A 72,089-nucleotide genomic window follows, 5' to 3' on the forward strand; every position below is an offset into this window, starting at 1 on the left:
GAGAGCCACGAGTGGCAGGGTGTGTGGGATAGTATGGGCAAGTATCTAGGTCAGTAGGCCCCTCCAGTACTTTGGAATTTCACTACCGAACAACTGCAAAATCCAGAAGAATTAGTAAAACACTTAAATGAGGTGTGTGGTCATTCTGGCCATACCAGAGATGGACAAATCGTGGCAACGTGCTGGGGCTTGGCCTACGCTTACAGAGCCTTGTTCAACACTATCCAGCACCTTCAAAAGGAAAAGAATGTCAGTGGATCTGAGGGCAAAGCAACAGACAGCGCAGCTATTCCAGCTCCAAGCACAGCAGCTTCACCACCCCCAGCAACAAGTACAGTCGCAACTCAAACTTTGGCTGCAATGAGCAGCGCAGCTACCCCAGTGGCAAGTACAGCAGCTGCTCAAACTTCAACTGCAACAGACAACGAGGTTACCCCAGCTCCAAGCACAGAAGCTGCACCACCACCAGAAACAAGTACAGTTGCTACTCAAACCACAGTGATAATTACTGCAGCCAAACCAGAGGACCAATTCGTACCAATATCGGTTGCCCCTGTACGCAAGAGAACAAGCAAAAAAGAGGCAACAAGGGTGAAGCGAGATGAAGAAACAATGAATTCACCACCCGGTCTAGAATCTGATCAGGAGTCATCATCACATGACGAAGAAGAAGAAGAAGAGGTAACTTCTCGACCTTGGACCTCAACCGAGCTGCGGAATATGCGAAAAGATTTTACCTGTCAAGCAGGGGAGCACATCATCGCCTGGTTACTCCGATGCTGGGACAATGGGACCGATGGTCACGAACTAGAAGGTACAGAAGCCAAGCAGCTGGGATCACTTGCTAGAGAAGGGGGAATTGACAACGCGATTGGAAGAAAGAAAAAGTCCCTCAGTCTTTGGAGGCGGCTCTTGGCAGCTGTGAAAGAAAGGTTTCCGTACAAGGACGATGTTACGAATCGTTCGGCCAAGTGGACTACTATAGACAAAGGCATCCAGTCTCTGAGGGAATCAGCCATCGTAGAGATGATCTATCACATTAAGCCGAATAACGGGGATACACCCATAGATCCAGATGAAGTTGAATGTACACGACCCATGTGGCGAAAACTTACATGGAATGCTTACACTGTCATCATATGCCCATTCATTGGCAACAGTAACCTGGAATGACATAGTACCACTAACAGTGGATGAAATGGTTCATAAACTCTGAGAGTTCAAAGACAATCTCACCCCTTCCATCATCTCAGCTGTGGAAAAACTGTCCCAGGACCTCAGACAATTGAGGGACGATCTATCTGATTTATCCAGCTCCTCATGTGTACCAACACATGTCTCAGCTATTAACAAAAGGCATCCTATTGTTTGAGAGAGGAGATACAGGAGGTATACGCCACGGGGTACCCTATGGTTTTATCTGTGGGATCCCGGAGAGGACATGACAAATTGGGATGGAAAACCTACTTCAGCTTTGGAGGAACGGGTGAGTGAACTGAAGAGGGGAGCAAGGGCCAAGACTGGTCGTCCCATGAGATCTACGGCTTCAGTTTGGTGAGCAGTTTCCCAGATGGAATGGAAGAGCTGATTTTACTCCAGCCCCTGTGATAACGAAGAATAATCCCTTTTACCACGACTTAAGCGTCCAATGCTGTGATGACCATTAGAAGGACCCTGCCTCCAGCCAGGTGGAGGTAGGGGACAATCGGATTTACTGGACTGTGTGGATCAGATGGCCTGGCACATCAGTCCCACAGAAGTATAAGGCTCTAGTAGATACCGGTGCACAGTGTACCCTGATGCCATCAAGCTGTCAAGGGGTGGAACCCATCTATAATTCTGGAGTGACAGGAGGATCCCAAGAGTTGACTGTGCTGGAGGCTGAAATCAGCCTGACTGGGAGGGAATGGCAAAAGCACCCTATTGTGACTGGTCCAGAGGCTCCATGTGTCCTCGGCATAGACTACCTCAAGAGAGGGTACTTCAAAGACCCAAAAGGTCTTTTTCTAGAAAAGTTGAGCTTCAGCTGCAGATGAGTAACAAAAGATATTATATAACCCTTTACACAATGATTAGTATAATACTTGAATCCAGTTTTCAACAATAGTGCAAGAATATTGGGAAGAAATGAAAATATTTCTGAAAGACATAGCTGAAAATTCTGAGTCACAAACATATGTAGATGTATTAAAAGGGACAGGCAAAATAAATGCTTCTACATTCCTTTTATTCCAGGAAATTACCTGGCCTACAAAATTGAACAGAAGAGTTTGGAATATTGCAGTTGTTATGAACCATATAATTCCAGTGTGGACTCTACCACCACCACAGTAAATGAGCTTTTGAGCATCAGTCTGTGGATGGTCCAGTAAAATCATGATCTTAGGTGCTTAGATTTACATAAAACTACTGCATAATGAATCTAACTTGTACTTAAGTGTTATAAAAAAGTATGAAAATAAGTGTCTGTTATTTGACTTATATAACAGTGGGTGGAGGCTTTTTACAGTGGTGTCCTGGGTTCAGCAGTGGCACTAATTTTTCTCCTTCTTGGTAGCTGGTGCAGTGTGGTGTTTTGGCTTCCAGCCTGGGAACAGAGTTGATAACACTGGTGTTTTGGTCTGGCCAAGGACTTTGTGAGCCTCATGCTCTGCCAGGGAGGAGGGGAAGCCAGGAGGCAGCAGAGACAAGACACTGACTGACCCAAACTGACCAAAGAGGTATTCCATACCACAGCACATCATGCCCGGGGGGTAACTGGGATTTAGCCAGAAGGACATGGGGTCTTCTGGGTCAGACTCTTTTTTCAGCGGGTGGTATCGTAGTCTCTTCCCTTGTTATTTTCTCTTATCGTTGTTGTTGGTGGTAGCAGAGTGATTTGTGTTATACCTTAGTTACTAAACTGTTCTTATTTCAACCCGTGGGAGTTGCATTCTTTGCGATTCTCCTCTCCGTCCCTCTGGGAGTAGCGGGAGGGAAAGAAGGTGGGGGGAAGTGAGTGAGCGAGCTGTCTGGCTGGGTTTAAACCACAACTGTGGAAAACCAATAAGCTTTTTCCTTTCATATCTGAAACATGGGAATATTTAATTTCGAATCAAGATATAGTATAATTTAAATGGAATGTCTTGATTTTTTACTAACGGTTAATACCATACATTTCTATTCCACATATATACAGCAAGAGGGTTTCAGCTATGTAAAAATTAAAAAAGTTTTTGAAAAGTTTTGACATTTTTATTTCTTTGAGGAAATATTTCAATTTGACCAGTTTGAGGCATCATTACAAAATAAATACTATATAATAAAAATCTAGATTTACAGATATCACATTTGACTCTATATTCACATCTATTATAGTAAGTGTTTATTCTGTGCCTGCTATTGTAGTAAAGCAATGACTGGTGCTGCCTGCTGATGCTTAACTAATAGCTGAGTACAGTTCCAACTAAAAATAAAAGGAAAGTTGTTTGAAATATAGTAAAAAAAGAATAATTGAGGAGCAAGATTTAAAAGAAAACAAAAGAATAAATCAAACAGACATCTAAGTGGCATAAGAAGTTAAGAATTTTTCCTGAAATATTGCAAAAGATCAAATAACAGTAAGACTAGGGTATATTTTAAACCCCTATGCAGGCATAGGGGTATTCTTTGCAATTAAATTCCAAGTGCCCATGTTGGTAATTGACAGACAAACCTGTGTTTTAACTGTATAGTCATTTAACTACATTTCACTGTCTTTACGGTATTACAAATATTATCTTAGTAGACACATATAGTTGAAGAAACAGTGGTTCTGCCAAAATGGACCAATATCTACTTTCAGTTCTCTTTTTAGTTGTCCTGGGTTCAGTTGTCCTCAGTGAAAGGATCCACCCTTATTTTTAAACCAGAGTTTGAGTAGTTACTATACTTAGTCAGAGTAGTGGAGAATTTTGATTAAGCTGATATGATTTCATCTTCTATGTCCTAAATATAGAAAATGCTTTAAGTAACCCAAGAATATCTTCAGGTATATTTGTACTTTTTTTGTGCTTGTTTTGTTGGGTTGTTTTCGTTCTTTCGTAATTGTACGAGATGGCATATAGCAAAATGAGGCTTGTTTAACTGTTTGTCTTTATGTGGCTTTGAAATCAGCTGTTTCTGCTGTGAAGGGAGGTGTGATATTGTGTGCAACAGCTTCTGTGAATGACCTTTCCAAGTAGCAGTTGTCATTGTACAATCCATTGCTATTCCTGAAAAAGGAGGTCTAGGACTGTTCTGCTACCTTAGACCAGGGCTCCTCAGAAAAGAAATCTTCCTCTTCAGAGTGGAGAAATTCAAATTCTCGGCTTTACTGTGGGTAGAGTGATTCCTTTAAGCTTCCACCTCTTTTGATTGCATACTCAGTGAGAAGATGAATGAAGAAACATATAACCTTGTTAACACAATATTAAGAAACTTACTTGCAAGGGAATATTGATGTTTCATTGTTTTCTGAAATGAATATTTAAACATCTGATGTACTGGAATACTGGAATATAGCACAGGAATATGTACTTGGAATAATGAGAGAAACCTGCATGTCCCTATTTCTGGGTGAATTGTCTAATTATAGTACTATTATTACAGTGATTTCTTTTGCTAGTTAAATGAATATCAAATTCACCTTTCTTCACAAAGAAAAAAAATAAACACTCTTCACCCTCTCTCACTGCTTTGGAATATTAGTTTATAATGTAGAAATATACAGCTGGTAAAAAGAGGATTTCTTTAGGCAGAAAAATATCTGTTTCTCCAGATACTTTCTAACTACTGAACTGTTGGACTAAAGAAGGAATGCAGGCAGGTAGAAACAGGACATGTCACATTCCTGCATTTATATTCTATGTAGAGTTCAATCTAATAGTGGACCCTGAGAAAAACCTATCAGATACACTCTTGGAAGTAAGAAAGACAAAACAAGGCTTGGCTCTGATAAAGCTTAGGCAGACTTAGATTTTTCATATCTCTCCTTACAGTCAAAATGGTGAGAGAAATTTTTGTTAAGTGGGCTAGAGATTAGGCAGAAAACTGTCAGAACTTTTAAGATTTGTGATACAAGCTCAGTTGCCACACACTAGAGACATCTCAGTACTGTGGCTCTCACAATTCTACTTTGTAAATTATCCTGGAGGGTTGCACAGAATGCAGCCTCATTAACTTCATGAATGACACTAAAATGGGGAGACCAGCCAGTATCCAGGAGGCCACTTGAACATAAATTATTCTATATTCTGATTTTGTGAGTCTAACAAAGAATGACTGATGACATAGTTAACAGTGTTAAGGTAGTCTGATACAATTATTTTTCATTGGCACCTACTTCATCGAGAAAGCCAGGTACGAAGAATATCAGAATAAAATTATTTTCACTCTTTATATATAAATTATCTAATTTGCATAGCATATAGTATGTGTTTACATGATAAATATAAGTTAATACTGCTCTCCTACAGTACTGAGAAACATGGCATTTACTTACAGTTTGGTTCTATCATTCAGTGGGATGTCCTACAGATCTAAGGAAGTGAGACTTCTCAAAAAAAAGCCATGGAAAACAAGACTAACTATTCTACTGATCTGAATGTTCTTTGAACACGGCTTAATTGATTATATAATTTCTATATAAAATTTAAATATTTTAAATGAAATCTTACCATTAATTCAGATTCCAGTAGGTTAAAATCTATAATGCATTTTACTCCTGAAATGTGAATTTTCAGTTCACTGTGTGGAGCAAATCTGGAAGATGTTTGGAGAACTCGCCACTTGATCAGTTCATCAGTGGTAAATAGTCCTTTTTATTCTTCTAGCATTAAAAATTTAAACAATCATAAAGCATGTCAACTCTAAATTTTAAGTTCAGCTTTGAAGTTCTTCCATCTTCAGGAGCTACGTAAACATAGACTTCACAATGGGAGATAGATTTGTAAAATAATATGTTTGAACTTCTAAGTAGAGAAATTCTTTAAAGATTGGAACTTTGGCATGATTAATATGTAGCTGTAGATATCAGTGAATGACGGTTATCTTCTGTAAAAAACTACATTGTTTGCATGGACTATTAAATGTAGCTTATATGGATATTTTGTTCATTTGGATATTAGTTTACATTTCTGTGGATCTCTTACAATATTTTTACTCAGACAAAAATCACTAAATAGATGGTTTGTGATAAATCTGTTGGAAACGTGTTAACAATTCAGAAACACCTAAGGGCAACTAACAATCCAAGCATTTTAAACAACGTCAAATAAGACCATATCTGATTAAATGCAGCAGGGGCACCTCTCTACAATTTTCAGCATGTGTAGTTTCAAACACTACAAATCAACTGAAACAAAGGCATTCTGATGAACAGAGGTGTTTTGCATGTTAGAGCCTTTCTCCACTGCTATTCTTAAAATTAGTGGCTGTGGAAAGCTGTGCCACTGGAATGTTATGTGTCCATCTGACAATATATGGGTATAGAAATGTAAGCCTTATGAAGAAAATCACAAAAATGAAACCTTCAGTATGTCAACAGAAAAAAAAACCAAAACCAACAACAAACAAACAATCCACAAAAAAAAGCACAACCAACCAACCAAAAATAATTCATGAATTAGAGCATAAGCTTTTTTTTTTATTACAAAGACATAGTATTACTGCTGTGGCTTTACTGAGAGACTGAAACAGATACTACACCTCTATTTCATTATGTTGGTAGAATTGGCTGCTAAATCACATGAATTCTTCAGGCTATTTTCTGGAGTGCTAGAGTTGTATAAAGCTGTGGGGTTACTAAGACCCATGAAAGTACTCTTTTGGGTTGTTTTTGTTTTTTTTTTTTTCTAAAAAGCTAACTTAAAAGGGAAAAAAAGCAGAAGACCCAAACAACAAAATACTAAAACCCCCTAAACACAGCTATTGCTTTATTTCTGTAGCTATTACAATATTTGAGTCAGTGAACCCCTTCGCTTGAAGTAAGAAGCAATTTTCTTCATACTTAAAATGAATCCAAACAAGACTTACTACTTGATGAATGTCAAAATTATTTTACATTTCCCTTCCATAGATAGGAGTTCTACTGTGTCACAAAACAGTCATCCCCCTTGCTGCCTGTATCTGGAGTATTCCAGTGGCTCAGAATCTTTGCAAGAAATCTGTTTCTAGATACATAATTCAGGTAAGTTTGGAGAGATTTTATAAACATTTTAAAGTTTCATTTAATTCCATTCAAATTCGGTGCCTTTTGAATTTATTCTATCCATGAGAAGAATGTGTTTATATTTTCCTTTTTTTTTTCCTTTAAAGTGTTTCAGTGTGATATTGCAAAGCATTAGCTGTAAGACTCTTCTGTGCCAGTAAGCATGACTGTAAGTACTGATTAATTTCATTACTATGCATAGCTCCTTTTCTGGACATTATTTTTGTTTTGAAATAAGTACAGATACAGCACCATTGTACCCAAAGAGAATCAATAAAATGTTGCTTAAAATAAAATGCGCATTAGAAGTCTTCCTTAAATGTATTTCTGAGAACATATAATCGGGAAAGAGTTTTGGGATCATAAAAGAAGGCAGTTATAACCAACATCATAAATATAGTTCAGTACCATTAGTGTTGCTAAAAAAAGGGTAAGGATCAAAGTGAAAACAAAAAGAACACATCAAGTTTCTCCCTTGTGTTCAAGAGAAAAGAATTTTAGGTCACACCATGACCCCCAAAAATGGGTCATACCCAGGTTTGTTCAGACTTAGAAAGTATTAAGGAAGCTTGTCAAAAAAAAACCAAAAAAAATCTAATTGTGTCAAAACCATTAACATCTCATAAAAGTTAAACCGAAAAAAAAAAAAAAATAGTAATGGAAAATATAAGGGAATGTTTCACCTTATGGAAAGTGTGGCTACATGTTTGACCTGCAAACAGGAAAATGATGTCTCTACAAGATGGATTTGTCCACCTTTCATTTTGAGGGACCAGGGCTTGTTCAGTGCTTACTGAAATTGTCACAGCACTTAATGTGACCCATTTTTGTATAGATTTAGAAAAACTTTCCTTCTATGATATCTTCAAAATTTAAAACCATAGAAAAGCCACATAGTGAGAATACATAGTTTTTTCAAGATTTGGTGAATTCACTACTGAAATACATTATGAGACACCAGTTAGTATGCTACTAACTTACAGAATTCATCTTTACAGCAGGTTTTACTCACACTAAGCTACGAAGTAGCAGTTTGAACTAGGTTGTTTATTCCTGGAGTTGAAAATCAAGAGGATGACTCAAAACCAACAATAAGCCAACCACCAGTACCATTCAATTTTTGCAAATGTCATGGATTTGATATTTATTTACAAAGAATTTTTTGCACTATGATATTGAGTTACTTTATGTAGACCTCTGAATTGTAAATTGCATTTGAAGACTCATATTTTAGTTTCAGCATCGTATAGAATGGCCACTGTATAAACAATAATCAGGCACTGTGTGTTACAGCTCTATAAGATATAAATGTGCAAATTACAGGTTTACCAAACATTGATATTAGTGACACTACAAGGATATTTTTTCATACTGAGAAACTATTTAAGTAGTCTGCAAAGGCAAAAGGTATTTGTTAATGGAGAACAATTCTACCAAGAAAATTAAGATTATATTTACCAAACAGCATCAAATTTTGAAGTAGGCTCAAGATTGCTTCCATTCATTTGATATAGGTTCATATATTTGAGGAGAATCCTAGCATTCAAACTGTTAGCAATAAAACCACTAATATCCTGATTAGTACCTACTGATGATCTGTATGGAGCTCAATTTTAGTTTCAGGCAGACGCGGGCTTAATTCTGTGGCCCTCAGCTCTCTCCCTGCATGGTATAGACAGGTGTTTAACACAGGGGTATAGATTACATCCTACATTTGTAGAAAACCATGTCCTGTATTCGCTCTGTCCTCCATGATAATATTTGAAGAGTGCAAATAAATCTAAATAGAAAAAGAGTATAAATTACAAAAATTTGGCTTAGTTGACAGTTCAACATTTTAGATAAGAGGTTTTTGTGGTTTCAGTATTTTGAACCAATAGGTACCAAATATATCTAAAATGGTGAAACTCATACATGAGTGCAAACAAATGGATAACAATTTCTTTTTCCTCGTATTTTTTCTTTTTTCCCCCTGTGCTTGTGTACATACATATGCCTGCAAAACTTTGTCCTGGGTTCAGGTCCTTAGGTTTATTCTAAGGATATCAGTTTCTCAATATGGGAATCTTATATTTTGTGTTTGACTATAACAGACATAGGTACCTAGATGTAATTAAATCATAAGGAATTTTTTCTGCATCTCTCATGCTTGCCTAGTCAGAAGACGCCTTAGTATATGAAATGTTAACTACTTTTATTTTGCTGCTAATACTCAGAATTATATATATATATCTATTTCTACAACATTCTCAACCCTCTTCCTGAGTAACCTAAAAGGCAGGGGAATGACTACACTGTTACCTCCTCATTCCAACTTCTCAGAAGCCTAAGCAACTGTAGATTCTTATGGATTTCTTACCCTTATATTATCACAGACAAGCTTACTACAGGCAAACCGATAACTATCAATATTTTAACATACACAAGCTAGTAATAATGACTGTGCTATGCATAAGTTAATAAATCATTATATTTCTCTTGAAATATCAAATGGCTATTTCAACGACATTTTTCAGAACCAGGCTGAGGTAATACAAATATGTATCAGGTTTACTCTGTCTACACATCCAAATGAAACAGTTTTTGTTTAACATTGCATAGGTATTTGAAAACCTGCATGTTTTATCTAGCCGCTTGTATCCAAGGTTGCAAGGTTATCTAATGGTAATGCACACACTGTAGCTCTTTTTATGTTGTATATTTGCTTGCTTTGGGTATTTTCCTCATACATTTGAAATTGTCTCCGTTTTCAAGTTTGCTAAAATCAATTTGTCTCTGACTTCACATCTTTCACTAATATTCAGTTTATTCTAAATTTTGTTCAGCATTCAATATCTGTTGGGGAGAGAAAAACTGTTTTTATGAAAACTTCCAAGAGAGAAAATGGTGTTCCCCATGGACTTCTATTTATCTCACTTTATTTATCACATGTATCACATGTATTCTAACAGATGCTGTAAATACTATATGTTTATAAATTTCCTGTAGTTTGTGTCTCAGTGCTGACACTTGATTTTGAATCTGCATTCAGCACCGTCATCCCTTTTGTGCAAAAAGGACAAGGTAATGGAATTAACAAACTGAGTAGCTTCAAGCAGCCCACACACAGACTATGATTTGATCTTCACTGGATACAAATCAACTGACTTCAGTGGTGCTATGCAGCTTATACCAAAGAAGGTTAGGGACTTTGTTTTCCATTGTTTTTGCAGAAGTCCAGAAACTTTAATGTTATGTAACAACATGAAAATTTAACTACACAAATGAAATATAACATACTACCTGAAAAGTTTAGATCCTACACTGATAACACAGACAACAGAAGGGAGACTAAGATAGGAAATGGTTTACCTATAATCATATAACTGTGGAAAGCTTGCTTTGCTGACTCCAGCAATATATCCATCAGATAACATTCCTTCTAATAAATTCCTTCCTAATAAATAACATTGTACATAATACATTTATTTTTACTTTCTCTGCCTTCTATATACATTTGAAATTACAGGCTAAAATATATTTATATTAGCATACCTTAAGGGAAGATATGTTTTCATGTAAATAATCCCAGAATGCTGAAGGATACAAATTCTACCAAAACAAAATCTGAACAGTCAATAATCCAAAGAGTCATTAATAATAATTTTAGAAGAACATTCACCAGGACACCTTGGCACATTTCATAAAAGGCAGGATTTAACTGTGGCTGTAAACATACTAAGGAGGGAAGAAATAATGATGATAGCAAAATACACCCTTTAATATTCCTGGGACACAATTATTCAAATGCACTCAAACTCATGTCATGCCTATTGTAGTTGGACAAAAATCCTCAGTCATAAATTCTGAGCAGATTAAGGAACCTATAAGGTTTGGGTTATGGATAGCCTTAAACATGGATGTAAGAAACCACCAGTTTGCAATGTCCAAGCTGCCTGTGATATTTCAGGATTAATTTCTACAGCAGATTAGAAATTTTTCACAGAAGACTGATTCAAAAAGAATGTGACCTTGTCCCAGTCATCAGATCATAAAAAGACAGTACTGATAAATAACTTTAGTAAGATGGAAAGAAAGCTCAAGAGAACATCTGAACTATCAAAGATTAGAGAAGCAATTTCTATGGATTAAACATTGAACAAACAGGCAAACAGACAAACAAATAAGTAGTTCCCCTCCAGTATGTAAAGAAAGTTAACTAATTTTCTAAAAAAAAAACAAAACAACAAAAAAAACAATCTAATTACATATACTATTTACATTCTGCTGCAGCAGAGTTGCTACTAATGTGGAAATACACAGTTTAGAAACACTTACTGAGAAATAATGTTTTCATATGTAAAGCTTTATTATATATAAACACATACTCCTATACAGTACATAGTGACAAACAAGAGGAAGTGTTTGTTAAAAGAATGTCAGTGAGATGAATACAACACATTATTATGATCATGCACATGCATTCTATGCCATAACAGTTCCCCCTCAGGGAGTGAGGACTCCTCACACTCTTCCACTGCCCCAGTGTAGGGTCCCTTCCATGGGGTGCAATCCTTCAGAAACAAACTGCCTCCGAATGGGTCCCCCACAGGGTCACAGCTGCTGACATCACACCTGCTCCAGTGCTGGCTCCTCTCTCCACACGGACACATGCTCTGCCAGGAGCCTGCTCCAGTGCAGGCTGCCCATGGGGTCACAGCCTCCTTTGGGCATCTGCATGCTCTGCTGTATTGTCCTCCCTGGGCTGCAGGGGCATATCTGCTCCATTATGGACCTCCATGGGCTGCAGGGGCACACACCATGGGCTGCACCATGGGCTGCAGGGGAATCTCTGCTCTGGCACCTAAAGCACCTCCTTCTCCCCTCCCCTCCCCTTCCCTTCTCTTCTTTGTATTTACAGGGTTGTTTCACATTTTCCTCACTCTCTTACAACGGTTTTCTTAAAGATGTTATCACAGAAACATCACAAGAATTGCTGATTTGCTCAGCTGCATCCTAAAGCAGACCTACTGGACAGCCCCTGGCCTCTACTAACATAGCACACCCATGCAGTCCTGCCACTGCCAACCCTTTGACCCATTAACCCAATTCAGTGGTGGAAGACAACGATTAAAGTTCAGCAACAAAATCTGCTGAAGGCTTCTCTCTACTTCAGGGACTTGGATCTGCTGCAGAGCTTTCCTTGTTCCCATCGCTGTTATTTAAGCTAAAATAGAGGTAATCTAGAGAAGGGATGAACAGTACAGTTATTTGACTTCTTTGATAATCTTCAATTGGGGTCACTCAAGTAATGGTAGATCAGGGCAAATGTCAGAGCATTAAAATACAAACAATGTTTTCTTAACCCCTGAATTCAGCAGTACACAGGGAACACTGTGTGGAAAATTGTCTTTTGAAAAGCCTTGCATTTGTAATTATTTGATATCAATCCTAATTGTTCTCAGAAGCAGCATATAATTTCTCTGTGAAAGCTTGTTCCCATCATTATTTTTTAGTTTCTGGCTGTTAAAATAAGAAAGGTGTGGCTTGGTTTGTTTGGTTTTTTTTTTAATTATTTTTTTAAACCGCACAGGTTTTCCTTTATTATTTCTCACTTCAAAGCTACATTCCTCTCATCACTCACTTGAAAATGACTTAGGCATTTTTTGCTTTGACATTCTTCACCTGAGGCTCATCTTCCTATGAACTACATACCGGAGGACTTCAGCACACAAAATAAGTTCATGCCATCAACAGAATTAGAAAAGAAACTATTGTGATGGCTGAACAGGAGGCTGTAATGGTAATGTCAGATTGCAGAGTTCACTCAATGTTCTTTCTTCATACTTACAACTAGAGAGGACTACTCAGAAAGAACACAAATATTTCCTTCAGTTCAGTTCACAAACCTTTAATTATAATGCAATCTTTCCTGATTTATATTTATCATCTGAATTTAATTATTTCAATCAGGACTCAGTGCAACAACTGGAAGTTTTAAATAAGTTTGTGGTTTTTAAATAAAACTAAGATACTAAATAATGGTTGTTGGCAAGAATACCAAGTTCTAACACTCATTTCAGGAATGCACAGAAAGCTTTATTATCCATCGTAATGGATAGGATTCAATCCAAGTTTGACGATTTAGGCTCCTAAATGTCTATTAGAGATATGAGAAATTCAGTTCTGTAGCCTAGGAAAAAAAATTAATCATCATATGTGATTGTACGTGGCAGGGTCTACAGCAGACCTGTGCCCTTCAGGGCTGCCAGCTGAAGTCTGGTACTTCCAATGAAAATAGATGCCTACCTTTTGTCAACAAATGCCTATCTTTTGTCAGCTCTGCGGAGAAAGACTTGGGGGTGTTGGTTGATGAGAAAATGAACATCAGCAGGCAGCATGCGTTTGCAGCCCAGAGAGCCAAACGTATCCTGGGCTGAAGCAAAAGGAGCATGACCAGCAGGTCAAAGGAGGTGATCCTGCCCCTCTACTCTGCTCTTGTGAGAGCTCACTTGGAGTATTGTGTGCAGTTCTGGTGTCCTCAACATCAAAAGGACATGGAACTGTTGGAATAAATCCAGAGAAGGGCCACAAGGATGATCAGGGGACTGGAGCACCTCCTGTATGAAGACAGGCTGAGAAAGTTGGGGCTGCTCAGCCTGGAGATGAGAAGGCTGCGTGGAGACCTCCTAGAAGCCTTCCGGTATCTGAAGAGGGCCTATAGGGATGCTGAGGAGGGACCCTTCATTAGGGACTGTAGTGGTAGGACAAGGGGTACTGGGTTCAAACTTAAACAGGGAAGTTTAGATTGCATGTAAGGAGGAAATTCTGTCCTGTTAGGGTGGTGAGGCACTGGAATAGGTTGCCCCGGGAGTTTATGAATGCTCCATCCCTGGCGGTGTTCAAGACCAGGTTGGACGAGGCCTTGGGTGCAATGGTTTAGTGTGAGGTGTCCCTGCCCATGGCAGGGGTGTTGGAACTTGATGATCTTAAGGTCCTTTCCAACCCTAACTATTCTATGATTCTATGATTCTATGATTCTATGAAACACATGCACTTTTCATAAAATCTTTTCTAACACAACTTTACTTTCTAACAGTGAGAAGACCACAGGTATAATTTCTAACAAACATATTTAGGACACTTCCTCTGCCATTTGCCATGTTATTTCATGTTTTTTGTGAGCATAGATATTCAAGTAACTATTCAATGGTCTTTAGGAATTATTTACTTTCCTACACCCTTTTATAAATTAGAAGTCATATCACCATGTGACATTGGGACTGTAATTATGCAGTCCAAATCTGCTGAGCCTGTCACATTGGGGTGTTCTAAAAACTACATTGGCTACTTTCAAATGTAGTTTCTGTCATTTTCTCTTGTGACCAACAATGAAGCCACAAACAGATTGGTATTTGATGCAATGATTACGAATGGGAGCAGAGAATTTTTAAATATTGAGGTTATATTCTCATGCAAAACTCCTGTGGTGTTTAATAGACAGAAACATGAAAAACAGAAAATAAAATATGAGTTAGTGAATACCTTAGCACGGAATACTCTTCCTATTTTTCAAGTGATTATGAAACAGCTTTTGATATATATAAACAACTTAAACACAAGATATTCATTAACACTTGATAGATAGTAGTGCCCACCATGCATGAGTATGCTAGTTAACAAAAAAAACAAGAAAAAACTGACCTTGTAATAAAGAATGTTTTACTTGCATAGAATCTAATTTGGGAAGAACATAAATTAGATTAAAACAATTTTGAAGAACACAGCAAGTAGGACAGAATGCAGGGTCACCAGTATTTAGTGTGTATGATAAAGCTCCTCACCAGAGAGATAAAAATAGGTCTGCGTAACACCTAAGAACTTATAAAGAATGACTGTATAGAAGCATGGAGAGAAAAAAACAATGAAAAAGAAGATCCAAATCTAACCTCTGCAAGGAATACCGCACAACGAAAGAACATCAGCATGGCCTGAAAGACAGCTTGATAACCCGGACTCCCCCTCAGCAACCTGTGAGAGCTGATCAAATTTCATTTAAGCACACTTTAGTTTATCTGAATAGACAAAGATCTAATTGGGCAAATTCTGCATCTATTAATAAAGTCTCACCTTAGGTGAACACGCTTCACAGGGAAGTGGTGGAATCACTCTCCCTGGAAGTGCTCAGAAAACATATAGATGATTTAGTGACATGGTTTAGTGATGGCCTTGGTAGTCCTGGTTGGACTTGATGACCTTAAAAGTCTTTTCCAGTCTAGCTGATTCTATGTTTATCTGATTCGATGTCACTCAAAATATGCTCTAAAGCAGCATTGTTAAAACAGGTTGTCTTGTCCATCTCCTTAAAGAACCAGTTGATGAAGGCACTGAAAATATTTCCTCAGCTGGTTTATCCCATTGGTAAATACATTGTTTCTCAGTACAGCTAATGAATTGAAATGACTAGGCAGGTAATGTGCATTTTAGAATGAACTAAATTGCTTTGCATGGGATGGTTCAGCTTTTCAAACACAGGCATGTACCTTTATTTAAACTGTCACAAGCTGTTCTTGTTTGGCGTTTAACTGCAGGTCCACAACGTTAGTTGTCTCCCTAGTGTGTAAGTTTCTTGTACCATATTTGACATATATATACAGGTGACTTGAATACTCTGCTGCTGTTATAATGGGAACTGGAGAGAGTCCAGCGCAGGGCAACGAAGATGATTAAGGGAGTGGAGCATCTCCCTTATGAGGAAAGATTGAGGGAGCTGGGTCTCTATAGTTTGGAGAAGAGGAGACTGAGGGGTGACCTTATAAGTGTCTATAAATATATAAAGGGGGAGTGTCACGAGGATGGAGCCAGGCTCTACTCAGTGGCAAACAATGATAGGACAAGGGGTAATGGGTACAAACTGGAACACAAGAGGTTCCGCTTAAACTTGAGAAGAAACTTCTTCTCAGTGAGGGTGACGGAACACTGGAACAGGCTGCCCAGGGAGGTTGTGGAGTCTCCTTCCCTGGAGACATTCAAAACCCGCCTGGACACATTCCTGTGTAACATTATCTAGGTGTTCCTGCTCCGGCAGGGGGATTGGACTAGATGATCTTTCGAGGTCCTTTCCAATCTCTAGCATACTGTGGTACTGTGATACTGTGAACTTATGTTTGTATTTCAGCAACTGATATGAACTCTGCCTTTTGGATAACTGACTCACTCTAGGCTCTGATTTTTATTTTAGTTCATTCAGACTTTGTTAGAATTATAGAACAGAATCATAGAATAGTTAGTGTTGGAAAGGACCTTAAGATCATCTAGTTCCAATCCCCCTGCCGTGGGCAGGGACACCTCACACTAAACCATGTCACCCAACGCCTTGTCCAGCCTGGACCTGAACACCACCAGGAATGGAGCATTCACAACTTCCCTGGACAACCCATTCCGTGATCTCTTTGTTTGCTCTGTAGTATCCATTCAGAGATGTTCCCTTTTTAATCTGTGGAAAGACATGGGACAGACTCCAGAAAGACTGTCAGTTTCCAATCTGTTAGTCCACAAGAGCTAATGTAGGGGCGTTCAGTTTAATATAGAGGCAGTGGTACAGAAGGAAGTATAAATGCCTCAGTGTTTTCTTTTGGACTGTGTAAGAAGCCTGCCCAACAATGTACACCGTAAAAGCCACAGCTTTCTGTTCTACTCTAAAAAACACAGCAGAATCAGGTAGTCAGAAGGAGGAACATGACTGAAACACATTAATGTTCATCAAGGGCAAAGGCATTTTGCAACCTCTTGTCAGCTTTCTTTTTCCTTCTTATTTTTTTTATTAGCTATGGATCATGAAGAATAATCCTTGTAAGATTTCATGGTGCCAGAAAAGCTGTTGAAAATGACATGGTGAAACAGTCTATCAGACTGTGTAAAAAGCCAATATTCTCAGAATACATCTTCTAAAGAAGTATCATCAAGGAAGAGATCAGTTTATACTATCTGTGTATCTGACCTGTAGACTTTAAGAGCTATGTAGCAGAGAAGTCAGGGAAACAATGAAGGAACAACCTGATTTTTATAGAAAGTCTTTAAGCTTCAAGTAAAAAACCAAAACCAAAAACAATTCTAAAAACATCTGACTGTTTACAAGTATAATATTTTAGGTAACAGGTATAACATTGATAACAACAGTACTGTACCACGTACAAAGAACCTAAGAAGAAAGCAGTACTCTTACTGCATTATAATGTATTATTTTGTACCTGCCCTAAATATTATTTTTCCTTTTTGAATGTTTCATTTTGTTCTTTGATCCTGACATCATAAATTCCTGAAGTAAACCATGGACAGCTTGTGTCTTTGATGTCTTTATCCACCTATAAAGTCATAAATTAACATTTCAAATAACCAACAACCTGTATTTTCTAATCTAATTCACAAAATCAGAATCCTGTGTCCGTATGACTCAGTAAAGAGATTAGTATTTCATTTTGTAGAACGTACTGACTTTATTGATTTAATTGATTGATCTGTTCCTGTGCAATGAAAGTCATAAGAATGCCGTGTTATATTATTATTATAGTTACTCAAGTTTTGATTTTGAGAGTGAAGAGTAATGAGATAGCTCAATTTTGTGTGTGCTGCTTAACACAGGCTGCATACAGCCTACAGGACTGAGGAGCAGATACAGAATCACAAAAAGGAAGAAAAAAGGGAAGTATTTATATTATTGTTGAGGTTTCTTGAAATGTGAATTTTAGAGGTAATTTGGGGGTTCTCATTACTCACAAATCTTATATTCCAATCAAGTACATGCTTTATATTGTAATATTTTCTTTCTTCTGTATTTTATAGTAAGCTTGAACTATGTTAATTTGCAAAGGCACAGGTTTTTCATTTCATCTAGTCTATTTGGAATAAGTAAATTTTAATTTGTATAAAACAGATCTCCAATAATGAGATTCTCCTCTACGTGTCTTTCAGTTTCCCTATGGTCCTGTAGGGCCTTACAAGGATATTTCTGTGCAATTATGACTTAATTAAATATTCCCTGAAGAGCTGCTATATATAGCAAAGTCATTTAAGCAGTTGTCAGCCATTTAAAGTCAACACTTTCAGCAGGCACATTTCCACCATTCTCATCAAAGTCTTGAGAGAAAACTTTGATTTAGTATGTATTATAATGGTGCATAGAGAAATAAACATCATGGTTGTTTTCACAGTCTCCAGAACTGCAATTTATAAAACATATCTGAAGGTTACCTATATTGATAACTACATAATAAAGAAAATTTATCTTGCTTCTATGTTTTTATTCTGCCTCACATTTTTATAAGATTGGCACTACCATATGCGCTGGAGAATCATACTGTATCCATTGAAAATGTTCTTAATTAAAATTTTTCACTTTTTTTCTGAAAATATGGTTTTGGAAGATGAAAAAGAAGATAGAGAAGAATGAGTAGGAAGGTCAGTCTAGTGTAAGAAAGAAACTAAAAATGAAAAAAACCCCTCAACAACCTAAAGTTCTAAAAATTAATTATTAAAATATGTCATAGAACTAATCCATTTGCTTAGTAAAGTATGTTGTAGTTAATGCTAAGGAGCAGTCCCAACTGATGACTAGTCTTCAGTTTTTCTATATTTCTTGTGAATGTTGCTGTTCTTTTGCTTTTTTTCGTCCTGTGTCCCCACAATTTTATAATGTCAACTTCATTATACTGAGACGTTTTCTTTCCACAAAATTTCTAAAAGTAGTTTGCCGCTCTATAATGCAAAATACTGTACACATTTCTCTTTAGTGTATAAACACAAAAACATACCCTTAACAATGGAACAGAAATCTAAAACACACACAGAAAAAATGGGACAATTCTAATCTAAAAAAAAGAAAACAAACCCTGTGGGCATACTTTTATGTTACATTAGGGAATACTACCAAAGAAAATTCTGACTTAATCTAGTACCAGCCTTTGACATTTTTCTAATGTTGACTTTTTCCCTTGTTCCAAATAAGTGGTCCTCCTAATTTAGTTTTATTAGTAGTTTGTAGTTTTCAAAAACACTAAAATAGAAGGACCACTAAAAGTAAAGGAAAGAAGAAGACAAAAGGATCTCTTTGAGGCTGGTCAGGAAAAACTTCTCTGTCAATCAGATAATTTTCTGATTCCCTCTCAATACACTGGTGTTGGAGGGCTGGTATATTCTCTGATGCATAACACCTTGTACTCTTTCCCAAAAGCTTGGGTTTGATTTTGCTGAACCATTGGTACACTACTGCCTGATAATGATGACTGAAATAGTTGATTCAAAAAAGTTGCTTACAAAACAAGTATTTTTCTGTCTGCTTCAAATTACCGACCTTCCAATGTGATTGAACAACCACAAAATCTTGTATTATGAAACACTGGTACTGCATCTTTATAATCTGCAACCATTCACTAAACTGTATACTGGCGTTTGTTTTCTCATTTGTCTGCTTCTATAGTCTGTAGAGGATCCCTGCAATCTTTATCTATCAATTAAAAGAGAACACACAAACATCACAGTCACTGGGGTTTTGTACATTTTCTCCTTCTTTAGAGCTGAAGAAAAACGTAAGTGAATTCACAAACTAACTAAAAAGGAGAAAAAATCAATATCATAGTATCATAGAATAATAGAATGGTTATGGTTGGAAGGGACCTTAGGATCAATGCCCCTACCATGGGCATAAACACCTTCCACTAGACCATGTCGCTCAAGGCCCCTGTCTAACCTGGCCTTGAAGACTGCCAGGGATCACAACTTCCTTGGGCAACCTCTTCCTGTGCTTCACCAATCCGACAGTAAAGAATTTCTTCCTTATACTTAACTTAAAATCTCCCCTGTTTATGTTTAAACCTATTACTATCACTACAGTCCCTGATGAAGAGTCCCTCCCCAGCATCACTGTAGGCACCTTTCTGGTATCAGAGTGAATGAGTAACTGAGGAAGGAGCAAGGACCTGAAAAAGGCATCAGCCAGATGGGACACTGTTTAACACTGTGTATTTGAATATGCAATGTGTCTAGTATATTAAGTGCTGCATAAGAGACATGAGAGGGTGGGATAGTAGAAAATAAGGTCTAGAGGGCTCTGAATATAAGGAAACTACTCCTAAATGCATGGAAAAGCCATCAAGATTAATGCTGTTACTGTCAGTATTTAAATCAGTACATGAATGTGATGTGAGCAAACCACAGAAAAATATGCAGGTCCTGGTGCAAAAAGGAGACTATTTTATGCATAAATTCTGTAAATAATTAATTATTTTAATATAAGCATTTGAATCCTAGAAATGTGATCTATCTTCCAAGATGCTGATCTTTCACCGAGAAGAATTTAATATCTTTATATAGAGACTTTCTAACAGAGATAGTTACTGAATTTCATACCAGCCAGAGCTGGTACATCTTGGAACATAAGTCAAGTCAGACCAATAAAAAGGTCTAAGCCAGGTCAGAGTAATTACTATTTTACATAAGCTTTTCTTGCTTGATTATTTTAAATAAAGTTCTACTGGCTAGAGAGGAGAGAGGGGAGAAGACTGATTTAATTTCTGTGGTCCCTTGGTTTTGCTATTTCAAATCATCACCTGAAATTGTCACCAGCCTATACTAAATCATAATGTATTGCTCAAAGTATAAGGGGTTTATTCATATCTAAGAGAGAGAGATCCTGAATAAACTGTGGCTGGGTCTGGCCAAAAGTTAGGAATATTTGACAGTAACATATTTGAATCATCATAGATCTACAGCCTGTTGCTGTAGCTACATTAAATCAGCATTTGACATTTACAGAATTCTACCACATGTTTATATATTACAGTTTTTCTTGCATCAGTTCCTTTATTCTGGAGATCCATTGCTTATTAGTTCCAGATTTTGAGACTTTACTTAAAACCCAAGTCTAATAAGAATGACTGTCAGCCTCTAACAGTATTTAAATGCTAAGTGTTGTTAGTTTCAGCAGTTGAAAATAGTCCCAATGAACATGTGGACGATGACAGCCACAAGACAATCCTATCTGTAAGACCTGATTTTTTTATTCAATTTGCCAAAGGCAAGAGTAAACTGGCAGCTTTTCTACTGAAGCGCAGGTGTTTTCCCCTCTGCCCATGGCTGTTGTGCATGACAGATGGACCAATAATGAAAAAAGCAAACTCTGGTCTTAGAAACTGAGAGTATTTGGTGAAGACTTCTGAACAGGAAAAGCAGTTTGTTTATGTGATTTTGACTGTCTGCAGCTGTTTTATTATTCCCTTTAAAGATTTTAAGTTATGAATAATGTTATGTTGCAATACAGACTCAGGAGTGGGACTTTTCAATCACTGAGGGGCTGTTGTGCAAGATCACTTGCTCAAATTAAGATGTGTGCCACCTGGCAGGTGTATTGTACTTGCCACTGGGGATGACCATCAAAACATTTTTTTTGAGCAAGGAAATACTGTACCTACCTGTATGTATTAACCATTTGGGATTTAGGGGGGTCATATTTCACAGAAACTTTATTGTATTTTGTCATTTTCATCAGTGCAAAATCTGAAATCTCACCCAAATAAGAATTTACAAAAATTGTTTTATTTAATACATGTGAAAGAAGTTGTGATTAATCTAGCAACACTTCTGTGGTCAGAGTGTTCTTATGGATTTTTTCCACATTTTTAGTGTCTAGAAGTTTTGGGTTTTTTTCATCTGTGCCCAGTGCTAATGGAGAAGATTCTCTTTTCCATCTTACTACAGCTTTCCAACTTACTTCCAGCTTTGACAGACAGTTGGAAATATTCTAAACAAAGATCTCACTGGAAGTCTTCTGTTATGGACTAGCCCCATGGCGTAAAAAAAGGAATTGACAATTCTGAATTAAGGATCCAAAATCTTAAATTTAATTTTTCAAATATTATTTAATTATTTTCAAATAATTAAATTTCAATATAAATTTCAAATTATAATTCATTTATAATAAATTTCAAAATAAAATTTCAAATTATAATTTGAATAAATTATTCAAATTTAAATAATTATTTTCAAATATTATTTAATTATTTAAATATTAAATATTCAAATATTTCAAATATTATTACTGAGTTATCAAGTGAGAGAAAAATCTGGATGAACTCATGTATCTCTGAAAATATTTACTAGTTGTAATCAGGATTGCAATCCTGATGTAACCAATTTAATTATTTCAGGAAGGGCATCTATAGGTATGCTGCCACCAAAAGAAGGACTAGGGATAATGTGGGCCATTTACAAAAGGAAATGATAGACCTGTCTGCCCTGCATTTGGAGAAGGCTGAGGTTCTTCATGACTTCTTTGCCTCAGTCTTCATTGGCAAATGCTCTGACCACACCACCCAAGTATTGGAAGGCAGATGCAGAGACTGTGAATGAAGACCTTCGGCTTGCTGTAGGAGAGGATCTGGTTCGAGACCATCTAATGACTCTGAACATGCACAGGTCCATGGGACCTGGTGAAATCCATCAGTGGAGTCCTAAAGTAAAGTGTCCGATGAAGCTGCTAAGCCACTGTTGATCATATTAGAAAAATCATGGCAGTCAGGTGAAGTTCCCCAAGACAGGACAAAGGGAAATATAACCCCCATTTTTAAAAGGGAAAATGGAACAGGGAACTACAGACCAGTCAGTCTCACCTCTGTGCCTGGCATGATCATGGAACAGATCCTTCTGGAAGCCATGCTGAGGCACATGAAAAGCAATGAGGTGGCTGGTGACAGCCAGCGTGGCTTCACTAAGGGCAAATCATGCCTGACCAATTTGATGGAACTCTGTGATGGGGATATGCAACTGATGGATAGGGGCAAATCAGTTGACATTGTTTACCTGGACTTGTGCAGTGTTCAGTGCTGTCCTGCGTGACATCCTTGTCTCTAAAGTGCAGACACTGGTTATATAAAGAATTGGCGGAATGGCCAGACGCAGGGAGTTGTGGTCAACAGCTCAATGTCCAGCTGGAAACTGGTAATGGGTGGTGTCCGGCATTGGTGTTGGGACCAATCCTGTTCAACATCTGTATTGGCAAGATGGACAGTGGGATTGAGTGCGCCCTCAGCAAGTCTGCCTATGACACCAAGCTGTGTGGTTCAGTTGACATGCTGGAGGGAAGGAATGCCATCCAGAGCGATCTTGACACACCTGTGAGGTGGGCTGATGCCAACCTCATGAAGTTTAACCATGACAAGTGTAAGGTCCTTCACCTGGGTCAGAGCAATCCCAGGCACAGCTACAGGCTGGGCAAAGAAGAGATTCAGAGCAGCCCTGAGGAGAAGGACTTGGCAGTGTTGGTCAATGAGAAACTTAACATGAGCCAGCAGTGTGCACTCACAGAACAGAAACCAGCCGTATCCTGGGCTGCATCAAAAGGAGAGTGACCAGCAGGTCAACGGAGGTGATCTTGCCCCTCTATTCTGCTCTCGTGAGACTTCACTTGGAGTACTGTGTACAGTGCTGGTGTCCTCAACATAAGAAGAACACAGAGCTGTTGGAGCATGTCCAGAGGAGAACCACAAGGATGATCAGGGGACTAGAGCACCTCCCGTATGAAGACAGGCTGAGAAAGTTGGGCTATTCAGCCTGGAGAAGAGAAGGCTGCGTGGAGGTCTCATAGCAGCCTTCCAGTATCTGAAAGGGGCTTACAAGGGTACCGGAGAGTTATCTAGATGATCTTAAGGTCTTAGCAATCCTAACAGTTCTATGATTCCCTAATCTTCAGCAGAATATAATGACTGGTGAAACCTCTTGTTACCTCACACTCCCACTTCTTTAGCATACATCCACTAAAATTCCCTGGTATCTTAGTTGCCCATACTGTCTGAATACACAAGCTTCTTTGTTGTGTGGTGAATATGACTCAGCCAAGACAGGGAGAAATGAAATAATTTTGATTCTTTTCTTTTTGTAAACTTTTTTTCTACAGTCTCTCTCAAAAAGTTAAAAAGAAAACCAACCAAACAAAACCTCTTTTCTCATGCTTGCCTGACTGCCTTCCTTCTGCTAAGTTTAGGTTTTGCTTGTTTCATTTTTGTGTGTGCTTTACAGATTCTTAGAGTTTTCATGAAAGTATTGTTAAGTTGTATTGAATTCAGGGTCTCAAAATTTCTGTTATTATGTGTCCCTGACTCAATAAATTATGGTGTTTCTTATTTTGCCTTAATAAGTTTGTCATGGTATTTTCTGTTTATCCACCTTTCCCACCTCTTTTGTTTTATTCTGTTGGTAACATTTTAAATGCAAACAGATTGGTAACGATTTTGTTTAAAACCAATGAAGAAAAAAGCAAGAGCAACATTTAAAGCAACACAATCCTACATATTAAGCTTATCTCATCAGAGAAAAGGTATGTGAAAGATTTCAGATCTGATTTCACACTAAGAAAAGGATTGAATATCAACAAAGATGGAATACAAGCTACCAACTACACGGGATCATCCTATACATCTTTTTTCTTCTTCTTTTTTTTTTTTAATGCTACCATCCACAAAACTTGTTCTTTATTTTTTTTTATTTTGGCAGAAATAGGTGAGGCTTTGTCCTTTTCACAGTAGTCTAAGAAAAGTCAGAAGCAACCCATTTCAGTGGGAGTAATCTGTGGGTACCTGTACACTTGTGTTAGGGAATTTTTGAAATACGCCTCCAAGTCAAATTAACACAGATCAGTGTCTGGATTTCAAAGCCTTTGGATTATGTGTGTGATATATGTAAATAAAATGTAAAGAAAGATGAAAGTACAACCAGAACATACCTAACCTTTTCAGCACATGTGAAGGTACTCTGCGATAAGCTCCTTAAATAAACATACTGATCTCACAAAGTTGCTTTCTCAGTTTTCTCTGAAATCTGATAGCAACAAATCCTGTTGCGCTGAGAACTGTATAATCTGAAGCATATGCCTCTTAAGTCTGAAATCTATGGTTTATCACTCGATAAAGCTTGTTTTATTCAAAGAAGACTTTTTTCCTAAGGCTTAATGACCATATAAATCTCCTACTGATTTCCGGAGAAGTCATATTGTTAGTTCGTGCATTCTTTGCTGCATATATTATACAGAGGATAGTTACAGTGTCTGTTCTGAAAAATAAGTTGGCTAATGATATAAGAATATCTTATGAATAGCAGTAGGAAATAGAAGAAAATGAAGAAGATTTTGCCCTTTATAACAGGTTGAAGTTACATAACATACAGTTTGTATTTTTGTTGCTTTAGTTATGACTGTGACAATCGCATTACTAAATTTTCCTTGGCTGACTGAAAATAAAACCAAAAAAATGCCAGTATAAAAAAAAAACAATGTCTAGACAATGACTTATGAAATAAAACCATTGAATTTATAGAACGCTGTGATCCTCCTTAATATGGTTCACTTCTCACACCCTGTCACGCTTTAAGCCCAGCTGGTAACTCAGAATCACGCATCCGCTAGTTCACTCCCCCCTCCTCACTTCCCCGCTCCTGGAGGGATGGGGAGGAGAATTGAAAGCATGTAACTCCCATGGGTTGAGATAAGAACAGTCCAGGATCCAAGGTATAACACAAACCACTACTGCTACCACCAGTAATAATAATGATAAGGGGAAATAAAAGGGGGAGAGAATGCAACCGCTCACCACACGCTGACTGATACCCAGTCAGACCAGAGCAGCATTCTGGGCCTTCCTGGTAACTCCCCCCAGTTTATACACTGGGCATGACATGCTGTGGTACGGAACACCACCTTTGGGTCAGGTGTCCTGTCTCTGCTTCTTCCTGTCTTCACCTCCTCCCTGGCAGGGCATGAGACTCAGAAAGTCCTTGGTCAGAATAAACATTACTGAGCAACAACTAAAAGCATCGGTGTTGTCAGTGTTGTTCCCAGGCCGAAAGTCAAAACCACAGCACTGCACCAGCTATTAAGAAGGAGAAAAATGACTGCTACTGCTGAACCCAGGACACACCCACATATGCTATTGCATCCTGCTCACATGTAAAAAGTATCCCCACTGTAAACAGTGCAGTTTCTTTGATGATACTTAAAGTCTAATGCAAAAAACACTGAAGCCCTTTTTTTGTGACATTAGTGATCTTCAGAGAAAATTTTGTAACTAAATGATTGTCTTTCCTCAGCTCTTCTTTTAATATATCATTTATTAGCTCTGTCTAACCGCTTTTAATGCATTTGGAGTCTTATGTGTAATAAAGACCAGCATTCTCATCTTACTTTCATCCAAAGAACAAAGTATTATGTTCCTGTAAATACTCGAGGAGAATTTTCAACGTATTACAGCTAAAGTATACAATTTGCTCCATATCGTGTGTTTTCATGAAAGTTATATCAAATAGCAAATCAATGTTTTCAGCATAATATTCTGTTAATGGACTTCTATGACTTTCTTGTATATATGTTTTTAGACTTCAATTATAAAAGACAAGCTTATGGGTATTTTGACTTGAGTGTAAGAAAAAAATTAAAAAAGCAAAACAAAATTATTAAGCTGTTAAAATACAGAAATAACACATTAAACAATCATATAAAATTTTAGAGTGAAAACATCTTTTTTCTTAAAAAAGATATCATATATTTATGAGGTACTTGAATACCTTGGCTCATTAGTCTGGAAAATAAATGAGAAAAAAGGAAAGGGAAAGCGTTTAGAATGAAAAATAAACAGAACTCTTTATGTTTACATTCCTCTTTATACTTTAATACTGTAGAATTTCTATACTCATCTGTACTACCCTAAAATTCATGACATGCGCTTAAAGAGACTTTTCTTTATCCTTCTTCATTGAAAGTCAAAGCTAATCTAGAAAGAAAATAAGGAGCACAAAGGTGATTTATTAGGGGTTAATAAAAAATGTACATAAAAAATTAAATGTTCAATTTTTTGGCTTTGAAAGTCTCAGGATAATATGTCATTCCAATCAAAGAGGCTTCAGGCTTTCAGGTTGCACATGGAAATTTAAAGTGGAAAGCAATTTCAGTGACTGAAGCTACAGTTCATGTAGTACATAACTGTGATGACAGTCTTGCTTTCAGAATTGAAGATTAACCTATTTAAGGTAACTTAAAAGTTAATGTGAAGTATAAAGTAATTGTGATTTAGATTTACAGGACATGTAAAATGCAGGTTTTCCACAATGGAGGTGACAAAATACAATAATTTTGAGATTCTTGACAAAAAATTCTAGGATGTAAATGTAAGGAACTGCTAGTCTAAGAATTATCTGTGCCTTACTCCCCAGGAAGACTAATAATGTCTAGTCCATTTATTTTTGGTTTTGTTTGGGTTTGGTTTTTTTGTTATTCTTTTTCTATAGTAAACCTTCAACTTTCCTCCAAGAATTAAAATTTTCTATGAATTCATGTGAAAATTTGCAGGAGAAGTATGATATTTGACAGATTATATTGAACCGCTGTGCAGTCAGGTGATCCTGTGTTTGCAATAGTCTGACTGCTCCAGAGTCAGCTAAAACTTACTGGTGAAAGAATCCAAATAGTTGAAGTTACCAGATAGTCAGAATAATAGTCATGCTGTCTGAAACTATCTTAAGATCTAGCTTGTATTTTCACTCCTATATTTTTTTATTCCTCTTTTAGATAACCATATATAATTAAAGACATGGATCTTCGAAAACACTTGTAGAATGACTGATATAGTAAAAGCTGGTAATTTTTACCTGACAGAGCACCGTATGGTGCCTCAGAAGGTGAACTCCAAAATAGAAAATGATTATGTTTTTGTTTTTCTTATTTATTTTCTGAAATAATATCATGTGTAGGTATATAAAACTGCTATATAAAATATAATGTGACAGTCAAATCATCATAATTTATGAAGATATTTTTAAACAAAATTTTTACTCATTCTATAAGCAGTGTAAAGAATGGCAGCTGAATAAAGCCTTACTGAAAAGGCTTTAATGACCATAGCAATGTATGATTTGTTATTTAGGAAAATTTGGGATTTTTATAAAATAATAAATAGTTTATATGAATTAAACGGTATTTTAGAATGCTCACCTACTTAAAGTGTCCTGATTTGGTTGATACGCTGGAGGGAAGGAATGCCATCCAGAGGGACCTCAACATGCTTGTGAGGTGGACTGATGCCAACCTCATGAAGTTTAACCATGCCAAGTGCAAGGTCCTACACCTGGGTGGGAGCAATCCCAGGCACAGCTGCAGGTTAGGCAAAGAAGAAATTCAGAGCAGCCCTGTGGAGAAAGATCTGGGGGTATCGGTTGATGAGAAAATGAAGATGAGCAGGCAGCGTGTGCTTGCAGCCCAGAAAGCCAACCGTATCCTGGGCTGCATCAAAAGGAGCATGACCAGCATGTCGAAGGAGGTGATCCTGCCCCTCTACTCTGCTCTTGTGAGAGCTCACTTGGAATATTGTGTGCAGTTCTGGTGTCCTCAACATCAAAAGGACATGGAACTGTTGGAACAAGTCCAGAGAAGGGCCACAAGGATGATCAGGGGACTGGAGCACCTCCTGTATGAAGACAGGCGGAGGAAGTTGGGGCTGTTCAGCTTGGAGAAGAGAAGGCTGCGTGGAGACCTCCTAGCAGCCTTCCAGTATCTGAAGGGGGCCTATAGGAATGCTGGAGAGGGACTCTTCGTTAGGGCCTGTAGTGGTAGGACAAGGGGTAACCGGTTAAAACTTAAACAGGGAAGATTAGATTGGATATAAGGAGGAAATTCTTTCCTGTTAGGGTGGTGAGGCACTGGAATGGGTTGCCCAGGGAGGTTGTGAATGCTCCATCCTTGGCAGTGTTCAAGACCAGGTTGGACGAGGCCTTGGGTGATATGGTTTAGTGTGAGGTGTCCCTGCCCATGGCAGGGGTGTTGGAACTAGATGATCTTAAGGTCCTTTCCAACCCTAACTATTCTATGATTCCTGTTTTTCTTGTGAGAAAACCTTCAACTTTTAAATATTTTAACCTGCAAAATTAAAGGCAATGTTTTCTCAAGTTGCACACTGAATTTGATTTTTACAAGAGTATAAACCCACTGAAGGACTAATGAATTTACATCAGTTTCTTCCTGATTTTAATATTGTCTCTTCAGTATTGAGTTTTTAATCATATTGACAATTTAGTTTGCATTGATCACCCTTGTCTTTGTCAGCATGTGAACTGAATTGTTACTTGATGTTTTGGTAGCAATATCTTACCCTGCCTGCAGACCATTTAAGAATCATGTTCTGGTATTTATCATGCTGCCCTTTTCCACAAATACTGAAATTAGAAATTTTAAATAAAGTTTTCTGCTGAATAATCATAGCCCAGCTAATGAGATTATAATGACAAGATCAAAGACTATAAATATCCCTATTAGACACTCCATTAATTATTGAAATATAGTGCTACTCTTCACATGGAATTTAATTCTTGTTGTTTACAAATTTTATATTCCACAACACTAACAAACATCTAAGACATTTTGTTCTAAGAGTATCTTTTTCTCATTTTTTACCATCAGGGATCCTATCTCACTCAACAGTGGTTCTCAAAGAATTACAGAATCCTAGAATCATGGAATGGCTAACGATGGAAAGGATCTCTAAGACAATCAAGTTCCTAAACCCCTGCCATGGGCAGAGATGCCTCACCCTAGACCATGTTGCCTAAAGTTCTGTCCAACCTGTCTTGAACACTGAAGACATTACATACAAACACCAAAGGTACAAAACTGTTGCCCAAAGTTCCGTCCAACCTGGCCTTGAACACTGCCAGCAGTGGAGCATATACCACTTCTTTGGGCAACCTTCTCCAGTGCCTAACCACTCTCACAGTAAAGAACTTCCATCTTACATCCAATCTAAACTTTCCCTGTTTAAGTTTTAGCCCATTACCCCTTGTCCTGTCAAAACACTCTCTAATGAAGAGTCCCTTCCCAGCATCCTTATGGGCTCCCTTCAGACACCGCAAAGCTGCTATGAAGTCTTCACACAGCTTTCTCTGCTCCAGGCTGAACTTTCTCCAGCCCCAACTTTCTCAGCCTGTCTTCATACGGGAGGTGCTCCAGTCCCCTGATCATCCTTGTGGCCCTCCTCTGGACATGCTCCAACAGCTCTGTGTTCTTCTTATGTTGAGGACACCAGCACTGTACACAGTACTCCAAGTGAAGTCTCACGAGAGCAGAATAGAGGGGCAAGATCACCTCCATTGACCTGCTGGTCACTCTCCTTTTGATGCAGCCCAGGATACGGCTGGTTTCTGTTCTGAGAGCGCACACTGCTGGCTCATGTTAAGTTTCTCATTGACGAACACTGCCAAGTCCTTCTCCTCAGGGCTGCTCTGAATCTCTTCTTTGCCCAGCCTGTAGCTGTGCCTGGGATTGCTCCAACCCAGGTGTAGGAACTTTCACTTTGTCTGGTTGAACTTTGTGAGGTTGCCATTGGCCCATGTCTCAAGTGTGTCAAGGTCCCTCCAGATGGCATCCTTTCGCTCCAGCATATCAACTGCACCACACAGCATGGTGTTGCTGGCAAACTTGCTGAGGGCACACTCAATCCCACTGCCCATGTTACCAATAAGGATGTTGGACAAGATTGGTCCCAGCATCAACATTGAGCCATTGACTGCAACTGTCTGCATGCAGCCACCCAGCCAGTTCTTTATTCACCAAGTGGTCCATCCAACCGATTTATATCTCTGAAGTTTAGAGATGTGAATGTCATGAAGGACAGTGACACACACTTTGCACGTGTGAATTCAGGAGTGTGTTTTTACACTGCAAAGCTCATTCATTTTTCCATTTTGCAATCTAAGTGAAATTTCTCATCTACAAACAGTCTATGTCTTTATCTGCTTTAAAAGCTTAGATAAAATTTCAGTGGGTCCCTTTATCCCATTGTGAATTCCTATTTGAAAGGATTTTCCAGTGTATATTTGCAATCACATTTATCTGATCAAACTCAGTTCTGCCTTCAAAAAGCATGTCCCTGTCTTCAGCTCTCCACAGAACTGTGTTATTCTGCACTAATTGTTCATATTTACACTTGTTTTCGGATTATTTTAGATATTACACTTAGAGCCACTTCCCACTTTTTTTAATCTATTTATGAGAATTGCTGAATAATAAACTCACCCTCTAGTTCTAAAAGACCTTGTCAGTTTCTGGGATGAAATCCAAATGCAGACCTTCTTTAAAATCCTTAAAGCTGTCAACAGACTTAGCGAACTTGCACAGGTGCAAAACATAATAACATATTGAGCAGAAAAGCAAAATGGATGCTTCTGAGACAATCTATGCTGAAAGAAAAAGAAATCTCTTTAAAGATTCTGAAAAATATCTGACCCGTGTATAACCGTAATATACTGAATTTTTTTAATTATTTTCATGTTCATATGGCTTGGGACCTAATGTTTGATAGTTGCTAAATATCTGTCCTAATATTCTCCTCTGCAAATACAGATTGAAAATACAAATTGCATCTCTTTAGTTTCTTAAAGCTTGGATTGTTATCCTACATTACCATCCCTTATATGTTTAACTCACTTGACAGCTCTAGTCATGATATTATGGTCACTTTATTGTATACCCTATGGTTTCTTACTTCACATCACACATTACTGGGAAATTCGATTGATCCAATTGGCAATTCTATCTACTCCAGGTCAAACTACAGGCTAAAAAGGTATTCTCTTCAAATACAAAATATATTTGAATGAAAACTAGCTTAACAGACAGGTCCAGAGGATGGTGATAAGTACCACAAAGACTACTTAGAGACACAAGGTACACAGTGTACTTCATGGGTCAGTATTTGATTCAGACCTGTTTAACATCTTCATTAATGATCTGGATGATGGAGCAGAGTGTGGCCTCAGCAGCTTTTTAGATGACTCCAAGCTGGGAAGAGTGTCAGAGGCCTGTGCTGCCATTCAGAGGGACCTAAAGAGTCTGGAGAAATGGGCTGACAGCAACTTCAGGAAGTTCAGCAAGGAGAAGTACAAAGTCCTACAGCTGGTGGGGAACAATCCCATGCACCAGAATATGCTGGGGGTCAACTGGCTGGCAAGCTGCTTGGCAGAAAAGCCCTGGGGCTCTTAGTGAACACCAAGTTGAACTTGGTTCAGCGATGTGCCTTTGCTGCAAATAAGGCTAAAGGTATCCAGGGCTGCATAAGGAGGATTATTGCCAGGGAGGTGATCCTTCCCCAGCACTGGTGAGGCCACACCTGAAGTACTGGATATACTGGATAATATGTATTGGAGAGAGTCCAGCAAATGGCCACTTGATGATTAAGGGACTAGTGCATTTCTACGTAGAAGGAAAGGTTGAGAAAGCTGGCACTGTTCAGCCTGGACTAGAGAAGACTCAGGAGATATTGTGCTAATGGGTATAATTACCTGAAGGGAGGGTGTAATGAAGACAGAACCAGTCTCTTTTCAGTGGTGCTTAATGGCAGAACCAGAGGAAATAGGCAAAAGCTGAAACAAGAGGTTCTGTCTGAGGGGGTTAATGAGCACTTGAATAGGCTGCCCCTACAGGTGGTGGAATCTCCCCCCTTGGAGATATTCAAAAGCCGTCTGTACATGGTCCTGGGCAACCAGCTCTCAGTGGCCCTCCTTGAACAAAGAGGTCTATTCTGTGATTTTATAGCTCTAAGATTCTAGGCCGGCTAATATGTTGAAATAGCAAATAATGATAAATCATGAGAATTGTCAATTTGTGTATGATTAATTTTTCCCCTGATCCTGAATGTCCTGGGTTCAGCAGTCATTTTTCTCCTTCTTAGTAGCTGGTGCAGTGCTGTGGTTTTGACTTTCAACCTGGGAACAACACCGATGTTTTCAAGTGGTTGCTCAGTAATATTTACTCTGACCAAGGACTTTCTGAGTCTCATGCTCTACCAGGGAGGAGGGGAAGCTGTGTGGAAGCAGAGACAGGACACCTGACCCAAACTATCCAAAGAGGTATTCCACACCACAGCACATCATGCCCACTATGTAGAACATTGGGGGCAGTTACCAGGAAGGCCCAGAATGCTGCTTGGGTTTTGCTGGGTATCAGTCGGCAGGTGGTGATTGGCTGCATTCTCTCCCCTTGTTATTTCCCTTATCGTAATTATTATTGGTTGTAGGAGCAGTGTGTGTTATACCTTAGTTACTGGACTGTTCTTATCTCAACCCATGGGAGTTACATTCTTTTGATTCTCCTCCCCATCCCTCTGGGAGCAGGGGGAGAAAGGAGGGAGGAATGAGCGAGCAGCTGCATGACTCTGAGTTACCAGCTGGGCTTAAAACAAACAGTTCTTTGTGGCATCCAGCGTGGGCCCAAAGGGTTGAGATAATGACAGATCTGACCAGAGTGTGTCTAATCTTATTTGTGATAAGCATTTTATTGTTTTGGATTAATAGTCACTCATCACAATGCTGATTTATTGGCTCTCAAAGTTGTTGTTCTTGATCTCAGAGTTTCAGCATGTCGTACCTTACTTATAGCCGGTATTTCTGTTTTAGTGTTTATTGTCTGGGGGGGTTGGGATAAGGTTCTTGTTTCACTATACTTTATGGTAATGACTTGTAATACAATAGACTCACTGATCATGAAGCTGGTCTGGTATGCATTCCCAGTGTGGCCATAGCCTCTACACTTTGGGAGGTATATAATGGAAGCTTTTAGCAATTACACATCTCTTTTTTTCCGCCTCAGGTGGTCAACCTATGAAGGAAACATTCCCTTACATTCCCACCCCCCCCCCACCCGACTATTTACAGCATCATTTGAGAGTTCTGAAAGTTTTGAATGGCCTTTGGGTACCCTTGAGACCTGCCTGCTGATTGTGATGGGGATCACCACATTGGCACATGTACAGAATGTGTTTTATCCACGACCATTTTGTCTGATCTTGAAAGTTAAGCAGAGTTGGGTTTGGGTCTTGTCTAGAGTCAGATGACTATATAGGAGGACCAGGAGATTTTCCCCGAGGCTGGACAGTCACGAGTGGCAGGGTGTGTGGGACAGTATGGGCAAGTATCTAGTCCACTGGGCCCCTCCAATGCTTTGGAAGCATCGGAGATGGAAAGCACTTGTATGGAGTCCCCGACAAGTTACAGAAACTGCTGAAAGAGAGGGTGAATCAAGTCAGTTTGCAGAGTTAAAAGCCATCCAGCTGGCCTTTGTCATTGCTGAACAAGAAAAGTGGCCAGTACTTTATACTGACTCATGAATGGTGGCAAATACCCTCTGGGGGTGGTTGCAGCAATGGAAGCAGAGCAGCTGGCAGTGCAGAGGTAAACTCGTCTGGGCTCCTACACTGTGACAAGGCATTGCTGCCCAGGCGCAGAACTTGGTGGTGAAGGTACACCATGTACATGCTCATGTGCCCAAGAGTCGGGCCACTGAGGAACACCAGAACAACCAACAGGTGGATAAAGCTGCTAAGATTGAAGTGGCTCAGATGGACTTAGATTGGCAACGTAAGGGTGAATTATTTTGAGCCCAGTGGGCCCATGACACTTCAGACCAGCAGGGCAGAGATGCAACACATAGATGGGCTTAGGATCAAGGGGTGGATTTAACAATGGACACTATAGCCCAGGTTATTCATGAGTGTGAAACGTGTTGCAATTAAGCAAGCTAAATGGTTAAAGCCTCTTTGGTATGGATTACGATGGTTGAAGTACAAATATGGGGAGGCCTGGCAGATTGATTATAACACACTCCCACCAACCTGCCAAGGCAAGCATGACGTGCTTACCATGGTGGAAGCAACCACCAGATGGCTGGAAACATACACTGTGCCACAAGCCACTGTCTGCGGCACTGTTCTGAGCCTTGAGAAACATTTTGTGGTGACAAGGCACCACAGAGAGAACTGAGTCAGACAGTGGGACTCATTTCTGGAGCAACCTTATAGACACTTGGGCCAAAGAGCATGGCGTTGAGCGGGTATATCACATCCGCTACAATGCACCAGCCTCTGGGAAAGTTGAATGGTACAATGGACTTTAAAAACTACACTGAGAGCAATGAGTGGTGGGACATTCAAACATGGGATACACATTTGCCAAAAGCCACCTGGTTGGTCAACACCAGAGAATCAGCCAACAGGGCTGGCCCAACCCAGTCAGATCTTTCACATCCTGTAGAAGGGGATAAAGTTCCTGTGGTGCACATAATTTGCTGTCCACGCGGTTCTGAATTACCGGCTGAGCTTAAACCATGACACTGAAGTTACAAAAAAAAATTGCCTTCATAATAAAATATTTTTTCTTAGTGATACGTAATGTTAATTATTTTGCTAATCAAGAAATTGAATACAGCACCAACAGAGAAAAGTTGTGTACTTGCACTCTTTGAAATTATATACATCGAGTGCAAAATCTACATGTGATCTTTAGAACATATCTGCATAGACATTCAGATTATTCCCTTAGAAAGCATGTGCTCACTTTGTTGTTTTTCTTATAGAACCATAGAATAGTTAGGGTTGGAAAGCACTTTAAGATCATCTAGTTCCGACCCCACTGCCACTGGCAGGGATGTCTCACCCTAGACCATGTTACCCAAGGCTCTGTCCAACCTGGCCTTGAACACTGAAAACATTGCATACAAATACCAAAGTTACAAAATTTGTGACAAGTTGTTTTTTGTTATTTTTTCTCTCTCACTGTTCACTTGTACCATTGTGTGCTATCAAATATATTATTATATTAACAGATTAAAAAAAATGTGTGTGACCATCTTTTTCTATTCTTGCCTAGGACAGGGACATATGACAGAATAGAAGCTAACCTTAAAGACCAAACTCCTCCTTCTCTTGAAAAACTGTTCAACATTACTACCTATGACAGTGTTTCTGTTAATTCAGTAATTTTGTTTTTCTTGTGAGCTGATGCATGAGAACAAAGACCAAAATGAAATATCCCCCAAGAAATGTCACTATCTCTTTCATTTTGCTTGGTTAGATACATGTAGTTTTGAAGTTATTTTTAATCCTTTAATGTTCTAGAATTAAGTTTCTTACACACTTATTTTATAGCAAAATTTTTACACAGTAAAATTCTTCACAAAGTAAAATTTCAGTTCCTCTCTGTACTTTTAGTGTTTTGATTGACAAAAGAAGAAAATGCCAAGTGATAATTCCTTTTTCTCATTAACAGAAGAAGAAAATGCCAGGTGGTAATTCCTTTAACATGGTGGTCAAAAGCAGTAACTAATTTTCACCAAGTATAAATGCCTCCTATCAGACATAAAGTAATCATCAGATAAAAAACAAAACCACCAATAAAACAGTCGTTTTCCAGAAATATATGTAATGCTGATGTTCATCTACTTAATACTTTTGTATTTTAATTTTTATTGAGAAAAGAGTAATGGCTCTTTGGTGGTACTCAGCTCATGATGTCCCCAGACATGGTTACTGTATTTTACTTTCCTTCCACAGTGTTTTGAGAAGAAAGAAAGTTTACTTCACCATTCTTCATCTTCTGCAGGTCCTGGCTACATCCTGTCCATCTCCATCCCATTTTCTCATGGCTGTTTTCTTAATGTCTGAATTTTATTGAAGATTCTCATGTTCTCAACCGTCCTTTGTCTTTGCGTATTTTGGTATATTTCTCACAGACATAATTACCTGGTAACAGAGTGGTAAACTAAAGAGGGCCCAGCTTCCATCTAAAAATAAAGTGAAAAAAGTTAATATTTTTACTAGAAAAGTCCTCAGTTTCTTATGTTTTTGCTATACACTACTTAGCTAGTCTTAGCTGTTGAAATTGCTATTTTAATATGCAAAAGTAGCAAACCAAAAGTTTGAGGCATATCAATTGAAACATAAACCAACATAACTAACATATTATTCATGATAAAGGGACTTGAGTCAAGAGTTCTATCATCAGTGATAGCATTAGGATATCAAACCAGAGTGATATACAGCCTTATATGATATATAGTCTTTGAAATGTGTATGCTGTGGAATAAATCTGAGGATACACGATAGAACAAGTCAGGCATGCGATACTCAGACTTTTTCAGCTGTTCTAAAATTAGAGAGCAGGAATAACTATATAAACACATATTACAGTTAACTTTCTTGGCAAAAAAAGAAAATATTTTTTTTTTTGTAGTCCAATTAATGAAATGTTGAATTTTAAACCTGCAGATTATCTGTTAAACCATAGTAAAAAAAAAAAAAAAAAAAAGAAAACAAAACCAATCAACTGACCAAACAAGAGAAAAACTTTAATCAGAAATTCAAGAAAAATGTCATATGAATAACAATTTTTAGCAAATAACATAAAGAAATGGTTGAATATGTTGTTGAAAACTAAGGAAAAATGACCTATGCAGACAGTAATCTTTTACATAGTACTATAGTACAGTAGAGTAATAAGGTTCCTTATCTTCTATGTTGCAAATGGGGAAAAAAATAATGCAAGTTATATAAGAAATCACACAGACTGCAGGTTTTCCTCAGGGGAAGAAATTAATACATTCAAAATAAGAATACACTTGGGAACATCGTGACAGTTAAATATAAATGTATTATTGAGATTATAACTTCAGTTCTTTTGATGAACTACCTTTGTATTTAGTCTAAGGTAGAATATGAAATGAGGAAAAAGAGGCCTAGAACTTCTATGTAACCACAGTTCTTTGTGGTAAAAAATTGAGAATGACATTGCTGATCACGGGGTGAGAAGAAACAGACCCAGAAAGGCTGCTGAATCCTAAGAAAATACATAGGTATTGACAGATGCTAGAAGGCTACAAAGCTGCCTGGCTACCAGAGACAGGCAATGGAGGGAAACAATAGTACAAATGTGATCTTGCAGCATATTTCAGACTGAAAAGTCCACCTTTAAAAGGCTGAATATTCAGCAAGAAGAATAAAAATATTCATGAGGAAAGTTAAGATATTTAATACCAACCTCAGATTCATGATACCATAATTTAAATACAGAATATGACTTTTCAAAGTGAAAGAAGTCCAAGAACATGTAGAATAAAGTTATTGACAATACAAAGAACGAGAAACGTAATTCAAAAGTAGGGGTGCATCTTCTCATAGCTACTTAATCAGATTTGACAGAAAATAATTTGGTCTTTAATGAAACTTTCAGTTTATTCTATAACCATTTTTGTAATGAAGTATAAATAAATCAAGAGGAGAACTGCTATAACCCAAAGACAGTTCACTGCAAAACACTTAAAGTATGCTGTGCTATATGGAGCTCTTGCAATATCCACAGAATTCTTGTTATTGATGGTGTAAGAAGCAATAATAAAAATGTAAGCAGTCTTTTTCTCATTGAATGTATTTTAGACCTAAAAAATGTCCTAAGAAATGTATTTTAGACCTAAAAAATGTATTAAGTAAGATTTTTTTGAGAGTTGTGTCATTCTGCTTAGCATACAGTTGCATTCCTGAACCTCCAGCTTATATACTGCAGAACATTTTATCTATGGTAAATTAAAAGTTTCAAATACAGAAAGACCCTCAGGTCTTTTTTGACTGTAGTGGACCAGAATTTCTGGTCTTGAGGTAGAAATTAAGATAAAATTATAAAAATAGTGTAGAGATATCACTATTAGCTGCTTAGATCCTCAAAACTCCAGCTGTTATTATAGCTGAAGTGACACTAGTTTTGCCATTTTTGAAACTTTCTTTATTCAGTCAAGAATAATAGAATCATAGAATAGTTAGGGTTGGAAAGGACCTTAAGATCATCTACTTCCAACCCCCCTGCCATGGGCAGGGACACCTCACCCTAGATCATGTCAGCCAGGGCTCTGCTCAACCTGGCCTTGAACACCACCAGGGATGGAGCATTCACAGCTTCCCTGGGCAACCCATTCCATGTTCATTTTCTTATTGACCAACACCCCCAAGTCCTTCTCTGCAGGGCTGCTCTGAATCTCTTCTCTGCCCAACCTGTAGCTGTGCCTGTCATTGTTCCGACCCATGCATAGGACCTTGCACTTGGCATGGTTAAACTTCGTAAATTTGGCATCAGCCCACCTCACAAGCATGTCAAGATCCCTCTGGATGGCTTCCCTTCACTTCATATCAACCGAACCACACAGCTTGGTGTCATTGGCAAACTTGCTGAGGACACACTCAATCCCACTGTCCATGTCACCAACAAAGATGTTGAACAAGACCGGTCCCAACACCCATCCCTGAGGGACACCACTCATTACTGGTCTCCAGCTGGACACTGAGCCATTGACCACAGCTCTTTGCATGCGGCCATCCAGCCAGTTCTTTATCCACCAAGTGGTCCATCTATGAAATTTATGTCTCTCCAATTTAGAGGCAAAAAAAAAACTGCTTATCATCATTACCATGACAAATAGTTGGGACATCTTAGTAAGTAAATAATTTCAGCATTGCAGCTGATGGTAAACCATTATCCCAATTTCATTGTATTTTCATATTAATTAAAATAATTGTAAGGGTTTTATCTGATGTAATCTGAATATATTAGCTGTAACGCAAGAGGTAATGGCCTTAAACTGTGCTAGAGAAGGTTTAGATTTTATATTAGGAAAAAATTCTTCCCAGAAACAGTAGCCAGATATTAGAACATACTTTCCAGTGAAGCTTTGGAATTCTTGGAAGTGGTAGTCCTGGTATAATAATTGGACTTGATGATCTTAAAAGTTTTTTCAAACCTAGTTGATTCTATGATTCTATATTAGAGCTGATTTATGAATGGACTAACCACCAGGCTGTGATAAGTCTGTGATGGGTTTCTCTTAGTCTCCTTTGATGGAGTTCCTTCATTTCATATGGAATGTTTCAATACTGTTTCAATACTGGAAACAGCACACTGTTTCCAGGAAAAGCTTTGGTAAATAAAATCTGATAGATCCTAAACAGAAGATATGACTCAGGCTTAGGGTTACATGTTTAGGAAAGAAATGTATGAAAATTTATTTAAAGATTTACCACAAGCTCAATTGTTGGAAAAGGAAGCCTGCCAAGCAAAAAGCTGAAAATAAAAATGAAAAAATAAAATTAGAAGATTAATCCACTAGTGAGAGACACAGATGAATGTACTCTGAAGTGATAAGTGAATCTTCATTTTAGGTGTGATGAGCTCCCAGTTATAAAGCTTAGGATTTTTAATGGACTTTTAACTTCTCCAAGAGTGTTTATTTAATTCTCTTACTTAATGGGTGTCTAAACTGTAACTTTAAAATTGTGCGTTATTGAGGACCATACTCAGAAAGTATGACTGCTACCCATATTTAAAGAAATCTACAGAAGTATTTCTAGTGTCTTTGAGACTACAGAACATAGAAAAAATACTGTATTGTAAAGAGCATACTAAATATTGCACTTTTTAGCTTTGTATACATATTACATTTACAGTATGTAAAACATGATAGCTGGCATATTTAGAAGTAAGTTTAACTAATGAAATTGTCTTAATAAAGTTTTTTGGCCTGCTGACTAATGGAAGCAGCCATAAGGAAGACAGCTTGAGGTTCATACAAAGAACATGATAAAATCAGTTGTCACTACAGAGATGTTTCATTTGAAAAGGTTCAATCAAAAAGCAGCAGGCTGTCATTCAGATAAGAACTTTGTAGCTTGCATTTCTACATTTTTACATTACGGGTGTTTGGATTTAAGCATCAGTTTCATTAGTAGCTTTTTACATATGCCAGGTTTCTTGATGGCAATTGCAGGGGTAGTGGTTTAAGTTTCTATGGGTAATTATTTCATTTCTGTAATAAGAAAAAGTATAAATGGCTGAAAAATGGACAAACAGGAATTCCAGGACTGTCAGAGAGGATATCTTCAGCACATTGGGGCAACAAATAGTAAAAGCACAAAGGGTTTCATCAAAAAGAGTGTGACCAGCAGGTCAAAAGAGAGTGTTAATTTCCCTTCACATGGCATTTGCAAAGATGCATTTGGAGTATCTGATCCAGTTTTGGGCCATGATATAAAAGACAGGTGCTGACACTGGAGAAAGTCCAGTGAAGAGTCACCAAGTTGGTAAGCAGACTGAAGCACATGCCAAGAGGCCAAAGGAACTGATCAAACTTTGAAGTTAAAACTGTCTTGAGCAGAAGGTCAGTCCAGATGACTTTTGGAGGTTTATTCCAGGCTAAATTTTACTGTGATTCTATAATTTATAGAATGAAATTCAAATCTCAGAGCTTCCTGGGCCCTGCAGAAAAAATGCAGGAGAACCCATTCCGTAAACTTTCTATAGGGTGATTCTCCCTCTTTGCAGGCAAGGGTTAATAGTTTAGGGAGACTGCAAGTACTGCATTTTGTGTGGTTCATGCCTACGAAATACTTGTACAAATCAGTTAGGCATACCAAAGCAGAGTTAGCTGTCCTGTGATTCCCACCACTGACAAGTGCTCATGTATTTCTCTATGTGACTTTCTTTGCGGCCCTTCTTTTCTTTGTGTCACTCATTTTTTTTATCCAGCTTAGCCATGCTGGCAACTTTGACAGTCTGAGTGCACGCAGTCTAAAGCATACAACTGAAGCTTATCAGAAGATATCCTTTTTTTGTGTCTCTGATCACAGAACTTGAACTTTAGTCCCTTCATCTTCTATCAAAACAAACTTTAAAATCCTTTGAAGCACAGCAGCCTCAAGAGTGCTGGTATCAGCTTTTCCCAATCATATATAGCTACAGCCGTTTTCTCACTGCTTCTTTGTCCATGGTTTGGTAAAGCACTGCTTGAATGAGACAAATAGGAAAAAATATTACAATACCTTTTCCCAACAAAACAGTAAAAAGGGAAGAGTCTGCTGAGACTCTTGTACTTGAAAGGGTGTCCTTGAATGACTTAGGAATAGTCTGATGGATATTATGGATACAGCACAATTCAAAGATGAATTGGAGACAAGGTAAGCTGTATCAGAACTGTGAAAATACTTTTTGTCTGAAACGTGTAGCTTCATTCGTAGTGTACTTGGTGTTTAAAATTGCATATACAGTATAATATTTCCCTTTATTTACTATCTTATCATTCAGGCTGTGCTGTCAGAGAGTATTTGTACTTCCAAGGTGAGGGAGGACTGATCACTATTTTTCATAGTGTTCAGCATCGTGAAGAATTGTCCAGTGCACTACTGCTAGAAATGTTTTCTCTTTTGATGAAGAAAAAAAAACGTAACAGCACATGCAGAAGGTGACTTTGCACCAATTGTGTCTGCTAATATTTAGTGCCCCCCCCCCCAAATCAAGCAGAAGCATTTTATGGGCACCTAAAGTAGGGTATAACACTTGAAAATACAGATGACACAGGCAGATAAATTGCGGAGTGATAAAAGCCTAACCATTGATTGGCAATATATGACATGCCAAGAGAACAGCTGGAGTGGGGAAACAATGAGTGCTTTCTAGAGGAAATTTATTGTGCACACGTAGACCCTCCAGCGAAGCAGGAGTGGAACCAGAAATGTCAGATATTTGATGCAGGGAGCATCACTTAAGGATACTATGAAATCTGGAAAATAATGTTGAAAAGAAAGTAAATTAAAAGTAACAAATGAGGAGAACATTTATACACATTTTCAGAGGCCTTATGAAAATAAATTAATTATTTGAAGAATGCTGCCAGTGATATTTTCCTAGTTTGGCATCATATTTATCTGTTAAATTAGTATTTCTGTGATTTCTGTGGATTTAGCTATAGTAGGAATAAGAACAACATATGTGTGAGGATCTTGTAAAAATGTGGTAGAGGAAGTATATAACTACTATTCATAACAAATTACTCATAACAGGATGAAATGCAATGCAATCTTCTGTGTAATCATTTAAATGACACAAATGAGTTTACATCAGAATTAAACCATATACTTTCTTACTTCTTTTCCTATTGAAAAACAGGTTTTACATTTGCTGCTTATTTTTAAAAACCTTGTTTTCTTTGCTGCTGCACAGATTTCCATGACACTAAATTAATTTTAAGTCGCAAATATGTTTAATTCTCTATCGGATCACACAGCTGGGTTTCAACTGTGTGCTAAATTCAATGGGTTATGTGCATAAGCCATCAATACTTGTGTCTATACAAATAAATGGAAGAAAAATTCACTAAAGAAATATAAGTATGCAGAAGATTTTCAGATGAATGAATAAAATGACAAATGAAACTTTTACATCTGTTTTGTGCTATCACTAAGACAATCATGCCTCTGTCTAACTTTATTAAACTCTTACGAATCCATTTCACCAGGTTATCGTTAAGAAGTTTGAATGGATATGAGGGACTATGTGAATCCAATTTGTTACTGCAAAAATTCAGGTCACATCCTAGAATGATACATGAGGACATTTTTTTTGTGCTTCAGTAGCAGAACTGCAAGCATCCTAACCAGAAGGTTTACTACAGAATTTTTCACTTGTGAGAAGTCTGTACAGGTTTTTCAGGGTTGACAAATACCTAGAATCATAGAATCATAGAATCGTTAGGGTTGGAAAGGACCTTAAGATCGTCTAGTTCTAACCCCCCTGCCGTGGACCTGCACTACAAAGTACTGGTGCTTGATTCCTGTCACAGAATCCTATGAGTCCTAATTTTGCCTGATTTTTAAGAGACAACATGGACTAATTCTGAGTCCCTCTGCTTCTCAGGAGCAGTTTATCTTCTTGGTACTATTAGATCCAATGATAGTCGAATTCAACTTTGGGATTACATTAGTGGAAATTTGAATACCTCCAGTAAAATCTTGAAAAACTATTTTAGCAGCCAAAGCTCTTGGGTGTTGTTTGGTTTTGTTTGTTTCTTTCCTGTCAATGCATTTAAATATTGAAATATCCTGTTTCAGTGAGAAATATGTATAAATTATACATAATACATTTTGGAAACCTACGATTAGATTTTTATTTTAACAAAATATGGATATGAGCTTACATTTTACACCTTTAAATGAACAGTTATTCTAATATTCAAATCTGAACTTTAATATAGTCAAGACCATCTTATAAGATATAGAAGGGAAAATATTATAACAGGTTAGTAATACCATGTTACCTATAGCCTTATGCATGGAAGACATTGGTTTTGACCATTCCCTCGATGAATTTGACCGTTGCTCAATGTCCATGAATGGAGAATGGCAATGGGTGCTGTCCCTCAGGGGTCTGCACTGTCACGGACCAGTACTGTTTCATATCTTCATCAATGACACAGGCAGTGAGATCAAGCGGACCCTCATCAAGTTTGCAGATGACACCCAGCTGAGTGGTGTGGTTGACATGCCTGAGGGACAGGATGCCATCCAGAGTGACCTGGACAAGCTCAAGAAGTGGGCCCCTGTGAACCTCATTAGATTCTCCAAGGCCAAGTTTAAGGTCCCTCAAGTGGGTCAAGGCAACCCCTGATATCAATGAAGGCTGGATGATGAAGATATTGGTAGCAGCCCTGTGGAGAAGGGCAGGGTGTACTGGAGAGTGAGAAGCAGGACATGAAGTGCCAAAAAAATGTCGTCAGCAGATCAAGGGAGGTAATTCTGCTCCTCTGCTCCTTGCTAATGAGTCTCCACCTGCAGTACTGTGTCCAGCTCTGTAGTTCTCAGCACAGGAAAGACATGGAACTGCTGGAGTGAGCCCAAGCCACAGAAATGTTCAGAGGGCTGGAACATCTCTTCTAAGAGGAAAGGCTGAGGGAGCTGCGGTTGCCCAGCTTGGAAAAGCAGAGGGTATGAGGAAAGAAAGGCTTTACTGTGGCCTTTCAATACCTAAAAAGGCTTGTAAGGAAAATAGGGACAAACTTTTTAGCAGGGCCTCTAGTGATAGGACAAGGGGTAATGGTTTTAAATAAAAAGATGGTAAATTCACACTAGATTAAGGAATATTTTTTTTTTTTTTTTTACGACAGTAGTGAACAGTTTACCTAGAGAGCTGGTAGATGCCCCATCCCAAAAGTCAAGGTCACGCTGGACAGGGCTGTAAGCAACCTGATCTAATCGAAGAGGTCCCTGCTCATTACAGGAAGGAGAGGGTAAGACAAGATGACCCTTAAAGGTACCTTTCAATCCAAATCATACTATGATTCTATGATTTAATTTTCAAAAGGACTAGTCTGTTATAATTTGTTGTGAAGAAAGACAAACAGGATCCAGGGTCAACTAATAATTCCAGAAGAATATAAATCTCCAGGTATGCAGTCAGTTTAAGGGAAATATTGACCCTTCTGCTTGCCCAGTGTGGGGCAGTTAAGTTAACGTTGTAACTCTTGCAATATTTAAGGGGTGCTGTTAATCAGGCTCAAAAAAAAAGGAAGCTATGATTTCCCCACCAAGCACAGTCTTTTCTGTACATTTTCAGGATAATTTTCCCTGTGGCACTATTTGCATTTACTTCTACTTAAGTTCTTTCCTTTATTCTTTTTGTCCTTATCTGCAAGCTCACCGAAGTAGCACTTGTACATCTGTAGCACTATTCAACAAATGATAAAAGTTAAAAAACAGACTTCATTATTAACTGTGTGTTGAGGTTCATAAATATTAAGTTTTATTACAGGAATTTTTGGACATTTTAAGATTAGAGACAAAAAAAAAAGATTATTTGTACTCTGTCACAGATAACTCATGTAATTAGGACTGAACACTCAATGAATTGAGTGAAATCTGTACACTGTCTATTGCTGTTACCTGCAATATAACCTTCAAATGTCTTATCTCTTTCAGAACAGAAAATTAAAGGCTTAAATGATTGATAATGGAATACAGAAATTTACAAGGCTAGACGACCAATTCCAATATCTCAAAGTGGTGGATTAGGTAGCTCCACAGTTGCCTGATATCGTAAAGTAAGTGTTTTATTTTCTTTTTTTTTTTTTTATTTTGCTTATTTGCAAGATTATTCATTGTTCATTAATGTAATTACAGTTTGAAGAGGTACAAAAAATGCCTATGATAACTTTCAGCAAGTGCTGCTATTTACTGTCAGTGAAACAATGTGGGCTGCATTCAGTCATCTTTGCCTATCCCCATATACTTATATCCCTGAAAATGCCCAAGCAGAACTGCTTTATATCTCTGTTGGCTTTACCACAGAGGTCAAGTCTGAAAGCTGAACCTTAAGGATTTCAAAGAAATGTGTCGCAAAGGACTTAACGCATTACCATTTAGGTGTCACTCATGAATTAGCATTTAAATGTGGGTCAATAGTACATATCAGAGTCAAGCATGTGCACCTTGGAGAACAGAGTTCACTGCCCCCAGTCATGCTGTGTTCCTTGCACCTTTCATTGTCCATTTTAAGAAGTAATGCATACTACAACTCTTCCTGCTTTCTAAAGAATACCAGATTCTAGTAAAGAAAAATGACATTAAGATGTGGTCCTGGGTTCAGCAGTAGCAGTCATTTTTCTCCTTCTTGGTAGCTGGTGCAGTGCAGTGTTTTGACTTTCAGCTCGGGAACAGAGCTGATAACAGGGATGTTTTGGTTTGGCCAAGGACTTTGTGAGCCTCATGCTCTGCCAGGGAGGAGGGGAAGCCGGGAGGAAGCAGAGACAGGACACCTGACCCAAACTGACCAAAGAGGTATTCCATACCACAGCACATCATGCCCAGGAGGTAACTGGGAGTTAGCCGGAAGGGCTGGGAGACCGCAGGATTGGAGGAGGTATCGGTCAGAGCTTGGTCGGGCTGCGGGGGGCGAGTTATCGGTCGGCTGATGGTGAGATTTTGTATTCTCTTCCCTTGTTATTTCCTTTATCATTGTTATTATTGGTAGTAACAGTAGTGATTTGTGTTATACCTTAGTTACTAAAACTGTTCTTATCTCAACCCGTGGGAGTTGCATTCTTTTCGATTCTCCTCCCCGTCCCTCTGGGAGTAGGGGGAGGGAAAGAAGGGGGGAAGTGAGTGAACGAGTTACCTGACTGGGTTTAAACCATGACAGATGTGTATATCTGTTAATAACTATACGATTACCTAATCAGAGAGACTCTTCTGAATAGATTAATGCCACATAAGATGAATAGATATGTCTGTTGTAAAAGAATAGCAACTTTCAATGACAAATGGTTATGGGTCATTATAGGAATGCAACCTTGGATGTTAGATAAAACCAAATACAGAGATAGCAATGAAAGCAGAGAATAAACATTTAATGAATGTGGAACATACTCACATAGTAAATTTCAGGTGTGATATGGATTTGAAGACCAGTGATGAAACAGGAAGGTACAGAACATGACAGAAAAAACATGATTCTGAATTTTGCAGGAAAAGCTGTCACTTCATACTTTTCCCAGCAAGGTGAAGTACAAAGTTTTAAGGAACTGTTAGAACTTATCCCAGAATGATGGTACGTGTCAAAACTAATTTTTAATTCTGTACTTATCTGTAAATAATTCTGGTTTAATACTCATAAATGTATTCAGTGACCTATTTTACCAAAATAAACCACAAATATATTGCAGATCTAAATTAATAAACTTGCCTTCTGTCAATATGACCATGTCACAGTTTAACCTCAGCTGACAACTAAGCCCCAGACAGCTGCTCACTCACTTCCCTCTGGAGGGATGTAGGAGAGAATCAGAAGGGTAAAAGTGAGAAAACTTGTGGGTTGGGATAAATACAGTTTAACAGGTAAAGCAAAAGCTGTGCACACAAGCAAAGAAAACAAGAAATTCATTCACCACTTCCTATGGTGAGGCAGGTGTTTCAGCTATCTCCAGGGAAGCAGGGCTCCATCATGTATAACAGTTACCTGGGAAGTCATTATTCTGAACATCCCCTCTTCCTTCTTCCCCCAAATTTACATGCTGAGAACGATGCCACATGGTATAGGATATCCCTTAGGTCAGTTGGGGTCAGCTGTTCTGGCTGTGCTTCTCTCAGCTTCTTGGGCACCCCCAGAGAGTAGCAGAAAAGGCCTTAGACTGCACTTCTACTATTTGTAAAATCAAAATATCACCAAGCTTGTGTGAGAAATACTCTATAGAATCACAGAATCATAGAACGGTTTGGGTTGGAAAGGACTTTCAGGTCATCTAGTTCCAACCCCCCTGCCATGGGCAGGGACACCTCTCCCTAGATCATGTGTTTCAAGGCTCTGTCCAACCCAGCCTTGAACTCTGCAAGGGATGGAGAATTTACATCTTTGGGCAACCTGTTCCAGTGCCCTCACAGTAAAGAACTTCTTCCTTAGATCTAACTTGAACTTCCCTGTTTAAGTTTAAACCCCTTGTCCTATCATTACAGAAAAAATCATGATAAGCACCCAAAATCTTTGATATTTATCCAAGTTTTAAATATCACTTTTTTTTCTAAAAAAATTCTTCAGAACAAACAGGAGGCAGAAGCCATTTAATGCAGTTTCCATCTTACGGAATCACCATGCTGGAGAATCTTTTTTGTGTTTAATTAAATGATTGCACATTACAGCCAAGAGAGAAAATTAATTACAATTTGATTAAATTAATGGCTGGAGGGAAGTCACCTTTGTTTAGACTATGGTATTATTAGGAGAAAATTATTTTCAAAAAATGCTTGATTTACCAAATATAGAAAGTAGAAAAATATCTCATGTAATTAGATGATAAAGGGCAAAGTAGTATTACACTGAACTACAAAGCAAGTCTCATGGGATATCAGTGATATCAATCCAGTAACATAAATCCACTGTTGCTAGGAGCCTTGATATCAGCCAGAAATATGCTGAGAAAATTAATTAGAGAAAAATCATTATTGAAGACATAATGTCACTGATCATTATTACCCATCACCTAAAAAAAGGCTCACTTAATTTGATAAATTTTGCTATTAATATGAAAACATAGATTCATGTTTGCATAATACTGATATATTTTACCAGTTGCTGTCAGCATCCTTAGAAAAATAACTTTTGCAACCTAAAGATGTAACAAAATACAGAAAACACAATTACCTAAATTAAGCTAATTTGCAAAGAAAATATGGAGGTTCTCCACCCTAGTTTGTTTCTTGTCAAAGTGAATGTTACATAAATATTTATCTCATTCAGGTGTGCTTCTTGTTTGCTTCATTGTCTTATGTTGTCACATTTGTAACTGTTTTTTAATAACTCTCTCCTAGATCTGTTGCTGTCTTAGAACATGATTTTATAACTATTCAGTTATAAATTTTATTTCCCCTTTCTTCAGAAAGCTTGACCATTACTGACAGAGCAGAAGGAATGTCACCACTAATATTTAGTGGATCTGTAGCACACCCAACAAGCTTCAGTATAACAACATGAACTGTGGGTGATAATTATGTAGCCACATGATCTTTATGAAAGGTCATCAAAGCTGTGGTCTATCTACTGGAACAACAGCAAAGGTGCTAAAAGCATGATTTCCAAAAGGGAATAGAAATAATTAGATCATGAGTAGCCCTACAATTTTCCCACGGAATGAAGCAAGATATACTAGGAACAGCATACAGGACTTACTGGATTTTTACTTTTTTTTAAGGTTCTTCATTATGTACCTTTTGAACAAAATAATCATTGTTATCTCTCAAAAAGTCTTATCTGAGGTATAATTGTACAGCATCCTAAGTACAAGGCTACACCCAAGCTAATTCTGTTCTCTCGCTGAAAGCATAACTTCATGCAATCCCAGAAAAAAAATTTAGAAGTCATCTATTAACTTCTCTGGAAGACATCTAGTCCAAACTCCTACTCAAAAAAGGGCTAACTGGAATATTAGATTAGGTTGTTTCAGGTCTTGTCCAGCTGAGTTCTAGAAACCTTCAAGGATGTAAAGTCTAAAACAACTTTAGGCAACCTGTTCCATAGTCTAAGAACTCTGATTAGGAAATTTGCCTTATATTTGCCTTATATTCAGTGGGTATTTCCTTGTCTGTTGCCTGTTGAACTTTTCCTATGAACTTTTAGGATGAACCTTAGTTACTGTCAGTGACTGGATCAAGGATGTACATGGCCAGACATGGGTGTATATGTAAGGCTGCTGCAACATAGCTCAGGCCAGGACCATAGACAAAAGTCTCAGCTTAAAAATAGCTCTCACATGAAGGAAGGGAAGCCTCTGATGAGGCTTCTTCGCAAAGGTGTTTGGGATAGCTAATGCCCTGATGCTTCTTATAGACTCTTCTTGAAGATCTTTAAGTCCATCTGAGTCTTCTCAACTAAACCTCATTACCAAGGAGTTGGCTTTGAGTGTGGGAAACCACATATAGTGAAAGCTCTTATAGAAAGAAATTCATTTTTCAGACTTCCTTCTCAGAGTTTAAATGGCAAATGTGGATGGCACAGCTGGATATGATGGCGAGGAAAAACAGTAAAGAAGAGCAAAGCACTATAAACTGCACCTTGTATATTACTTAGTTATGTATTCCTGTAGTTTGTGTTGTGGTCTTTGCACATCCTCTGAACTGCACAAAGATGCTGTCTTAAAGTCTTTCCTTGGAATAAATCTACTTCAAAAGTAATGCCCATGGCAAAGGTCTCCACACTACTGATGATCTGAGCCAGAGTGGAGTTCACGTCCACAAAGCTGGACCCATTATTTCCTGGGCTCCCTGCTGACAAGGTCTGTACAACATTTCATATCACTAAATAAACCTCCCAGCTCAGAGTTCCACTCCCTTGCATATTTCTATACCTTTTTTCATTCCACAGTGAAAACATATTTTGATAGATCCCTCCCTCCACCCAACTTCGAGTCTGTAATAGAAATAGAACCAAAAAGGGGGCTGATCTTACCCGTGACTAAGCTATTTTGAGTTATTCATGTGTCTATACGTACAGGTAACACTATTACCTGCAAATATATTAATGAGGTGATGATTTTCATGTGTTTTTCCTTCTTTCTTTTTATGACAATAGAACTGAATGTGAAGCGTGAGCCTACCTCATGTGTTTTTATTCCAGTGTAACTGCTGATTTTGACACTACACCTGATATAAAATAATTGAGGGCACAGTAAGGTGCACACTCCCTGCACAAGGTGAAACATGACATCACTGAAAAAACAGGTGCTGATTAATGTTGTTTTTCATCCTTCTCCAGGTGGTTGGAGGTTCCAGTGTCACATCTTCCCATCTGATACCTCTCATGAGCTTATTTTCCTTCACATTAGGATTTAATGTTGCTGAGTTAAATGTTAGACCAGTAGGAGTGTTCATTCTATTAGACAGAGCTGTCACTTCCCAGAAATTTATATGGTTCATGTAAATTATGTGTATTGCAAAACATACTGAGGAGGTGAAAAATCTATGAACTATATTCAACTTATACAAAGTTTTGCCCATACTGGGATAAACTCTAAGCATCGTCTCCTGAAAAATAGGGATATTCTTCCCAGTAAAAGGACTCTAGGAAGGGAGTACACCTGAACGCTTTGATTGGCTTGTCCACTTGCAAGAACTTCAGTTTTTAAGAGTTTTTCTTTAGAGAATCAGAGACGTCATCTATCAACTTTCGTGTTTTTCCCCATAAGTTAAATTTTTTAGAGAAAACAGTGTCTAGCCTTTTCAAAGTTGCTGCAGTATTGGATATCATGCAAACAGCAAGCCACCTAGGGCTTCCACAGAATAAAATGATGCTTTAAAAAAAATATAATAAAAACCTTCTGTTTTCAGGGATGTTGCTCCTATAGCAGTATTCTTAATTTAAATGTAGGAGAAAATGTCAAATAAAAAGAAAGATCCTTGTAATGTGTGACTGGTAATGGCCTCAGTACATCACAGTTACTTGCCTTCTTCCTGCTTTTAGACCTCTTTTCAGTGGCCCTTGGTTGTTATTTTAAATACATATGCACGCACACAAGTAAACACACACACAAGTAAATAATCTGCTGTACATGGACAAATAGCATTCATTATTTATGGTTATATGTTATACATATATATTATATGCATATATATATATATATTTGTTGAAATGGACACAGATCAGATACCAGAAAGTATTAGCAGAATTTTCCGTTGATGGAAAATGAGACAAAAATATGGCATCATCTGGTTTTCCCCTGCAGCAGCAAATCTTCCTACTGATGTGTGCTGGTGAGCAAAATGGAATGTATACACATTAATGTGCATTTTAAGTTCCATAATAGAATAAAAGTGATCTGTGCTAAAAAGCACCAGGCAAATAGAATCTTAAGATAAAATGTTACAAATATTATACATGCAGATTGCAGATTCCAAAATTATATACTTGTTCCTGCATTTTACATATGCATAAGTGTTTCTGAATCTGCTTATAGTTATATGCATTTTTTTAAGATTTTTATCTGTGCAATAAATTTATTAATTAATGAGCAGCAAGTACTGATAGGGACACTTCCATTCAAGGAAGTATTGTGTAAAATGAAGTCTTCACTACATCCGAAATACAAGACTATAGCTGTGATACTGTGATATTTCAGTCATTATAACAGTTCTGTTATGGCGTGAAACACTAGATTATGAGAGATTAATTTTAAATTAATCATCATCTCTACAATCTTCCAGTATGCATTAGAAGTTACTCTTGCCACTAGCTGATTAGCATTATTTTCCATATTATTCCTGTGGTACACATAAGCTATTACAATTAGAGTGCATCGGCTGACAAATGTTTGTTTCTCACCAACACCTTTCACTGATCATATTCCAATGTATTTCATCTCAAGGCTTTACTCTGAGACATAGAAGGGCTATTATGCCTGATCTCCGGAAGCATATTAAGGCATATCCGTATAAAATTACATGATCTATGTGCAATTGACTGGATCATAGTAATTACATAATAATAAAATTTTGAATTCTAAGTAAACATTGACTTAAAAAGAGGATTTTTACAACTTCCTCCTTACTGTACTGTCTGGGATCAAAGGAAGTTTTCATTCTTATCATTGCTAAAACAAGTGTTTCCCTTGATATGTAATGGATGCTTCAGTAAGAAAACCACAAAGCCCTCCTGTGTACCATTTCTATCTCTTTATCTCCATTCTTTACATAAAGAATTAAGATGATTAAGGCAAGCTTCTGAGCTTCACTGAGGGATCCTTAAAATGGGAATCTCTTCAGAGTTTATTTCTGTACTCTGGTTGCTGCATTGAGCAGAATTATTCTTTAAGTTTTCTTCTAGGTAGTGTTTTTTTCCTTTCATTATATATATATATTTCAGTAGTGGATTAGCTTGAAGATCTTCACTTATGAAAGCAGATGCTGAAGCACACATATAAGTGTACAAGTCAAAATAGAAAATTGTGTCCTTCAAGATTACACTTGATATTTTACGTTTAAACCAGTTCACAAGGGAGTCCCGAGGACAGTAAAAAGGGAACAAATGTATGACATTTCTGTCTTTCATTTTATAAAAAACTGTTTATTATATATATTAAAAAAAGACAAGACTCCACTCCCCCTAATATTTCAAAAAATTATACAAAAAAGTATTTTATACTTTTAAAATGTGCATGCACGGGAAAATATGAGGGTACAGATGTGCCCAACCACATGTGGGAATATAGTCTTAGCATTAGAAGAAATTTTAAAATATCTTGCAGCTGAGAGAAGGAAATATTCTTATTTTCTTTTAGATTTCAGAGAAGTCTCAGATTAATTTTTTTTATTTGCAACATGGCTTTGCTTTTCAGCCATACAAACAGCCTCTGAACGATTTTGTACAGTAAATTTTTTCAATTATTAATAATTAGGAAACATGTTAAACTTGTCAAGTACAAGAAAGTTCTGTAAGAAAACATTTATTAATGAAACCATGTCCTCATAAGAAACAATATTCAGTTTTGCACTTTTTGAGGTACTATTTACAAAATTCACATGTAAGCAAAACCTGGTGGATGTTCTTAATTTTCATACTTACTTCTTACTCAGATACTGTAAGACAACACAGAGGCAAATTCAGGCACATAATGTGTTGAATGCTCAGATAATCACTGAAAGTTTAATCCCAATTAACACTTCTACTGTATTGCAAATGCTCACATAAGCAAAACACATATTGATTCCTTCATTCAAAAATAATCTTTCTTCTCTTACATGTTTCAAGGCAAATTAAAAAAAAATCTTGATATTCTATTTCAATATATAATTTTACATAATCAAAAGGGTTGCAAAGATTATTGCAAGGAGAAAAATCAGTATTTTAGACTAAGGTTCTTCACTCTAATCTTTTCAGATAGGTTGTGATAAGAAGGCTAAACAGAAGGAAGCAGCAACATAATTTCTTTAGTAACATGAATAAATTTTGGCAAATCTACTTTCAACTGACTTTTTTCTTCTTAAATAACAATATATAAATATAATGTTATTGATATCACTGATTAATGTTTTAAAGCAACACGGAATTTTTTCTTAAAGGTGGATCCAAATAAGAGGAAAGGAAACTTCAATTTAACCTTCAAAAGCATTTGTTATGCAAGACAGAGCTAGGAGAACAAAAGAAAAAGTATGCATCTAGTTTGGAGAACAGGAAACAAACTGCATTAGAAAGCTGACATCATAGCTTCATGAGAGCAAAGTCATGGAAACATGATCAGGCAGGAAGAGTTAATCTGAAGATGAGGGCAAAACCAGTAAATGTAATCAAGATGCAAAGGAAAGCATCTGAGGGAATGAAAAAAGTTTTTTCACTTCAGAGCAAAAGTACTGAAGACTACAATGTAGAGTTTTTCCTTGTTAGTTTGATTCTTTCTTTTTTTCTTTTTTTTTTTTTTAATCTCTTATGCTAGTAAACACTGCTGGCAGACAGTCAAACATAATTGCTCTTCCTTCTAAATTTATAAATAACTTTCAGCTTATTGATTGTGCTGCCACAGGCTAAATGTTAATAACAAGTCAATGCAAAGAGTGCTTTGGGGTGTTGTTTTTTGGTTGTCTTCCTTCATTCTGGGATGAATCCCTATTTATAATTCAAAACAACTGTTTGTAGACTGTTCATTTTCTGAGAGCTACTGCTCTGTCCTTGTGCCAAAGATTTACCTGTTTTTTTTCTGGGAGTGAAACTAAGGTAGTTGAATGTGCATTGACATTTCTGCCTTTAAATACCAACAACTCCTTGTTCTCCCAAATCCACCTGTTTCAGTCTGTAGCAGGCCTGTGAAATAAGAACATTTTAAATCATCAGTCTGTTACAGAGTTTACTAATTTGGTCTCATACTCTTCCAAACTAAGTAGGTAGTGTCTAGGACTGTATCTGCATGACAATTTTGATGATTCTTTGAAGATCTACTATCTCCATTGTTGGAGGGGAAGGGAGGTATTCTCTGTAGTGTCATTGCTCTCAGACTTGCTAATATTGTGGTTACAAAGCTACTTCAGTTCTGTTGTGCTGTTACTGCAGTTAACAATTCCTCCTCAGTCAGAGTGAAGGCAGCCAGGGAACTGCTCAGGATGTTGAAATGAAACAATCCCTAATTATCAAGTTATTTTATGAAGCCCAAATTTATATGGCTTCAACTCCAAATGTATTCTTTGGGAGATCTGCAAGTCATGGAAAGGCGGGTAATGCTTAAAGTTCAGCACAGCTGGGCTGAACAGTACAGTGGTTTTGCTTGCTTAGACAAGTCCTCCCCGTAGCGTCTTGGAGCAACAACACTACATAGCTGGGATTAAACTGAAAACTTGTTGCCAGTCAGGTAGGACCAGGACCTGAAGCTAGTTGAATGACAGATATTTCCATCATTGTAATGTGGATATGAGATGCAGAAATCTTATGACATAAATAACACACAGCAAAATATGGTGCACTCTTAAGCCCAAGGTAAAAAGTCACTGGTTAATAGGACTCTGACTATACACAGGGGTTAGCTTCCACAGACGAGGAAATGTCTTCTCTCTTCATTGCTGGTTATGCAGTTAAATAGTCTGAACTGTTCCTAATAGTTCTCAGCTCCTTGGCTACTCCTTGACACACAGGGTGGTAGAACCTCAAGGGCATTTGTTTAATCTTTCCTCTGACAGGGTTTCTTCTTTCATTTAGATTGTGGCCTTGTCGTGCTTATCTATGTCTTTGTCATATTCTTGGTTTCTTTTGCAATTGACAGCCACAGAATAAGATTTCTGTTGTGTGGGGGGTTTCTAAGTTATTTTTATTTAAGTGTCTTGAAGCTGTATTGAAACAAAGCTTTACAAATTACCTTCTACTTTATATCAGACTGAACTCCAACACTACATGACAGTCTATCTCCTATACATACATCATTAATACTAATTGAAGTAACTATCTAGTGAAGCCTTAATGTATTTAAATTTTAAGTATGATCAAATTAGATATGCATCTGTTCTATGTACACAGATATTCAGCAACTAGATCTTGGCAGAAATTAAACTATTATAGCATTAGATCAAAATTAGAGGCATTTAGCTAAAATCCTTTACTGTTTCACTTCATACAAATTTAGCATTTTGTTTTAACTACAAATTGATAATTTATATAAAACATACAAATGCCAAAATTATTTTGATATAAAATGTTCAATTATAGCTACAGGCACACAGTGTGTTTCAGTGGTTTATATCTCTGTTTTGAATTTGGAGACACATATCTGATTCAGCAGAAGAAACATGGAGCCTTATTGTACCTGTTTTTATCATAATGTTATGAATATGCTATTGTCTTCCAGTATAGAAAAGAGAACGAGGAGTGGGCTGGGTATTGGTCAGCATGTGTTGAACAATTGCATCGTGCATCACTTTTGAGCTTGTTTTTTTTATCTTTTTTTTTCACTGTTGTTCCCTATTATTATCATCAATATTGTTATTGTAACTATTATTTGTATGATTATTTTATTTTACTTAATCTCAATTATTAAACTGCTCTTATCTCCACCAGAGGGTTTTACCTTCTTCCAATTCTCCTCCCCATCCCACTTGCTGGGGGTAGGGGGGAAGAAGTGAGTGATCACCTGCGTGATACTTAATTTTTGGCTGGGCTTAAACAATGCCAAAAATAGAGTTGCTACTGGGACAAGCAACATAAAGAAAAAAGTTTTGTTCATCACCAATTTAAAGTATCAGTATGTATACATTAAGAATAAAGAAGAAAAATATGTTTTGTCCTCATTTTCCTAGGAAACTGATGCAAAGAAATATATTTTCTCCTCTTATGTGGGTAGATTTCTATGCATGCAATCCAGCACAATTGCAAATAAAAGCATTAGTTTTATTAAATTTATTTAAAGGAAGTTTTAGTGAAAAATATAACTTTTTATGTATGAAATAACTGACTAATGTAAGGCCATATTGAAAGATGTTGAATAATAATATTAGAAATATTTTTGCACACTGAACTGTGCCTATACAACTTTTCCATATTCTTTTCTATTTTTACTATTCACTTTTCTATATATTAAGTGATTTTAAATTATAATATTGTAATTAGGCATATGCTTATAAGATTGTAATACAGTTTTATCCATCAAGTGCCATACTTCCAAAAGATTTATTTTAATTATCCTTTTTTTGTTAACTCAACAGAAATAAGACTTTTAGATTGAAAAGGCTATAGTTACATTTTAGGATGTAGAAATTACACCCTGAATTTTACTTTTTTTTTGAATAATGAGAATGACTTTTTTTCTCATAAAAATAAATATCATAAAGCTGCATTTCAATGATATACAGTATAGATTCATAGAGCTTCACAGAAGTTCTTCAGGGCATTCCTTGTAAGTGGAAATGCAGACAGATATAATGACCATGTTCTCAGAAAACCTATAGAAGCAGAATTTGAAGAGTAAGAAAAATTCCAAGGTTTTGTATTTTGCAGGACTTGCAGAGGAAGAAATGAAAACACACTAAAGGAGGCACAGGAGGTATGTGTCTGAGGGGACTTCAGCCCATGGGTGACCCATGCCAGAGCAGGTACACCCTGACAGGGTCTGCAGGCTCTATATGACTCACACAGTGCAGCAAAACATTCAAGAAAAGAGCAGAGGAAAGAAAAAAAGCCTAAAGAAAGACAAGTAATGGCAAGAAGGAACTGCTGTGCATTGACCCCCTCCTCCTGTGCTGTCAATCACCTCTGAAGGGACAGAGTACATTGTGTTGCAAAAGCAAGGGAGACCAGAAAGAGAGAAGAAAGATATATGGAGTGTTGTTGAGACAGGCAAAGGAGGAGGGAAAAGATTTTCCCTAAGCCTTTTTTTAACTTATTGTCTTCATTGCATCTCAATAGCAGAATCAGCAATTAAAGGTTCACATAAGCAATAAATTAAAATTCAGTTAAATTTCTCCACTCAAGACAATTTTGCTCATGACAGTGCCCTACACTGATGATTTTTTTCAATGCTAAAGTTAAGAAAAACCTAGTGAAAAACCACAGTTTAGTAGATACTGAATACTGCCTTTATACTATTACTTATACTGTAATTCCAATAAGCAACCTCAGACATGAAGCAATTTTCTGCTGTGCAATTGGCATGGAACACAGAATAAAATGATGCACACTATTTTATATTTTCTTTGTATTTAGCTGACTTTGATTTATTATGTTAATGTAATAATCAGGGAACTCCACACTGAACTCCACAATATTAATTAATAACATTTAGAGGACAAATAAGTAGGCATTGCCAAAACAAGTGCACCATGGTTAAAACAATTTTGTCAGGCTTAATTTCAAAACGCAAAAATAACAAATCTATCTGGCAGCTGCCTGTAAGAAAAGCCACTAAATTTGTTTCTAAAGAAAATGGTGGTACATTGGAAGATAAATTCATGCAGTATGTGTTCTTTCCTAACTGCTGTTTGAGTATGGTGGCTCACAAGATATAGCACTATTTCAGGTAAATGCACATTAAATTTAGACAGTTCTGCTTTCCTGAAGTCTCACAATACCATTGAATAAGAAAGATGGTAAATTAATAAGAAAGAAGGTAAATCTCAAGAAAGGTGTTGTGTGAAGAAGAATTTTGGTGATACTCTTGAAATGGTGGTGGCACAGTTAAGAAACATAGCAGTAGCGCAATTTACCCTATTAAATAAAGTGAGAAGCAGGTAAGACACATTACAAAAAAAAATTTGCTATTCTAAAGGACATTATGGCTGCTGTTCCTGACAGAATTTCTCTAGGAAGACAGAAAACTCCACGTACTCACACCAGCATCCAAACCCCATTCTGTTCTCAGTGTGTAAATCCCTCCAGTTTAGAGATGGAAAAATTCCAATATCTGTGTTTACAATTTAAGTGTAGGCAAGTGGAAGGGAATTAAACTACTGGAATGATTAATCTTGCATTTCTTACAGATAATATTAATGAAACAATAAATAAAATGTCAGGAAAAGTATTTTTTTGTTATATTTTCAAACTAACTTACATCTTAAGTTTCCGTTAATTATTGTGTTTAAAATTTAAAAGGATGATTGCATCCCTCTTTGAGGATATACATGAAGCTAATATGGTAAATGCTAACGTATGTTATGTAATCCAATATTTTAAAATCTGTAATTATTCCTTATCACAATAGCTGATCACTACAATTTTAAAGCTTTAAATACAGTATTCATAGCAAAGGGAAAACCGCATTCTTTATATATCTGTCATGGTTTAAACCCAGTCAGCCATAAATCCCACAGTCGCTCTCTCACTCCCACCCTTCTTGAACTTCCCCTGCTCCTGGAGGGATGGGGATGAGAATCAAAAGAATGCAACTCCCATGGGTTGAGATAAGAACAGTTTAGTAACTAAGGTATAACACAAATCACTACTGCTGCCACCAGTAATGATAATGATAAAGGAAATAACAAGATAACAAGGGAAGAGAATACACCTCACCACTCGCCAACCGATAACTCGCCCCACTCCGCCTGACCGAGCACTGAGCAATGCCTAGTCCAACCCTGCCGTGCCCTTCCAGGTAACTCCCAGTTACATCCTGGGCATGACGTGTTGTGGTATGGAATACCTCTTTGGCTAGTTTGGGTCAGGTGTCCTGTCTCTACTTCCTCCTGGCTTCCCCTCCTCCCTGGCAGAGCATGAGGCTCAGAAAGTCCTTGATCAGCCTAAACATTTGCAGTAACTAAAAACATTGGTGTTATCAGCGCTGTTCCCAAGCCAAAAGTCAAAACCACAACACTGCACCAGCTACTAAGAAGGAGAAAAATGACCGCTGTTGCTGAACCCAGGACAATATCTGAAAAAGAAATTAGACTGTTTTCATTTGCTACAAACATTAAACGTTGAGTCTTCTGTGTTGTTGTTTTTTTTCTATTTCAAATACATTAAAAACATCAGATCTGTTATGCGATTTTTGTCTTTCCAATCTGTATTTTGCAGCACATGTCAGATTATCTTGGCAAACAGGGTAAGAGCCTCTTCAGTATTGTTCCTGCTGCCAGACTGAGTGGCTCAGCTGGAGGATTGATGTTTTTAAACAATGTAGTTGATAAGAATGCTAAAGTATTAATATTGTCTTTCCTACAAAAGCAGCCAAAACTGTCTACATCTATCTTACAAATTTAAAGTAGTCTTCACTAGACTACTAGATACAAAAAGATCAGTGTATATCAGTATGTAGCAATTATATATAAAACTTAACCATTTTAAAGCCTAAAAATACCAAAATCAGTCTTATTTACTAGGCACAGGATTTCACTTCTTAAGCAGATCCACTATGCCATGAACAACTGCCATTTTTTCAGCACTGCTGAAAAATCAAGTCCCTTGCAAGCTCTCAGTTTAAGACTTTGTATTTGTGTCCTTCAGCTGAGACTCTGTAAACATGTGTTCTAAAAACCACAGAAAAATGAAATATTATGGGAATATATGCTATATATACAATATACACAACTATTTTGCCTTTCTAGGGTGGTACTTCTCAAAACATTCTAACTTAATCATCTGTCTGACCATGAGTTTGGGAACTGCTGTTCAACTTTTGGAATCTAAATTTAGGCTCCTGTTTTTACAAGTTGCAGTCACTTTTTTTTGCCATTCCTTTAAATAGTTATAATGAACACTCAGCTCTGTGAAAACAACTTTAAATTTTTTACAGTGAAAAGGCATTCAGTATATGTTGGAATTATCAGAGTTCAAAACATGAGACCTCATTGGACTGAAAGCGAAATGATAAAGGAGGATAGTTTTCAAAGCTACCTTACAGAAAGCAAGTTAGATTGCTCAGCTTGCATTTCTGTATTGTAAGTAGGAGTAAAGAAAGTATGGCAAGATAAAACAGTTCAACTGGAGAGAAGGAAAAGCTGATTATAATTTGTGCCTCTATGAAAAATGTAAAGTAAAACATTTCCAGTTGTCTTTGTAGGTTATTTTTCACTGGCTTGTTATTGACAATACCAGAGATGTGATAATTTTCGTTTTCATTTTAGAGGAAAAAAAGCAGAGGAAAAAAATAAAACCAACATATATTCATATTGTTGAAATAGTCCCTCTCAGGGTGTTGGTTTATCTTTCTCAGTTCTCTCTCACTCACCTTGGGCACAGACAGAAGTTAAAAGAAGCCAGACCATTCTGCACAGTGAATTTAGATTTAGCTATTCTGTTAGGGGCTGTCAAAGACTCTGAAACTGCAGATGTGGCCATGCTGTCAGTTGGGTTCAGCGTCATCAAACATTCCCTTGCACATGCAATTTACAGATGTACAGAGGCAGACTCAAATTTCCTGTATTTCAAGAATGCTATCACTTCTTCTTTGTTTATCAACTGTTGTCAACAGGAAACCATACCAGCAGTTCACAGTCAGAGGTATAACCACACCCACCTGCAACTTCTGCACCACTGATTTAGTTTGACCTGGTGGGGAGTCGGTTTAGTACTCTTGCTGTTAATCTGGTAGAACTCACCTGCCAGGTCAGCATGCTGGAATAAAGCTAAGCCATTTTAAGTCACTTATTGTTCATGTAAATGAGGCTACAAAGAAATTTGTTATATCCTTTGTTTTCTTTCTTTCTTTCTGTCACACTGAGGGAGTTAAATTCTATCCCTCTGTGCTAGTTCTACGTTTAGCAATTTTGATATTTTACACAGTTACTTTCTGTTTAGAGCCTGCCCCTGGTCTACTGTCGCTGAAAGGGACGAATTTTGCCATTGACTAAAACAGGAGTTGGTTTGTGGCCAAAATCTACTTAATTATGACAGAGCTTTTTTAAACGGAGAGTCTGTCATGTCTTGTCTGTTTAGGAGAGTCTGTCACTCAACTTCTTGGTTTTGTTATTGTCTAAATTAACTTTTAATTAGTGATAAGCATCTGATATTTATCTGCCTCATTTGCTTGCATACTATAATATTATTTTTTATTTATATAGATAATTCTCAAAAAAATCAAACTGTTCTAATTAGCTAAACACTTCAGTCAGTTGTATTTCAGCTTTTTCTACTTTTTTCCACTAATAGAAATGGTTTCTTATTCATGCTAACAGACAATGACATCTCAGTCAGTATCTAAATACCACAGTACCTTAACCTGTTTTCAAAATTGAAAAGTCTGAACAAAATCTGACTAAAAATTTGTGGGAACAGGCCTTCTCTGGTGCTACATGCTACATTTTATGATGACAGGTCTAATTATTCCTGAGCTACAGCCATCAGAAAATTGCCATTTGCGTTGTGTACAAGAATATGCCTTTCTCCATTGCAACTCCCGTCACAGTGTGCTAAGCATACTGCCATATTTTTACCTGAAGCTGTATTTGGTCTCAGTGAGGATTAACAATACCCATTAGCTATGTCCTCATAAGTGATTCCCACTTATTATTGCAGAATATAGCATGGCGTGGTAAAAGTCATACATTGAGTAGTTAAAAGGCAAGGAGAACATGTTCAGGATACTAAACGCGTATTTAACATCAAATACTTCACTGACTTCTGTTCTGGTGTTCTCAAGAAAACATGGAACTGGTGGAGCAAGTCAAGAGGAGGGCCACAAGGATGATCAGGGGGCTGTAGCACCTCCTGTATGAAGACAGGCTGAGAAAGTTGGGGCTGTTCAGCCTGGAGAAGAGAAGGCTGCATGGAGACCTCACAGCAGCCTTCCAGTATCTGAAGGGGGCCTATAAGGATGCTGGGGAGGGGCTTTTCATTAGGGACTATAGTGATGGGACAAGGGGTAATAGGTTAAAACTTAAACAGGGTAAATTCAGGTTAGAGATAAGGAAGAAGCTCTTTACTGTGAGGGTGGTGAGGCACTGGAAAAGGTTGATTAAAGAAGTGGTAAATCCCTGGTGTTGTTCAAGGCCAGGTTGGACAGAGCCTTGGGTGACATGGTCTAGGGTGAGGTGTCCTTGCCCATGTCAGGGTGGTTGGAGCTAGTTGATCTTAAGGTCCTTTCCAACCCTAACTATTCTGTGATTCTGTGACCTGTTCTAATTTCAGCATAACCACTCTAAATATAAGACAAAGCAGAATTTAGCTCAGGTCGTGCTGACCAAGCAGGCTTTGTGGGTCAGTACTAGATTTACACATAGGTACCAGCTCTATAACTGACCATTGAAACCTGCTCAGCTCTTCTGCCATAAAATGAAAAAGTTCTTGTGTTCTTTTTGTGGGTTCTTCTGAAATCAAACATTGAAAACTCCAGACTGAGCCCACAAGTGCTCTTAAAGAAAAGGTATCCAGAGGCAAAATCACACACCTGGGGAATTTCAAGGGGTTCCTAGGACACAGCAAAGTAGTTTGGCCATGGAATCCTGTAGCACAAGGATCCTTCTTCCTCTTTGGGACATTTGTGTGGGCTACCTTGTATAACTGCAGTATAAGCCTGGAGAAGAGCAAGGAGGAATGATAACTTACAAGGCCTTTGCCTGCTCTAGTACATGTTGCTTCTTCCATCTCTTTTTTCTTCACTTGTGTTTCACGTATTGGTGAAAGTCAGACTGATTTAGACACCTGGGATCTCACAGTGGCTTGTGTGTCATTCAGGTAAGGTGAGGCTAAATAACAAATATGAAAGAATTCCCAAAGGCTTATGGTACACACAGTTGTCATATTTGATGTTCCCTCAAAACTAGAGCAGTATGAATATTGCCAAAAAGTTTTCAGTCATGCTAAAGTTACAGTTGGTGTCATGGAGACTGTACTCTAGCACAGGTGAATTTCATATGAGTGGTTTGCACAGGCAGAAATGAAGGGATATATGCTGGGTTTTTGTTACCTAGAATGTAACTGGTGATGACTAAAGCAAAAAACAGCCTAAAGAAGTTTTGACTTCAAGACTGTAGAGTAAAAAATCCCTTAAAAACTAAATAAAATAAAAATATTTTGCTTCATATTGAATGTTAATACATTTCATTCTTATATGAAGCTACTTTTACAATTTTATTTAGATTTTAGGGGTAGTCTGAGTGAAATTTTTGACCTATGACCAATAAGATAGAACTCAGTCAAAGCAGTATCAGAATTTTAAAAAAAAACAAAACTCTCTTTTCTGTTTCTGTAACTATATTCAGAAGTAAGTTAATTTCTTCTGCAGCATCAACAGTTTCATCCACTCAAGCATTTTAGCATTCATTCAAATTGCAAAAGCTGTAAAGTTCACCTGGATGTTTCACTTTGCTATAATATTATTAGTAGTAAAGTACAATCAAAATAACAATGTTATTTCAAAATATGCTTTACTTCCATTAGGTACAAACCTACCTACCTCTGACTTCCTCAAAATCCTCACAATTATCTGCAGAAAGTGGAAGAGTACTGAACGAGGCAAACTACTGGGCAAACTGCTAGGTAATTCACATTGAATTTTCACAGTTTCTAGTTCCTGAGCAATCTTCATGATCCCCTTAGACAGTTATTCTTGTGATCCTGGATCTCTTATGAACTGATGATACGTTCAGTAAATACAGTACTTTTATATGACCTTTTTCAAGTCTAGGTAACCTATACATGCTTTTTCAGCTATCAAATAAAAACCAGATGGTAGTAGGAACTGCAGGTAACATCTGATTTTTTTTATTTTTTCGCAAAAGTTAGTAGCAAAATGTTGTCATGGGATTGTACGAAGCAAACAAAACCCAATAATAAACAAAATATTTACTTTCAGAAAGTAGACACACATCTTATAGATATATGTCTTTAACAATTTATTATATTTGTTTCTGTTGTTGCAATTGTTTTCCATGCACTCCATCTCTCCATCAACAGCAAGGATAAATAATAACAAGAAATTATTTCATAAATTATTTATTTATTATGATTATACATTACAGTAAAATTTAACAGTTCTATGATGCTTAATCCATGCTAGTTTCTTGTTAAATAAAATTTGTTTTTATTCAGAAAAATATGAAAGCATTATAAGTACATGTTCAAAATATCACAGTACAAATATAAACTACATTTCTTGTCAGTCAGGCAGACATGTATCTACTAATAAATTATTGTATTCATCAATCTTTTAATTGATCAGGCTGACACTTGAAACTGTAAATTTTAAGGAAGCTCAAAATGAAGAAGCCTTTGTTGGCAGTGTGAAAGAAATTTGCATACTGAAATGCAGGACTGATGCAAACCTAGAAGTCTAATATTGTGGAACAGACTTCAAACAGAGTTGTTTCCACACTCCACTGGTAAATGTCAAGCTGTTCCAATATTTTAAATTTCACCTTTTCCTTATTTTTGTCCATAAAACTTTTCAGTGTTGGGCTTCAAAAAGCATTCAGTAAATCTCTATTAATTTGAAAACATAAGTTGACATTGAATTTTTTTCTCTTCTGTTCATCAATAACTTCTCTCTTGTCTTAAATGCACAGTTGTTAATAGTTCACTGAAAAACAGTGGCATAATAGCAGCAGAAAAAAAAATGTAGAAACTATACAGATTATTGGCAATATATTCCTTAAGATATCTGCACATCTTTTTCTCCCATGTGAATCCATCTACACAGAAAATGAGCTACAGTACAGCTTCATTTTGAGGGAAGCTTGAAGAAGACCTGAAAAAAGAAATCAGATTTAAAGATTTTTTTCCGAAGTCTTGATGAGTTCTATATAAATCACACTATCCCCTTTTTACAGATCTCATTTACACACAAAGTTTATTGGTTTCATGGAAACAGCTCCAGGAAGGCTATCATCAAGTGTCTATGTGAAAAGATTTACTGAAGTTTCAAAGCCTCTTTTATGCTTAGATGTACAAAAGACTGACAATCTGATATTAAGGTGTTGCTGTGCAACTTTAAATCTCTACAGTATTTAAATTATTCTTCTGTGTTTGCTGCAGGAAAAATCCTATCTGAAAGCACTGCTCAAACAAATGAGAGCTGGACTACACCTGCCAGTATATAATTGATTAGATTACTCCTGTATGTGTTGGGAAAATAGAGAAGCGTGGATGAGTTTTGCTATGTAACTGTTGCCAAATTTACATTCTTCTCAGTCACTTGGGACAGAAGCTAAAGGATGACTGTCACTAAGTAATGATTACAAAATGGTTTTATATAATGTGAAAGTAAGAGATATCAGCCTGAAGCTACCTAACTCAGAAGTACATTGGTAGCTCATGCCGACAGTCTAATCTAGAAATGCAATAACCCATTACGAGAGTAGCCCCATTTAGGGCAACAAATCGATCTGATATCTGACATCATATTGAAGTCTAAGCTGAAGATGGAACTACTACACATAAAGGGCAGACCGTCATCCAGGACTGGGATACATAGAACCATAGAATAGTCAGGGTTGGAAAGTTCCAGGCAACCTACTGTGAGCAGGGACACTTCCCAATAGACCAGGTTGCTCAAGGCCCTGTCCTACCTGGCCTTGACCACTGCCAGTGACGTGGCATTCAGAACTTCCTGGGCAGCATGTTAAATCATGTAATTGAAGTGTCCTTTTCTGCTTGGTCCATGACACTGATCACAAGTGGGCAGGAGAGACTTGAAACTTGATTGAAATGAACATGAAATGTATGAGGAGAATGTGCACAGGTACATGCTGGGGTCAACCAGCTAGAACCAGATTTTCAGAGAACTCCATGGTGGTCTTGATAGGCAACAAGTTGAATATAAGTCAGCAATGTGCATTTATGGTAAAAAAAGGTGAACAGCACCCTGGGGTCTCTCAACAGCACTATAGGAAGCAGGTTCAGGGTCTGCCACCAGTGATGAGACCCCATCAGAGCACTGTGTCCACTTCTGGGATCACTGATAGAAGAGACATGGATGTGCCAGAATAAGGCCAGAAAAAGATCATGAAGATGATTAAGGAACTGAAGCATCTTTCATAGAAAGAGTGACTGAAGAGTTGGGACTGCCTAATCCAAAAATCCTGAGAAGGCTCAAGAGGAATCTCATGAATGTATGCAAATATCTGATGAGAGGAAGCCAGTAACAGAAACTAGGCTCAGTGGTGTTCAGTGAGAGAACAAGGGGCAATGAGCACAAATATAAATAAAGAAAATTCCATTTAAACATAAGATTTTTTCTCTTTTTTTTTTTTTTTTTTTACTGTGAGGGTGTTTGAGTCCTGGAACACATTGCCCAGACAAGCTGCGGAGTGTCTGTTCTTGGTAATATTAAAAACAACACAACCCTGAGCAATCTATCATAATTGAGCCTGCTCTCAGCAGTGGGGTTGGACTGTGATCTTCTAAGATGCTTTCTAAACTCAAAAGATAGTGTGATTCTATGAACAGAAATAAAAACTATTTTTTAATCTCAAATAGAAACTTCTTTGCACTCACTTTACCATCCTGCTTAGTAAATAACTTCTGGGTTATACATCACAGTTTGTGGCCTGGTTCTTGCAGCTGGCATACACAAAATCCTTCATGACAGTATTCCATAATTAGGAACATTCTTTTAGAAGAATTGGTCATTTTTATCTGTTGGCTTGTTTTTTCTAAAACTGTTTTCTTAAGAATTCTCTTAGTTTTGAAGTCATGCCTGGAGGAATGTGAAATTTAATAATTCTTCTTGCAAAATTGTATTGCAGATTGTATTGTTTATGAGATTCGATTACTCATATATAAAATAAGATTGATTTCTATACTAATTATACCTCTGTCTAGAACAGGATTTTACAAACTTGCTTTGTTTGCAGGCGTAGTAGCAGAGTGCCTCCAAGCCTCAAACATATGAAGGCTGAGTTTAGCTGTACAGGCAGCTTTTGTGTATTCTACTTTGTGAACAAAACGTACAGGAATAATTTGTCTCTAACATATGCTATGTGCACTAGGTTTGCAAGAACTATTGTCAGTAGTGTAAGAAATGGTAACCTATTAATCACAAGATTTCCATGAGGATTCAGTCAATTTATACAGACTAACAGCTTTGTTTTCCAATAGCTGATAGAATATTTTGTTTTAGCACAGGAACTGAAACAAAAATAAACAGCAAAAACTCTGACTTGGTAAGACATTTTATCTGTATCTTACTAAAGGACCTTTGGGTCTAAATCTTGTATACAAACTATCAAGTGAGAAATGATACAACTAGTCCATGTTAGTGTTGGCAGATTATCCATACAACCAGATGACTTTTTCCAAAGGAAGAAAAAATTAATTTTAATTTGCTCAAAATAGGAGACTCAGAAATAAAATTATTAAAAGACATAAGGGAATGCTAAAGAAGACAGTCGATCAAACTCCTTTCAGCCTTAGATCTTTCCATCAATATTCCTCAATATATTCTCAAAAACTCAGCATGAAAAAATTGCTCCAAAGCCTGTTATGAATCTACTATGATCATTCATTCTTTTTAAGGTGTTTTATTTCTATTTTAATTGAACTCTTCATACATATTTTGACACTTTAGAAATCAGTCTTGACTATAAGTCATGTAGATCAGTCATGTTTTGAGCAACCACTTCTCAGTTGATGGCGATATCTTTATTCGCAACTACAACTTACTCCTTTATTTTGTCTTAGACAAAATTAAGTTGCCATGATCATTGTAATTCAGAATTTTTGGTGTTTATCATCCATATTTTTGGTAACAGATCAAAAAAATAAAGCCACCCTACTAAGAAATTTAAGAGCAAAACTCATTGCTATTGCTAGTATATCGAACTATTTGACACTGGACTGTCCTCCAACTTCTTTCCCCTCCCCCACCCCTCAAAAAAGAAATCCTTGAGAAAACTGTGAATGTATTTGTAAGACTTTATCAGTCTACTCCGCTGGAGTAATTTTCTTCTTAGTAGCTGGTGTAGTGCTGTGCTTTGGCTTTAGTCTGAGAACAATGCTGATAACACATTAATGTTTCAATTGTTGCTCAATAGCACTTACTTGCCCTGATTTAAGGACTTCAATTTTTCATGCTCTGCCAGTGAGGAGGAGCACAAGAAACCAGGAGGGAACAGAGACAGGACACCTGAGCTAAACTAGCCAAAGGGGTATTCCATGCCACAGAGCATCATGCTCAGGATATAAAGTGGGGCAGGGATAAGCTAGACACTGCTCAGTGGGTGATGAGCAACTGTGTTGTGCATCATTGGTTTGGTGTTTTTTTGTTTTGTCTTAATCACTCTATTTTGTTATTTCCCTTATTAGTAGTAGTTGTTGTAGTGGTAGTAGTATATGTATTATAGTAGTAGTAGCATTGTGGGAATGTTGCTTCTCCACATTTTTTGTGGGCTGATAACAGTGTCTGCTTTAAGACATCCTTCATGATGAAATGGTATAATTTGACTAGTACCCCACAAATTCCCTTGCAAAGTCAATGAAGTTATGTCAAGATTTTGGGAAGACTTTCTGACTGACTTTATGACAGCCATACCTACATCAGCAAATAAAAGGAGTCAGGAAAGGAAATAGCATGAGAAAATGACTAGCACATCTCTCACTAAAAAAATAAAAAATAAAAAATCAGAAAACAGCAAACAACCCAAAACAAAGCACAAACAAATAAACAAACAAAAAGCAGAAAATAAGAAATAATTTAAAAAAGGGCAAGAACCAAATTAAACAAAATTGAGTAAACCCAGCATGCTAAAATACCTTGAAGAAATTCTTCTTGACACACACTGTCTTTCAAATATCCCCTGACCATTATCTTAGAGAATGCTTTTGGGTCTAGAACAAAACTATGCAAAATAATACTCTAACACATAAATGGTGCTAAACCAGTCTTGTGGCCTGGGTCTACTTAGTTTACAAGAATACATACAATGTCATGGGCCTGGGCTTCAAGTCTAGTTAATATACAGTAGTCTTGGAGGGACCAATGCTATTTTACATGTAGAGTTGCTGGAATTTTCCTGAGATTTTGCAACTCATGCCCTTCTGACTGTTAATAATGAGGTTCTTGAGATGTAACTCTAGGGCATTCTTAAAGAGATCTCCTGTCTGACCATTGTCTAACACCTCTGGTTCTCCTTTTTAATGATTTAATGAGGCTGAGTTTTTTCAAAGTCGAGACACTAAAGATTGTCTCTGTTATTTACTTCATTCTTAAAAAAAAAAAAAAAGCCCTAAAACTTTTCTTCTAAGAAAGGGTCAAGAATTTCACGCTAAGAAAGAAAGCTGTAATACGGCTAAGTTATATAATGGCTAAGCTACTATCCATCATATTTGAGAAGCTGTGGCAGATTGGTGAAGTTTGTGCTGTCTGGAAAAGCAGAAACATAACCCTTATTTTTAAAAAGGGAAAAAAAAGGAAGATTGAGGAGGCTACAGGCCAGTCAATCTCACCTCTGTGCCTGGCAATATCATGGAGTAGATCCTGCTGGAAAGTATTCTAAGGAACCCGGACAAAAAGAGAGTGATTAGTGACAGCCTTCACTAAGGGCAAATCATGCCAAACAAAACTGGTGGCCTTCTACAGCAGGACTATGGCATTGGTGGAAAAAGAAAGACCAACTGACATCTTCCTTAATTGTGCAAAGCATTTGATTTTGTCCTACATGATATCTTGTCCCTAAAGTAGAGAGGCACAGATTTGATAGATGAACCACACTGTGGATAAGAAATTGGTCACATTCAATCAACAACAATACCAACCTGATGTCGATGTGAAGACTAGTGACGAGTGGTGTTCCTCAGGGGTCAGTATTTAGACTGGTGCTATTTAACATCTTTGGTAGCGACATGGACAGTGGAATTGAGTTCACCCTCATCGAGTCTGCTGATGACACCAAGCTGTGTTGACACACTGTAGGGAAGGGATGACATCCAGGGGGACCTTGATAGGCTTGAGAGGTGGACTTGTGTGAAACTCAGTAAGTTCAACAAGGCCAAGTGCAAGGTCCTGTACCTGGGTCAGAGCAAACCCAAGCACAAATATAGGCTAGGTGGAGGATGGATTGAGAGCAGCCCTGCACAGAAGGAATTGGCAGTGAAACCACAGAAGGTATTGGTGGATTAAAAGCTGGACATGAGCCAAAAGTGGTGTCTTGCAGTCCAGAGCTTGGATTTTAGGCAAATTTTCCCTTCAGCTTTAGCTGAAATTGGTGTCAATTTATTTGTTCTTAATTGAGCTAAACTGCCATTTCATGTGTTTTAAGATGTGGCAAGTATCAGGAAGGCACCGGGTTTTTGACCATTCTTTCAACATGCTTTTAAAACTAGTGGTTATAAACACACACAGATTAATAGACTCAACATTAAATCCCTATTTAAACATTAACCCCCAGTAAATCTTATTGAATTAGTTGGATATAAGACCATTTGAAAGTTATGAGAGGCAGAGAACAAATGCTAATTTATTGAGGATGAATAATTTGAAAATGCAAAGATCTGGATACATGCTAAGAATTCAAAATTCCTTAGGGTCTATGTGATTATATTTCTGATGTTTGGTTGTCATTAATTTTCCTGGAAACCCACTGGTCTAACAATTTATTTCTTCATCCAGAGAGAAATGTCAGTCCAAACTATCAATGCACAAGTGTCACTCAAACAGTGATGCAGATAAAAGAGGTTATGTGAAGTCACGTTCCTTCCTCAAACACAAGGTACCTTTTCTTTTATCTGACTAGTCTTGAAATATTTTCATTCCCACCTTATTTGAAGTTACTTACTTTTGTTTGACTCCAGCTGTGTAATCTCCAGCAGTGTAGACTTATTGTTTAGTATTGCTGTAAATTAAATTTAGATCTTTCCTTTCCCCAATCCAAAA

This window comes from Pezoporus wallicus, unplaced genomic scaffold, assembly GCF_028554395.1.
Source record: "Pezoporus wallicus isolate ANWC-B61680 ecotype Strahan unplaced genomic scaffold, APGP_CSIRO_Pwel_v1 contig_3812, whole genome shotgun sequence".
Lineage (NCBI taxonomy): Eukaryota > Metazoa > Chordata > Aves > Psittaciformes > Psittacidae > Pezoporus > Pezoporus wallicus.